We start from the raw sequence: 72,089 nt of genomic DNA on the forward strand, positions 1-72,089 counted from the left end.
AAGATTCCCTCAGGGAAGTCAGTACAGGTACTCAGGAAATTGGAGCAGGAGGATTACAAGTTTGGGGCCTCCCTGAGCTACAGAGCTCAACGTTTAGCCTGGACAAACTCAGAAACCACCATGGCCCAAAATTAAAAGAAAACTAAGGATATAGCTCAGCTGCAGAGCACTTGTCTAGCATACATGAGGACCTAGGTGCAATCACCAGTACCACCACTGGAGTTGTGAGGGGGGCAGACATCCTAGGGAATCTTCCACATATTGAAGCCTAAATTTAAATTGTGCCCCTAAAATCAGGGCTGGAGGTGCATGTCCATAGTCCTAGCCCTCGGGAGGTAGAAACCGGACAATCAGAAGTTTTAGGTCATACTCAGGCTACATAGTGAATTTAAGGCCAGGCTGGGACACATAAGACCTGTTTTCAAAAAAAAAACAAAAAAGGTGCCTGGCTATAGACCTTCTGGCACATGTCACCCTCGGACTGCTAGCCGGCCCAATCAGTGATATCATCATCTCATTCACAACTGTATTAATATTCAGCAAGATAACAGAAATGGGTATGGCTTATTTAAAAATGGATTAATATTTAATTATTATTTGGTGCAAAGACACTGGACTCCCAGGGAGCTAGAGTGATGGCTGTCAGTTAAGAGCACTTGCTGCTCTTATAGAGAACCTGGATTTGGTTCCTAGCACCCATATAGCAACAGCACACAGCTACCTGTAACTCCAGTGCCAGAGGATCTGCCTCTCTCCTCTGGCTTCCTCAAGCACTCGGCACACACCTGGTGTACATTCATGTATGCAGGCATTCACACATACACATAAAAATAAGGAAGGCCTTAAGAAAAGACAGCAGGCAACAGAGTGATCAAAGGCCAGGTGTTTCTTCAAGGTCACATAGCATAATAATGAGGTATCAAACACTGCTGCCCAACTGGCTTCTGGAACAGTATGCACCAAAAAATATTGTTCCAAGAGGGATGCTAATTAGCTATTGACACTATGAAAATCAGCAACTACTGTTGCCTTGTCTGAGCAAGTTTAGCCAGAAACATTTCAATGGGAATAAAATGCTTGGAAAACAGAGCTGTCGGATGACCATGCTAAGAGAAACTCCACTTAAGAGCTTCAGAGAGCAGGCAACACAGAACATAGCACACATCATTCTCTTCCCTCTCTCAGGAGTACAGGATAAAACTGATCGATTTATTGACAGACAGAAATACACTCTTGCGGCAGCAATAAAGAAAGCAAGGACACGACACTATTCAAACTACACAGGAAGGACAGCACATCTTTTTTTATTTTGATATCAGCAGTGCTCTAGCCCATTAAAAAATACCACCAACCCAGCTTTCCCTTGGCCCAGTTGGATCAGTTTTATAAATATTCAATCACATTTCCAAGGGAAAGGAGCATTTCATATCTTAATAAATCAATTCTTAGCATCTGCTGTGTTGAATAGAATTTAAACACTATCCGTATTTGTCTTGTCTTTCATTAAAAAGCTAGGACACCATAATACATTCTACTGTTAAAGGAAACTTTCACACTGCACAACACTAGTCACTAAGAAAAACAGCATGCTGGATCATTAGCATTTCTTCAAAAGACAGCCAAAGTAAGGGTGGGTTTTTAGCTAGTACACTGGGTGGGGTGGGGGGATTCTGTTAGCATGATTCCGTATTAAAATAACAAGTGTTCAAAACTTGAGATCCTCCTTCAGCAAACAAAGAAATTAGTCTGAATTTACTTTTATCACTCAAGATAAACTCAATACCACTTCCTTTATTTTCTCCCAAATGTATCTTCCAAGTAGCCTTGCATAACCTACCCTCTTCATTTCTAATACTTGGCTTAGCAGGACCTGAGTCACCAGAAATATGAGTGGATCTGTGGTTGTGGCCTCAAGTTACTCTTCAAGTACCAACCAACCAGGTCATGCCTCGCATTAATAATACATCCCAGGAGCTGATATACTTGTTTTGTTTACTAAAATGAAGCAAAAAAATTGAGTTGGGTGCTGTGGTACAAGCTCTCAGGAAAGTTCCAGGCAAGCCAGGTCTACATAACAAACTCCAGGTTAGACTGAGCTACATACAAGTATTTTGTCTCAAAGTAACAGTAAAATGCGGGGGGGGGGGGGGGTGTGCAACTGGCCCCAATGAATATTTTCCATTTTCAATCCTCCACAATATACAAAGCCTTTCAAAGAATTACAGAAGACTTTGGATGTAGAAGTATCTACTAGTCTGTTTTTAACCTATCCATGCACAAAAAATATTGTTCAACTTATCTAATTTGAACATTACTCTCAACTCCTTTCATTCTGTATTGTTTCTTCTTCCAGGTCAATGTAATAAAAGTGGCAAAAGTCTGCACTCATTTTTAAAGAATTTGTATCTTAGGAGGAACAATGAAGAATGTTCAGTGTTGACCTTGACTCCGTCTCACTAAATATTACCTTTTCAATGTCTTACTGTAAAAAATACCATAAATGAAGCAATTCCACTGATATAGTATAAAGAATTCAAGTTGGACGGATTGTTACCCACAATACAATACCAAGTTGATATGCATATGCACTTTCTTTTTCGTTGGTTTTGTTTGAGACAAGGTTTCCTTATGTAGCCTTTGCTGTCCTGGAACTCACTCTATAGAACAGGCTGGCCTCAAATTCAGAGAGCCTCTGCCTCCCCAGTGCTGGGATCAAAGGCTTGCACCACTAACTACTATCTGGCTACATGCACTTTCTTAAGAGTTCCTAAGTTGTTCTTTGTACCACAGGAGTACATGAACTCTATTGTGCATCTGCACATCCTGCAGTCTTCTCAAAGTCTCATAGAAGCAATCTCACAGATTTTCATATTTACATGTAATTCAGTGAGAGTCCTAACCCTTCTACTGTTCTTGGGTTAACTTTATAATGCAGGGGTGGCAAAAGGCCATGGATCCCTCACCACTGTGATAATGAAGACACTACTACAATTTCACAAAGGCCTCAAGGCCTTTTACAAAGACATTATGACATGAGTGTCGTTACAGAATTTAACAGTCCAGGATATACCTTTGTTCTAGGCCATCAGAGGTAAGAAAGGAAAAATGGGCTGAAATAAAGTGACAAAACACATGAAAGGTCTCTTTCGTCATTTTAATTGAAGCACTGCTAATCACTTAAGTCTTTTTTTAAAAGCACCAAATTTTAATATCTAAGTCAATTTGGGGTGGGGGAAGAAACACTATCAGGAACTTCTCTCCAGAACAAACAATGATGTTCATTCCTCTGCATGTCCAAATTAAAGTCTACTGAAACCCAAACCCCACACAGAGAAGAAAAGATACTAAAATCACATTCTAGGGGGTCAGTGCATTCCGAAGTCTCAGCTGGGCTGTCTAATTGTCCTTCGGCTGACTTTCAAAAATTAACACCCTAGCTCATCAAAATATACATTTTTCCCATTGGCTTTTTTAAATTAAAAATAATAATTAAAATAAAAACACTTGAAGGAATTCATGACCAGTTGCCTGACTCAGTTGATGGCATATGGGGCATATGGAAGTCAGGGAGGTGGCTTGCAGCACACGACATTCAGGGGATGCTCATCTTTAAGGCTTAGCTTTCTTCCAAACAGTGTAAAATACCCACCTGAACAGGGAGTCAAGGAATAAGAAAAGTCATTCGAGGAGGAGCAGTTTCCACTTAATAAACTGAAAGATGGGACAGAGATTTATGTGCGTAGGTTGAACACTGTGGGGAGGTGACAAAGGGCTTTCAAACAAGAGCACTTTGTAGCATGGGATATCCACCATTTGGAACATCTGTCGGATACTTGGGACAAAGACTGAAGGAGTACACTCAGTTCTCTCAGGTAACACTGTTGCTTCTGCTCTGGAGGTCTCCAAAAGTTTGACAATCAGTGAGAGAAGAAGAATGACTAAGGGACAAGTGAATGGGAGTAAAGGAAGGGGGCAAAAAGCAGGGAAAGCTGAAAGAGTACAACAGAAGGAAAAGGGTTCTAGGACCCAGAAGCCTTCCCCACTTAGCCCTAGTTTTCAAAGTTTTAATCGTGAAAAAGAACATTCGTAAAGGGAGCAGTGGAGACGGGGGAGATGTTAAATCTCCACAAGCCATTGAAAGACATGGCTGACCAGAAAGCAGAGTCTCCCCCTCTTTGGGCAGAAGACCTGGCAGCCTACATGCCCAAGCTAAGAGCCAGGCCCAGGGCCAGCAGCATTGCCAGGTCTCCGTTATAGCATGGGAAGCTGCCGTCATGGAAGAAACCTGGACTCAGCTTGCAGCTACGGATGCTGATGATTACTGTCTGTAGTTTATCACAAATACAGCTAGTCTTGCTAGCCAGCTTACTCTGGGGAGACACCATTTTTCCTTTCATATGCTAAAATGACAGGTGGGCCATTAAGCTTTTATATGGGTTTCTGGGAATTCAAACCACTTCTCAAAGTCCCCTGGAGGACTGAGGCAACAAGCCATTAGGCCCCACCTCTACATTCTGATTGGGGAGGCGATACAAGAATTTGCATAAGTAGTTTCCAGGTGATTTCCCTGGCTAGGCTCTTGTCTTTGACACAGTTTCTGTTTTAAATCAGTGGGATTTAATGACTAAAGGCCCCTGGAAACTATGACAAGGGACACCCCAGTCTCTAAGATCCAGAAATAAAGCCTATTTTTAAGATCCCAGGAAAAGTCCCAGTTAAGTTTGAAATTCAGGGTTTATATAGTACAGAGTTAATTCTGTTTGTTGTTATGATTAATAATGACAGCATGTAGTGGACTTAGATGTTCTGAAAAGGCAGCACATAATGTCATGATCAAAGGATACAATTCCAAGTATGAAGGGACACAGACAATCTCTTTTGAGAATTCCACAGGACAATACAGGCGCCCCAGCTGTTCTTCATAGAGCGACAGGGCTTCAGTCAAATTGACACAATTCCCCTAAATCAGAGAGAAAAGCAAACAATGGGATTTCTAAGTCATACTCATTTGAAGGTCTCTAATAAAGGGAGAACAATTGGAGCTTGAGATAAAAGTTCATCTTTAAAAATGAGATAAGGCCTCTATACTTCCACAAATTGCACTGAATTCTATTTATGGATTCATTAGTTCATTCTCTTTCTACCTCATTTACGGAGCTATTTCAAATTTTTAGAGTATGAAGCAATAGAAAGCAGTGAGGCCAATTTCTCATTAGTGACATAGTTCATTGTATCCACACCATGCAATTTAGCATATTCATCCACATTACGCAGTGTTTTGTTTTTGTCAGCAATGGTCACAACTGTGTTGAAGCAGGAATATCAAATCATTCTTGCTTTCCATGATGATTTAAACTACACTCCTTCTTTTAAAAAGTCCTGACACAGGACTGTATTCATACCCCATCCTTTCCTCAACGTCTGATGTTTGTAAAGTGTATTATTGTGTGGAAGCATGATGTGTGCATGTGCTACAGCATGAGTGACAGTCTGAATATTACTTTGTGGAATCAGTTCTCTTCACCTTTTTATATGTGGCTTCTGGGAATCAAACTCGGGTTGTCAGATTTCTGCTGCAAGCCCTTTTATCCACTGAGCCTCCCCATTAGTCCTCTGTAACTAATTGTTAAGAAATACAATCCTGACACCGTTCATTTGTTTCCAAACAGCAAAGAACAATTTGAGAAGAAAACTTCACAAAAGTGGCCTATGATGTCAGAACTTCTGATAACAGCCTTTTTAAACCAAGCATCCATGGAGCCAGCCAGCCTGCCATGGAAAGGGTTACAACTATTCCAAAAGATGGCCTGGGTGGTTTTAACTTAGCACATTCACTTAGCACAACGTCATCCTTTAGTGCCAGCCTGTTTAATAACCCATCATCTAGGGTCCTGCAGTGGGATTTAGCCAAAGTGCCCTTCACCAGCATATAATTTGGTTTCAACATCAAGTTCACCACGAGAGCATATAAACACCACACATGTAATTTACAACTCATAAATAGAAAACACTGTGCAGTTGTTTTTAGAACACATCACCACTAGAGAAGCTATATAGAACGGAAATGCCATCAAGGTGTACAGCTGAATGGTTTGTCTGCCATCTCAAAACTGACACCCTGCTGTGTGTTTAAAGAGGACATATGGGAGGGCCGGACCTCCTTACTGAGAATGTGGTACAAAAATTGGAAGGTTTCAATTTGTTCTTTCCCAACACTGTCAAGAAGCAGTTTTTCCAAAGAAAAAGGGAAAGAAGAAACTCCACAAATAGAGAGCTACCCAAAAAAGGAACATGATAAATTTCACTTTCCGTCTACACAAATAGAACATTTATTTTTCTTTTCTTTACTTTTTAAGAAATATACAGAGTTCCAAAACAAAACCCAAAAGCAAAGAAATAATCACCCATTAGTTTCGGCAGCTGTGGTTCTAGAAAATTCTCCATGTCTCACCTAAATTTAAACAATACTTGCTGTTTTAGTTTATGGACTTTTGTATTGTTTACATTTTAACCTTAAATCAGTTTGTATTATTTGTGTAATATAAACCCTTTATCTGCAGCTTTCTTATTAGGTTCAAAACTAAGCAAAACTAGGTGGGTGTGGTTGGTACACACCTTAAATCCAAAAACTCAGGAAGCAGAGGCAGGTGGATCTATGTGAGTTAAATGCCAACTAGCCTGGTCCATACAACCAGTTGCCAGATCAGCCAAGGCTGCATCATGAGACTCTGTCTCAAAAAGGGGGGAGGAGAACACGACGAATAGGACAGATGACTCAGTGGTTAAGAACACTTACTGTTCTAAAGGACCCAAGTTCAGTACTCAGCACCCACATTGGACAGCTCACAACTGCCTAATAACAGTGTGACACAATACAGGTCCTCCACATTTGTCTGCACATACTCACACACTAACACACACACATATACACATAGTTAAAATAACAAATCTTTTTTAAAGCCAGCAAAACTAAACAGTAAAAAAACGAACTACAAAATATCCAAAAGTTTTTGAGAATTGACACTAAAGGGCAGGAAAGACCACTCAGTGGTTTAGAACACTTACTGCCCTGAGTTCAGATTCCAACATCCATGTTGGGCAGCTCACAAACACAAGTAAATCAGCTCCAGGGGATCTGACCTCAAAGGCCTTAGAGGGGACTTGCACTCACATGCAAAAACGCACAAACACTCTGGAGAAATGTATCCTGTTTGGTATCTGGTTTCTTTACACACACACACACACACACACACACACACACACACACACACACACACACACACACACACACACACACACACACTTTGTAGGGAGACACCCTAGCCCCGCCCTGGGACAGGTACCAGGTGGACCCGGCCCGGCTAGCTCAGTCAGTAGAGCATGAGACTCTTAATCTCAGGGTTGTGGGTTCGTGCCCCCCGTTGGGCGCCACCTGTATTGATTAAAGTCTCTTTATTCAAGAAAACACCAGGGCAAAACACCGGCCAGAGCGAGGTTATAGAACCCAGCAAGCGCGGCCAGAACAAAAGGGGCCCGGGTCTCCACGAGCTGGTCTTTAAGAAGCCTCCCTTATGTCACCTTGGCTTTCCTACACCACACCCTTATGGGCGAGTCCCGGGTCCACCTGGTACCTGTCCCAGGGCGGGGCTAGGGTGTCTCCCTACAATACTTTTCCGGTTTTTGTTTTGTTTTATGAGACAAGGTCTCTCTGTGCAGCCCTGACTGTTCCAGAACTCTCTAGATAGACCAGATTGGTCTCAGATTCAGAGATTCACCTGCTTCTGCCTCCGAGTGCTGAGATTAATGAAAGGCGTGTGCCAATATGGCCAGCTTTAAAAAATTACAAAGAAAAATTGACAGCAGTGAAGAGCAAATAGTGGGAGTACAGACACTCGAGAGTTCAGTTTTCTGCACTCATGTCAGGGGGCTCACAAATGTTTACAACTCCACCTGCAGGGAATCTAGCACCCGCTTCTGGACCCCGAAAGTACCCAAACTTACACACACATCATTTGAAACATAAAATAAAAATAAATGAAGAAATATTTCAAATGATGCTAACGATGAATTACTTCCAGAAAGCAATAAAGTTTTAGCAAGGGTTATAGTTGTCTGAAGGGTGCTGATAATGAACAGTTCAAGATTATGGGAATGGTCAGGAGGTTGCTACATTTTTCACTGTGGCTTCCATGTGTCCTACATACCCATTTTTGTATGTAACAGTCTATTAAGGAAGGGGTTAGACACAGAAGACAGATGGTCAAGTCCCAAAACCTTACTTCTACTCTCAAAAATACCCATTCCCAAGTTCTGTGGCAAGATAACAAGGCTGCCTTCAAGCACCCAGTGATGTCACAAGTTTGCCACCATGACACAAGCAATGTGTTGGTGGAAACATTCAGTTTTTTAAATCCTTGTATAACATCCTCACCCCACCATTAACCTTCTCCATTTTTTCTGCTACATACTCCAGCTAAGGGCAGAAGAGGAATGAATGGCAGGAATCAAGTTTTATCACCTGAGCATGTCACTTGGTAGCAAAAAGAACATAAGCAGAGTCTAAGGGTATAAAACAATGGCAGAATTGTCTAGCATGCCTGAATGAATAAATAATGAGTGAATGAATGAATGAATGGTGAAGACTACAGCTTCCTACAAGGCTTATGCCCCTTAATCTATGTGAATTTTAGACATATAGAATTGTAACATATAGACACCAAACAAACAAACCAGGGTATCACAAAATGGTATCACTTTGTATCTCCACTTGTAGCGAATGTACATAGTGATGTCTTTTGAATAATTCTTGGCAAAGAACACAGCTTTGGATTTAAGATCTAGGGAGGTTTTTAAAGAAACAGTTCACCAAAGCAAGTTATCCAAGTTCGAGTCATTAGTATCTGTACATGCTGTGTTCTCATGGGAGATTTATATTATTTTCTCCGTTCCCCACAGCAAGCAAGGCCAAAAGCACCATACGGGTCCTTTCATCTATTCCAAACTAACTGCTTCACAAAGGATCCATATTTACCCTTGCTCAGCCTGGAAGATTGTTGGGATTTGATATGCAGATGGCACCCGTGCCTAGCTTGTTTTCAATGTAGTCCTGGGGGACTAAGTGCTGTTGACATGGGCATGCCTCAGTCCCACAGGCAATCCCTTCCCTTCCTTGGGGGTTTTAGTGCTAGTGATTGATCAAAACTAGTAACAATCCTCCTCCTCCCAAATGTCACAACCTGAGACTGCTCCTACCAAGACTACCTAACTTCTTTTCCCTATGCTCTACATAATAAAACATGATGAGGTCCTAGGTTTCTTGCAGTAATTGGTTCAATTCTATCAGAGTATGTGCTGCCTACCTGACCCCAGGATTTCCTAGTCCACACCCAACCCATGTAGATGCTGGCAAATCTCTATTTGGTTATAAGACCCTACAGCCTCATTTTAACTCAATTTACCTGCATGAGACTTTCTTCTAGAGACAGGGGAATACAATAAATATGCTCACAAAAGTCCAACTCACTGACTCTGCACTGCTTTTATATTTTAAAGCCTTGTTTGAGTGGGTTTCACCATCAACTTCCTACATAAAACAGAGACAGCACAGACCATGAGTCCTCCCCAGCAATACTCCTCACTGCTCCTGGAGCACAAGACAAATGGCATGGCTGGGAAACTGGGAACAGAGCAGGCAGCCACATTTGGCCCACAGTGTGTAGAGCCTTGCTTTAAGCCACCATGTGCCCACAGGCTTTGCATGCAGAGGAGGAAAACAGGACAAGCTCAAGTATTCTAAGTTCCGCCATGCAATTCCACAGTATAAGGTGACTATAGCAAATGACTGTGCACTGTACACTTTAAAATCTTACAAGAAAGGAAGCTGAATGTTTTCTCTATAAATACATGATATATGTTTAAGAGGATACATGTGCTTGACCCAATTTAAAAAATAGACAATATATACATGCAGGTAACCATCACATGGTAACACTGTAAATGATCATTTTTACGCTTTTCTAGATCAGTAAAAAATGAAATCTTGTTAAAAATTAAAACCAGCCTAGTTGATGCATCTACAATACAGTTCCTGAACCTAAGGCTCGGGGAACATCACAAAAAGGGTAGAGAAATATTTAAAGAGCCAGAGGAACAGAAAAAATCTATTGTGACACTGTGTCTGCTAGAAATGCTATGGAAGCTACACCCATGATACTTCAACAATATGGCTGCCAAAATAACTCGTGAATGAGGATGACATTAATAGACATGAAAATGTGGAAGGGAGAGATTTCATTGGGGACTAACCTACACAAAGAACTACAAGCACCTAAGGATTGTCTTCCATAGGGAAGAGCGCACCAACTGCTCAGCCCTGAAAACATATATAAAAATATAAGTGACATTCTATAGGCTGACCAGGTTGTATTTCTGTATTTACATATACATGCACAAGTATATGTGTATCTCTGTGTATGTATGCAACTAAGAACGAAAGAAAAAGAGGCTATGGATTTGAGAGAAAGCAAGGAGGATTACATGAGAGGGGTTAGAGAATAGGGAAAGGGGGAACTGATGTAATTTCATTATGGTTTTTCAAAAATGTTTACAATAAAATGTACTGGGGGGCTATAGAGATGGCTCAGCAATTGAGAGCACTGGCTGCTATTGTGAGGGCCTGGAGCTCAGCTCCCAGCACCCAACTGAGTACCTGTAACTCTAGCTCTGGCCTCTATAGGAGGCTGCACTCACATGCATATACTCACAGAAACACATTCACAGAAATAAAAGTAATATTTTAAAATAAAAGTAGCATGTGGTGTTTAGAAAAATGAAAAGATATACTTTAATGAAATTAATTACTGAGAAACCAATACAATATAAAATTAGTCACAAGGTAAAGTCTTTTTAGGGGATGGGAATTATGTACACAGGACAGAAGACAGAATTCTGCTTAAGGTGGTCCATAATCAAAATAACTCCTTATTTCAGTAAAAAAACAAAAAGGGTTAGAGTTTATGTGTGGTAGGATGAGGACTACTCTCCAGTAAACTCAGAAGAACTCAAGAGACCAGAGTGCAAGTGCTGAACGTGGCTATCAATTAATTTTTGCACCAAGTAATGAGACTGGGTTAACAATTAGTTGCCTTTTGTCACTTTTTAGGAATGTAATATTTTTCTATTTTCCTACAAAATACCAAAACCACCGTTCCAACCCTTCTTTAAAGTTAAGAATACCCTCAAGAATGAAAAAAAAAAGTACAAAGCAACAATTCTATCTATCTGCTGCCTGCAGCTCACACATTACAGGCAAAGCCGCTTTATCAAGGGTGTGCTGCTAAATGGGCTTTTTCCCGGATATGTACCTAAAGGATGGAGTGGGGAGGGAACTACGGTCTGTGTCTCCACCTGCTGGCGTAATTTAATACTACAGCCAGGATAATCTTGTCTTCTGCTGTTAAAGCAACTTCTCAAAAGAGATGAAAGATTAGCTACTTAGAGATTTACTGCTTGACAAATTTCAGTGAGAATCACAGGAGTACAGGGTGGGGACTGAGTGGTCTACCTGTGTAAAGTATTTCCCATCTTGTTTCAGAACTTTCATTGACAGGTCGAGAATCAGTCTGAGAAACTCCCACGTGGAATCTGGATGTGAAAAAAATTAAGTCTTGTAAATAGGTTTTGCATCTAACAAATATTCATCTTTAGTAACACAGAAGAAGAGACCCCAGTGTGCTGGCACATGCCCATCATCCTGTCACTTTGGAGGCAGAGAGAGGAAGATCAGGAATTGAAGAGCATCTTTGGCTACATAGTGACATAGAGGTCAGCCTGACTACATGAGACTATTTGAAAGATGCATGAACAATAATGTACAATCATATAGCTGGTTTGTGCACACACCAACAAACTCCAAGGACAAAATCAAGTTTGCACCTTAAGTTTGTCCTAAGTGGACAGACAGTACAACAGCAATAGAGACTTAAAATGGGAACTGAGAGTGTAGCTCAGTGGTATAGAGCTTATTCATATGCATGAGATCCTGAGTTCCATCCCCATCACCAGTCTAAAAGAAAGCTGCTTAAAGAAGGAAACCAGCAACATTCACAATAAGCTGAAGAGACTTTGGGTTGTAGAAAAACAGAGTGTTGCAGTCTCCTTAATAGCCACTCAACGGCTACCTGTATCAGACCTAACCTCCTTGAGAATACTCCATGAGACCTTTATTTTTTATTTGTATTAACAGAACATACTAGCTTCAACCAATGCCACAACTAAGAATATCTTCAGATAGTTTCCAAAAGCCATACAGCAGAGCTTGACCTGCTTTACTGTACTCCACTTCATGTTAAAATACGCCTGGATTTGTGAATTTCTCTTGTTCTCCAACTATATATATATCACATTGGAACACAGTATTTATGCTAACTGGAATCCATGTTCCCCAACCGCTCATACTTAGTTCCAGAACACACAGTTTTTGAGGTATAAGCTGTGTTTTCCTATTAGGGATAGGAAAAAAATGAAAGCCACATTAAAATCCGGCCACCTTCCAGCCATCAATACTAGTTCAACTGCTTGCAACAGTTGAGAGGAGCTGAGAAGATGGCTTGGTGGGGAATGTGGTTGCCATGCAAGAATGAGAATCTGAGTTTGACTGCCAGCACCCACATATAAAATGGGCATGGTGGCATGTGTCTCTACAATCCCAGTGATGGGGAGGGAGACAGGATTTCCAGGGCTTACTGGCCACCAGCATTGCCTACTTGACGAAAGTTCTAGGCTCAGTAAGAAACTCTTTCTCAAAACGTAAGACATTTAGTGTTGACCACTGGACACACACACACCCCAGCCTCTTAAATAATCCCTCTGCATACATCCCCACCACCCCATGCCTGTCTTCCAATACTGCTGCCAAAAGAAAAGTTTTATTCCCTGGGATCCACAGCTTGCCTTCCACAACAGCTGGGACTCAGCATTTGCTACAGTTTGGATGTGGTTTGAATATGCACTACCACCCATCCAAAGGGCTTAATGTATTGAAATTGAATCAATCCCCTCTTCTGAGGTATTCACCCTCATTGTGAGGAAACAATTGACTATGGTGTTTAGAAGTGAGGCATTTACAAGTTTATTAGAATTTAGAAAGGTTATCAGGGTGACACCTGAGTGAATAAATACTGATGGCTTTGTGAAAAGAGAGAGACAGAGAGGGAGAGACCAACCCAGACAGACACACACACGAGCCAGTGTAGGCACACACATGTGCAAACATACACACATACATAAAGAGCTCAAAACACAATCTACCTTCTTCTGGAGATGTAGAAATTGGGACAGCTGTCAAATCATTAATCACATAATCAAACTCTCTCCCTTCTTTGGCGTACCTCTTCAGTACTGGAATACAGTCTTCTATGAGAACCTTTCAGACAGAATAGGATTGAATGCATGAGTCAACAAGTAGGTGGCATTAAACACTTGCAAATAGGAAATGAAAGCTGGGGGTTAAATCCACAGCACCAGCACCATAAACAAAGAGACCTCCATCCCTGTCTGCTAATAGAAAAACATCCTTTCTCATCTGAGTAACCCCTCTACTAGTGTTATTGCTCCCTTCATTGACTAATGGAGACACAATCACATTTAAAATGGCTTACATAGGTTGCCCATAGACCCATAAGGAGAACAAACAGAGGTAGTAGCCCACCCCTGTTAATTCCAGCTCTTGAAAGGCTAAGAAAGAAAGAGAGCCACCCCTACAGGTTTGAAGGCAGCCTGGGTCGTTGAGTTCCTGGTAAGAAGGATAAGGGCTCGGCAATCTATGGGTCCTCTGGTAGTAGATCGGTATTTATCCCTAGCATAGTAATGGACTTTGGGAGCCCATTCCACATAGAGAGATACTCTCTCAGCCTAGATTCGTGGGGGAGGTTCTAGACTCTGCTCCAAAGAATATGACAGACTAGAGATCACCTAAGGAAGGCCTCACCCTCCTTGGGGAGCAGAAATGGTATGGGATTGGTAGTGTGTTAGTGGGGGGCAGGGGAGGAGGGGAGGGAGAGGGAACTGGGATTGATGTGTAAAACAAGCTCTTTCTAATTTAAATTAAAAAAGAGAAAATAATAATAATAATAAAGTTAAGTATGGAGTTTGATACCTTTGAAGACTTTTATTGTCCTACTGTTTTATAAAACTAAACACATTGCACAAGTTGCAATAGGCAAAGGCAGGGAAAATGCGAACACACGGTTACATAGAGTTTGAGGCCAGTGTAGACTACATGAGATTTTCATCTCAAAAAAAGAAAGAAAGAAATCCTCAACTACCTATAATCCACACATTCATCCCATCTGAGAACTAATGGTATAGGTATGTCCCCATGATACAGAACTTGCCTAGCATATGCATGAAGGGCCATTTAACATTCTCACAATCAACACGACTGACTGTTTTCTTACTCAATTTTAATCCATGGATATCATTCTGAACATGGAAAGTAAATTACTCCATTTCACTACAAATGTTCTGTTGTTGTCTTCAACAATCCTCTATGAACAGTCATATCAGCCCCCACCCCCATTTCCTTTATATCTTAAGTTTCCAAATCTGTGGGTTTTTACTGAAATTCCATTTCCAGTGGTTTCTAGGGCTTGCTGATTTAGTTCTCAAGCAAGTGGGTAGCCCAATGTTAGGCATCACTTACTAAATCTTTACCCAAGTGAAATGAAATATATCTTGGGCCTGCCATGGTGGTGCACGCTTTTAACTTCAGAACTCTGCAGGAGGCAGAGGCAGGCAGATTCCTATAAGCTCCAGGCCAGTCCTGTCTACAAAGCAAGTTCCAGGACAAGGCTGTCTCAAAAAAAAAGAAGAAACAGAAAAAGAAAAAGAAAAAAATGCAAAAACAGAGAAATACATCTTGGATCATATGTTAGCAGTGTGTTGGAATGCATACATAACAAAAGTTCAAATTCCCATGACATCTCTGTCTAGAGTCTGTGTCCAACTTCCTATTTGATTATAGGGTCTGCAGTAAATGAGCAATCAGAGGACAAGTCTCCTTCCACAATGATTGTTCTCTTAAATTCCCTTGGCTATTTTTAGACATTTGTTTTAATAAGCACAACTCTGAAAACATCAGGTGACCTCACTTCCTTGGTACTCTAATGAGAATTAGAAGGGCAAGTGAGAAGCCATGGAAACTGTTCTGTTCTTACCCACCAGGCACAAGGTATACCATGCCTTTCCACATACTCAGTTCATTTCATCTTTCAGTCAAATCGTCACACAGCTCACGTCAGTCTTATACCTCCTAAGTTTATTTCTAAGTATTTAGCAAATTACTTTGAGGACGATTTCCTGCCACACACCTCCCAATTTCCTTTCAAAGTGTTCTGCATTCAGCAGAAAGAAAAAATTGATCTCTCCTAAATCACTTAAATCTTTAATCACTGAACCAATTTCTCAGAAGTCCAAGTAATTGTCAAGGTAAATTTCTTCTATTTTTCTACTTTTATTCCCTAAAATTATTTTATTATCTTTGTGACCTCCATCTTCCTATCTTACTTACTAGTGGCTTCAAAAATAAGCATAAACTCAGATACACAGCTTCAATAATTTGGTTCCTGCTTCCAATGAAAATGACTTCTTGCCGGGCGTTGGTGGTGCACACCTTTAATCCCAGCACTCGGGAGGCAGAGGCAGGCGGATCTCTGAGTTCGAGGTCAGCTTTGTCTCCAGAGCCAGGATAGGCTCTAAAGCTACACAGAGAAACCCTGTCTCGAAAAACCAAAAAAAAGAAAGAAAGAAAATGACTTCTTGCCACTTGCTATATTTTTTGTTTTATTATTTGCTATATTTTTTGTTTTATTATTTACTATTAAAATTAAATTTCTAGTACTTTCTATAACGTTTTGGTAGAATCCCTCTATTGCAATGTCTTTATGTGCACAGGGGCGTGCATTCGTCAATCAGAGGCTGTCATTGGTCTGAAGTAATGATGGACTAGTCCAGGAATCCATCTGTCTCTGTCACTCCAATAGGATGAGATTATAATTACATGCCACTATATACCACCACACTCACAGCAAGCACTTTAGCAACTGTATCTCCTATACAATTTACGAAATTAGGAGCTGGAGAGATGGCTCAGAGGTTAAGAGCACCAGCCCCTCTTCCAGAGGTCCTGAGTTCAATTCCAGCAACCACATGGTGGCTCACAACCATCCATTATGAGATCTGATGTCCTCTTCTGGTGTGCAGATATACATGGAAGCAGAATGTTGTATACATAATAAATAAAATCTTTAAAAAAATAATTTATGAAATAAAACATAACAAACTTGTTTTATCACTATTTTATAACGTTCTTGTGTAAGTAAAGAGGACAACTTGTCCGAGTAGGTTCTCTCCCTCCCCCATTTGAGTCCTAGTGATGGAAACAAATGCCTTTATCCACACTAAGCCATTTCAACAGTCTAATAATAGATTTCTTAAAGTTCTCATCTTTAATTTTTTAAGCTAAAACCTATTTGAGTATAATACAGATTTAAGAAATAAGTCACTAAATTTAACTTACTTTACTTGATAATTTTGTGCACATAAACAAAATGCATACACAAATGTAGGTAATCCATCCTTAGTTTTCTTGGCACAGTACCTTTGAGTATTAAGATTACTGTCATAATCCCTTAATATAGGTGACAATGGTGTGACTGGGACAATATATGAGGCCACTGGCGGTGGGTCCAAGATCTAACACTAAAGCACAAACTGACTTAGTGGAGCCCCTTGTTTATGGAGAGATACCTTGCTCAGAGTAGACAAAGGGGTGTGAGGGTGGATGGGTACCTTGGTCCTGCCTCAAAGAGATGATGGGACAGAGTTAGTAGACTTCCTAGGGGAACAGATAGGAGGTGGGGGAGTGGGAGGACAGGGAGGGAGGAATGGGATTGGAATATAAAATAAGAAAAATATAAGTAAATAAAAGATTACTTTCGTGATAAAAGAAATGTTTTGTTTCCTGAAACAAATGTTAACCAGAGTAGTTGTTTAAACATATGTAAAAACGTCTGCCTTTCTGTAAACAACATTTGAATAGATTGTTGCCTTTGGCACAGTGTTCAGGTGGGTCTGTCTTCTCCCAGACAAGGCTACCACCTTGTTTGAGAGCTACAGAACACTCAGCAGCAAAAAAAAGAAAAAAGAAAATTAAAAAAAAAACAAAAAAGAGTTCAGGCTCCCTCTGGTGGTTACTCTGAGACACTAAACACTGCCACCCTCAAGAACCATTGAATAGAATCAAGATGTGATTTATTAAGTTCCAATACCGGGTGGCTTTAATATAATGTACCAACTGCACACCAAAAATCCCACCAAGAACAGTTTTTTACCCTCGATGCACACATCTGACCACCTGGCTCACAATCTGTGCCCTGAGGGCCAGATATCCCAATTCAGGAGACTATCATTTCCCATTTCCTCCACAGCCCTACTAATACCTAGACTTTAGTGCTGCTCTCGGTTTGTGCTTCTTTAATCTTTACAAGAAATCCACACAACAAAAACCAGGATTCTGTCCCCCCTTTACCCCACACTGATCTAAAGTGACCCCTACAACCTTGAATAAATTCCCAATATAATAGAACAAAACCTACCAATTATATTGGCCAGGGGGTCTGGCCCATTATTTGTCAGCCATGGTAACTTTGAACTCAGTTCAATGTTCTGCAGAGCTGAATTCTACCCTCCTTTTTGAATCTATCCAACAGGATAAACTAACTCATCTTTCTCACCCTTTGGCCCACAAATAATCACAACTGCATTTTAAGGTAGATAGAATTCCAGCCTCAAATTAACATGTGTGTAGCCCACATTCAAATTTAAATGTATATACATTAGGGAAGGAAGAGGAGGCTGGATAATGGGCATTCCCAAAGTACAGCACTCATCCAAATTGCTTACAAATCTGGAGGTGCACATTTCAGATTATATTCACTTAAGTATTTGATTGGGCATATTGCTCTAACAAGCCCTTATGTCTATGAGAATGAAATATATGCATCCCACACATCAGAGTGGCTGCTCAACTTTCAACACAGTACAATTTAGGACAGAAACTAATTGCTTATTTGCAACATGTTAACCAGCTACACCTACCAATTAAAAATCTGAATTCCCTCTGAAAGACCAAGACTCCAAGGCATTATTCAGGGTAGCGACAGAAGGTGGTAGATTTAAAAAGTACACAGCATCTTTTATGCCATGATTAATGTGGGCTGGAGACATGACTCAGTGGCAGAGGGTGCCTAGCATACAGAAAGGCCAAATTTAATCCCAATAACAAAGAAAAGTAACCTTATATAATCCACACTGGGGGCCTCTTTGAGTATCTGTTCACTGTTTACTCTTAAGGATGAATAGATACTATACTCACACAAAGAGACTATGTGCTTAACCAATTTTGGTAAAACTTACAGGTCCAATTGATCACTTATGTATTTCGATTTTCAGTCAACTTAAAAGTATATTACCAAGGAAACATAATTACCTGATAGCAGTCTCCTTTAAGATTGTCTAAGACATCTCCGCATGTTCTTCGCATGTATTTCTTACATCCATCAATAACCATTTGGTCAATGTCCGAAACAGGTTAAGGAGAATTTGAATGTACCAAAGAATTCTGAAACAATAATTCTTTTCTAAAACATAAAGGTTCAGTAAGTAGCTATCATGGTGTCTTTTCTTTTCTTTTCTTTTCTCCCCCCCCACCCCCCCCCCCCCCGAGACAGGGTTTCTCTGTGGCTTTGGAGGCTGTCCTGGAACTAGCTCTTGTAGACCAGGCAGGAACTCACAGAAATCCACCTGCCTCTGCCTCCCATTCAAGTGAAATGATTTGTTTTCTTCTCATGAAATGAATTAGGAAAGCCATTTTGATAGCCACCAGCAACAGATAAGGTACCCAACATAAAGGCTCTCTAATCCACAACTACATTATTATTTCTGCTTTTCTATTGGTAGACACATATAAAAGGTTACTAGCTGTAAATTCAAATGTTTGTTCAAGAAAGTCAACTTTACACATCTGCCTTGAGTTTAGGGGAACACTCACTGGAGTCCAAAGAGGAAGGAGAACCAAAATCCATTTACCCTCCCACATACATAATTTTTCTCTTATACATATTATTTTTTATGTATGAGTATGTGCATGTTATTATGTGCATGTACCACATACATGCCTGCTGCCTAGAAGCCAAAATAAGTCATCAGATACACATCAACTGGAATTACAGACAGGTGGTGGTCACCACGTGGGTGCTTGGAACTGAACTCAGGTCCTAAAGTAGCAATTGCTGTTAACCACTGAGCCATCTCTCCAGTCCCTGAAGTTGTTCTCTTATACAGTAAAGGATATCTCTACCATGGTGACCATCTTTGGTTTCAGTTTGACAATTTCACATAATATGCCCCCATCTCCACCTCCCAGAATCAGTACATCTTTGCCAGTGTAATCTTCTTTACCACTGCCCATGATGGCTCGGGTGTACGCCAAGTCACTCTCTGCCAAATCTAGGGAGGAAAAGAGACCCAAATGATAACTCTATCCAAATAAACACACCACTTGACCTGCTGAAATCTAGCTTGCAATGGAAATTTTTCTACTTTCAGAAACTGTCCATAATGTGCAAGGTTATTTTTTGGGGTTGAGTAGTTTTCACAAACTTAATGCATCTGACACACAGGATAAAAAGAACTAAGTTACTTAGACAAAAATACAATCTTGAGAATGTGCTGATATTCTGAGTAATTAAAAGATATGACACCTTTGAATATGACAAGATATGCCATCTGGGAGCTGCTTTCAAGATAATATTCTAAGACAAAATACAGCAGGGCTAGATGAAAGAAGACTGGCTATTTGTTGGTATTATCAATATTCTATGGTGAGTACCTGTGGGTTCAATGTACTAGTTTGTCTACTTGGGTTGCAATTTTTCCATAATAAAATGCAATTTTTAAACAAGTGAGTGTATTTTCTAACTAACTACACATCCAAGAAAAATCTATTTCAAGACAAAGTTTATACAAAAATCCAGACAACCCATAGGTTCATACAGCATAAGTGAATTTTAAAAGATAGCAGTGTCAGATTTTAAGCTCAGACAAATCCAAGACAATGGCACTGGTCAGGAAAACAGGGGCCAACAACACATCACCACCTTGTTATGCAATCAGGGGAGGAATGGAATACTTACTAACATCACCGCTGAGGATGAGAATATTTCCAAATTGTTTTGAGTGTAGAATTTTAATGTTCTGATAAGGTGAATCTTCGTCATACACCACTTCATCTATGTCATATTCAACCAGGCGCCCATCAGCTGTAGGCCAGTATCTGTCAATAGCCCCTCCTCGAACTATGGGTGGTAAACTGGAGAGGGAGAGACAGGAATGAGCCTTTGGAAAACACTGCCTTACAAAAGGACTTGGGCTGGAGAATATACAGGAAGCCCGGATGGACAAGAGAGATGGCTTAGTAGTTAACAGAGTGTACTGCTGGGCTGGAGAGATAGCTCAGCCGTTAAAGGCTAGGCTCACAACCAAAAATGTAAGAGAGTGTACTGCTCCTGCAGAGGACCCATGTTTGGTTCCCAATTACAGGCTCACAACTGCCTGTAATTCCAGTTCCAGGAAGATCTGACACCCTTGGCCTCCTCCAGTACGTACACTCACATGTACATACCTACAATTAAAAAGAAAAAAAAAGGCAGCCATGTGTTTGTAGCAAACAGACACTTTAAAAGCGCAAAGCAAATCCAAAGCTTAGACATTTGCCTATTCATGATCACAAATTCTACCAAGTTGCAACAATTGCACAAAACAATCTCTTTTAAAAAAGAAAAAGAAACCTTTCTGGCAGGTTTTAAATTTATTTTTCCTAATGAAAAATTGAAGGAGAAAATGGGCATGGTAAAAATTGCACTTTTCAGTACATATCACTGAAGGTCTGCCAAACCACATAGGCATTACTACAGTTACAAGTTCCATTATCTAGTACAGAATCCATCTTCAAGTACCATTGCATTTTCCTTTCCCTGCCCTTCTCTTTTTAACCCTCATTTCACTTAGGATATGCTTAATATCTTTCTCTGTTTCACTTGTCTCCAAAAAGCAAAGATCAAGCATTTAGAATTCATCATTCTTGTGGATTTAGCTGAGATTCTCTTGATTGGAGCCAGGTTGGCAAACAGCATCCAGATTTCCCAGCAAGAATACAAGGGAGACTTGTACTTTTGCTGGTGATGAGAAGTGGATGTTAATCTATGTCCATACCACCCTGAACTCACCCAGTCTCGTCTGATCTCAGAAGTTAAGCAGGGTCGGGCCTGGTTAGTACTTGGGTGGGTGGAGTGGATGCTAGTTATTGAGCTAAGGCGATGTCAGCTGGACCTCTCTCCATCTGAAATTTCCTTTGGACATCACTAAGCAGGCTGTTCTGTGGTCCTCGGAAACTGAGTACTACACAAACAATTATTTACCAGTGGAAATAGGATTAAGAGGCTTCTTGCCTAAAGCAATTACTGGAGAAGTGACAAAATGACAAGCTTCCCATTCCATGCTTTTAAAAATAATCAAGTGCTTCTGGTGGGGTGACTATACCAGATACTACCAGCAGAGGACACTAAATGACAAGAAAAAAATATCACAAAGGGGTTTAGTAAGTGTAATCCCAAACACAAAGAAAATGAGAACACACTGCACACCCTAAAATAGCCGTATAGCTGTGTACACCTATACAGGCCTGTAAATCTGGAACATACTACCTCTGCCTCACTTCCCAGGATCCTCTCACCTGCTTCCAATAGTACAGGCTAACAAGTGAACAACTTTCTCAGAAACTCTCTCTCTCTCTCTCTCTCTCTCTCTCTCTCTCTCTCTCTCTCTCTCTCTCTCTCTCACACACACACACACACACACACACACACACACACACACACACCTGTAAACTGCTCTGAAGCTGACAAAGTAATTTCCCACAAACTCATGTAATCCTCATAACTCCTGCTTTAGCTACTTCATCTTTCCAGAGAATGAATTCATCTGTCCGTATGTTAGGCAGACCAAAATGGCCTAGTTAAGACATCCAGATGGGCCGGGGGCGTTGGTGGCGCACGCCTTTAATCCTAGCACTCTGGAGGCAGAGGCTGGCAGATCTCTGTGAGTTCGAGGCCAGCCTGGTCTACGAGTGAGTGCCAGGATAGGCTCCAATGCTACACAGAGAAACCCTGTCTCCAAAAACCAAAAAAAAAAAAAAAAAAAAAAAAAAAAAGACAGCCAATGACCAAGACTGGAGGAAGCTTCTTCTACACCTGGGTGGACTGAGGTGAACAGAGCAAGAGCAAGGTGAGAGAGAACCTGTGGAAATAGGTGGGTGGAGTGGATAGGTGATTGCTCAGTGGATTGTTTCAGCAATGCCTGACAACTTGAAATCTGATACATGGAAGCCAAGTAAAAGTGCAAATAGAGATTAACTCTGCCAAGCTGTACCTCTGACCTTCACACCCACCTACACACACTGAATGAATGAATGAATGAATAAATAAATGAATGAATGAATGAATGAATGAATGACTTAAAAATGAATTCCCACAAACGCTGAATACAAAGTCAAGGATTTCAGGGGAGAAAATCCACCCTAGTTGACATCCAGCCAGTTCTAACCATGTATATATGTCTGCTCTCAAGTGGTCCAACACTCCCTTATCTAGATTTTTAAAGCCTGGCAAAGAAACAAAGATCTCTAACAGGATCTGGCGGTCATCAGCTTGATGCGGAGTTCAAGGCAGCCTAAAGTGTGACTCCCTGCAGTGGGCTAACTGGAGAGCCCATGCAGCCCCACAAAACCAAACTTTCCTGCTCAAAATCAAATCTGGATTTGCAAAACAGATCCATGTGTTCTTGGCCTCAAGTACACTGTATATATACATTACAAGAATTTTCCCCAAGCTGAAACTTTTATTTCCTTGTTCCTTCTCACTTGAAAACACAAGACAAGTCTTCAGATAAATCCCAAGGCTTCTTAGTCAAAGCTTCTTATTCAATAACCACTACTGAAAAGGGAACAGTAATTTCAGATAACATTACCAAATTATTGGTTCTTGGTTCTTAATTCCATCTCTCTATCAGTGTCATTTCCCAGACAGAACAGTGTAACAATCCTTTTCCTCTGATGGACAGCGGGATAATGACAAAGAGTCTACAACAAGGGAATCCCAACTTCCTATACTTTCCATCCTTATTTTATGAAAAGAATATAAAAGACATTGACAAACAAAAACTGGTGGTTTTGACCAGTCTCACTTAGAAAACTCCAACCAGAGTTCTTGTAAATACTGAAGCCCAGAAATACATTATTCTCTCTCTCTCTCTCTCTCTCTCTCTCTCTCTCTCTCTCTCTCTCTCTCTCTCTCTCTCTCTCTGTGTGTGTGTGTGTGTGTGTGTGTGTGTGTGTACATGACTGGAAAGATCAGAAGAAAACTGCACAAGTTGGTTTTTGCACAAGTCAGTTTTCTCCTTCTACCCAATGTCCCGAGGAGTGAATCCAAACTTGGCAGCAAGTGCTTTTACTCACTTAGCCATCTCCCCGGCCCCAGAAGTACACTCTATTTACTCACACCAAGAGATAGCAGTGATAAAAATCCAAGTGCATTTTGGTGTGGGTCAATTTATCTTCCCAGAGTGAGCCATGTGGATTCCGACATAGCCAAGGACTACTAAACTGAACTTGGATGGGATTTTTGAAAAATCTGTGTCCTCAGATCTCAAACATGGACAAGCTTCACATGGGGATTTCACACTGGTCCTTTTCAGTACTCTCAGGAATCCCATAGCTCTCCCCTACCTGACCACCTAAAGGAGGCTAAATAATTATCTAAATAATTACATGTGCCCTGGAGCTTTTCTATGGGCTGATCAAACTCAGCAGGTTGAGTCATTAAAAGCTTAAATATCCTACCTTTGCCAGCAAGGATTTTCCTATTCTGAAATCTGCTGTGAGATAAAGAAAACAATATTCTATTCTGATCAGTACACTCATGTCTGGGTAAATTCTCTCCATGTCTGTCTGTACCTGGCTTTATGCTTTACACATCTCCAGATTGTTTTAATTATTCAGTTTCATCTTTCTGCCTCATTATAGGCACCACTGCCACCACCCTCCTCCCCATCCTGTTTGTTTTGTCCTGTTTGGGATGGGATGACAGGATGGTTCAGTTCACCATGTAGACCGTAGTAGACATTTGACTTGGATCTTCTCCATGTTTTCTGCAGACACTAAGATCAACACTACCATTCTGATTATTTTACAATTAAACAAATATTAAAAGGACATTCATCAGTAGGTGGACTTACATGAGTAAGTGGACTTACCGTTTCACACGCCCAGTACTGTCCTGACTCAGTTCTTTCATTTTTTCTTCTATTTTGTTCAAAAGCTACAATTAAAAAGAAATCATTGGGCTTAGCATATAAACTGCACAGAACAGCTAAATTACAGAGCAAAGGCAAAAGGCTATGCTGCCCGCATTGTGATAGCAGCCCATCACACGCCCCTTTGTGCCTACTGGGAATTCCTGCCCTAGCCCAATTTCGGACTCCCCCACTAACTCTCCCTCATGATGCTGCCCTGACCACAGTCTGAATATTACCAAGAGAATAACTGCGAAGAAAGCTAAAGGATACCGCAGGTGCAAAACTGCACACAAAGGTTCTACATTCCCTCCCGTAGAAAGTGAAACCTCTTCCTTGCATTCAGCAAGTTGAAAGGAAAGCTAACAGCTTTACAAACCAGCTGATAATTAATCTTCTGTCAAACTACTTACATGAAGAAAGGCCAGTTTAAATTTCAGCTAACCTGAAAGTCAACATTCATGAAGCTAAGCAGAATTTAAGAACCTTAAATCTGGGGAAATAAAAGGCACAACATTTTGAAAGGGGAAAGAAAAATGAAAACCAACGCTGTCAGTTTCTTGTTTTCCTTGTGCGTCGCTGTCGTAACTCTGAAGGTCCAGCAACACCAATCCATGGGGATAAATCCTCAAATTGGCAAAGCTACAAAAGAAAGTTTGGTTTTACTGTTACAGACTATTACCAGGAAACTTCAAAGAGAAAAGATGCAGCCCCAATCAAGACTAAAATGACAGTTCTTTTTTTCCTTTGATGCCAGATACTTCTCTGACCTTTTCAATTCCAATTCAGAAGTGGGAAGTGGGCCATGGTCACGTGTGGAAGATTTAGAGGCCAGGGCCAAACACTGAGCTTTTAATTTTACTTCTTGGGCCCTGATTCATAGTATCCAAGTCTATAAATTGATTCACAGTCTATGAATCTGAATGTGCATGTATATGTTGGGGAGGGGTTGGCCATGAGTCCCAGTCCACCTCCCAAGCACTGAAACTACAAGAACATGCCACCCTGCTTTTGTACATGTGTTCTCAGGGGGAACACAGACCCTCACAAGGCAAGCACTTTACTACCTGAACTATCTCATCCCCTGTGAGCATGTGACTTTTAGTTCTGTTTTTGGTTTTCCTGAGCATGAGGACTGTCCTGGGGAGTCTCCTTCATCCAACAGGTGTTAACTAAAATTAGTTTCTTGACTAGCTAGGAGTAACACTTTATACCCACTTACTCTTCTCCAGAATTGGAATTTTGTCTGGCTTGAACTTCCTAAGCACTTGATTTTTACAAAGGGTCTCTAGGAGCTTCTGTCAGGTTTAGTTACCTAGAAGGAGGGGAACATTGCAAAGGGCAAACTGGGCTCTCCCATTAACCTTCAATGTTCCTTAGGCTGGAAGGCTAAGAATGATGTGCATTTTGGAAGAGTTGTTCAAATACAAAAGAGAAGAATGTGTGACAGCAATCTGTATGTTTAACCTAAAAACTTTCTGCTAGGTGGTGATGACACATGCCTTTAATCCCAATACTTGGGAAGTAGAGGCAGATGGAACTCATCTGTCAATTTGTGACCAGCCTGGTCTACAGAGAGTTTCAGTACAGTCAGAGCTGTTACACAGAAAAACCCTGTCTGGAAAAACAATAATAATAATAATAATAATAATAATAATAATAATAATAATGAAATAAAAATTTACTTTCCATACTGGTCTATCTTTTTTTCTTCAATTGGCCTCAGGGACTCACCTGAAGGTATTATTTAGACCTGAAAACAGACATCTCCTATCCTCCCACAGATGCTTAAGTGTTCTGTATACAAATGGAATTGGGGCTGGAAAGATAGAAAGAGCCTTGTTTGCTCTTCTAGAGGACCTGGATTCAATTTCCAGCACCCACAAGGCAGTTTCAGAACTGTCTGGTCTCCACAGGCACTACATGCAAAAGGTCCAAAGATATACATGCATGTAAGGCACCAAAAGCACAGAAAACTAATCAACTTTTTAAATAAAAACCTGAGGCAGGTAGAGCTTGCCTACAGAAGCTTGGGATGTGGCTAAGATGGGGAATTTTCACCTCTAGGTGAAAGCAGCCTATCAAGCAGCAGAGTTTTACATGCTCCAATCCACAGCAAAAACAGGCGACAGTGACAAAGAGACTGAATATGGGCCTACATGACACACTGGACTGGAGGACAGCTGAAGGCCCTCTGCTTTTGGAAGCCTCCGAGGTAACTGAAGCAGAACATAGGAGAGTTGAGGAAGGCTGGCAGCTCTGCTGAATTTAGGCCACCCTTAAGTAAGAAGTTATCACTTCAGATATATATACATGGAGGCTGGCCACATAAGCAGAATACAAGTCGGGGCTTGCCCTATTTTTGAGAGACACTCCCCCTACCCAGCTCATGCCCCACCCTGTTAGTCCTCTCTTCTGCTTTCTTGTTACGTGTATTCTATTACCCTGTTTCCTACCTCTAGGATCTCTTCCTCCTTCCTCATCATACCCTTCCCAGTTTCATGACTGACAAACAACAACACACACAAACGTGTGTGCAATTTTTAATGTAGTTTCCATGTGAGATAAATCACACAGCTTTCACCTTCCTGAGCCTGACTTGTTTCTATCCTGTGTTTTACTATGCAACAGGAGAGAAGGGGACTCTGATCCATACCCACTGCAGCAGAAGCTCTAGAGAGTGGGGTGGGGGGGTGGGGGGTGGTGTTCAGAAATCTGTTTTAACCAAATCTATCTAGATCGTTGCCTGCCAAGTGTCACACTGCTTCTGTTTGCTACCGGGGTCTTATTTTGGTCCTAGCCACACAGGAGAATCACTAGGGCTTTAAAGAAATACACAGATCCAAGTCCAGTGGCTCTGAGGAGAAATGCCTGGGGAGGAGAACTTTGTGAAAGCACTGAATTTTACCCCCTCTCAAAGATGTCAAAGGAGAAAAGAAAAAAGCTTGGATATCATCCCTAGCCCTGATTTTATTCCTATCTAAATCCAAGATATCACCTTACCTGCCATTTTTGTTTGTGTAGGTTGCTAAATAGCCATGGTCCTGCCAGGTGTGCACTGACTCTGCCATCCCCTGCTCCTGAAAGATGGACTGAAGGCCTTTCAGAATGGCCTCACTGTCAGCTGGAAGACAGGAAATAAGGGAAGGTAATTAGGAAAATGACATACAGAAGAAAAACTCAAGGCTGGGGTGTAGCGTTCACTAGCAGAGCATTTGCACAACATCGTTGGGGCCCTGGATTCCATGCCCAGCATCACAAAACATTAAAATTAAATAAAAAGTAATAAAAGCTAATGTGACATGATTCGATGACTAAACCTTATAAGAAAGTCTAAACATTCTCCACCCTGTATGGAAAGGCTACCCAATAAGAACATGATAACTGACCACAAATAGGTTTGGCAAAGACACAGGGAAATACAACTGAACATAAATATGTTTGCCAAAGGCACAGGGAAGTAACCATTCAATGAAACTAAAGATTACAAAAGAATGAGATTCCATTTTAGGCTAAATAAATTAATGGGAACACATAGTCCTAGCAAAGGGGTGCGTACCAATTATTGATGAGTCTCATTAGTAATAGGGATTTTTTTTATTTTTTTCTGAATGTTTACAAAAGGAAACTGTTGCTGATAGACATGAAAAATAGATACTGGTGGTATCCAGTAACATACTTGGAAACAGCAAAAACGGAACACTCTCAACAGAAGGAACTACTGGGTTGTGAGCATTGCACCTCTCCATCCTGCCCCACCTCACAACTTATCCCTCAAAGTAGAGTTTGGCATGATGAACTAGCTGGACATACACGGTGGCTCTGGGGGCTGAGAAGGAGAATCTGCCAGGAGTTCAATACCAGCCTGGCTACAACAAAATAAATCTGCATTCATTAACCTCCAACAGGCTCATTTGGCCAAGCAAGGATCTTCAACATGGCAATACAAGAGCAAACTTCAGTTTATCCTTCTGCAATTATATTTGCAAAGCAGTCATTCCCTGATAAAGGTAAATGAAGAACCAATTCCAAGGGGAATTACTGTTCCTTCTAGAGCTTCTGTAGACTGGCTCCTCATGGAAAAAAAGAAAAAAGAAAAAAAGAAACAGGCCTTTACTAGGAAAAGTCTTTACAAATGTAATTGAATTTCATATCACCAGATAAGAGCATCTAGACTGTCTTAAGTGGGCTTTAAACCCAGTGTCTTTTTAAGAGACAGAGACACAAGGAGAAAGAAGGGCAAAGTGAGTTGATAGCCAAACTGGAACTTAGGTCACCTCAAAGACAAAGCCTCAAATCAAACAGAAAGGGAAGGACACAGAAAATGTCATACACCTTTCCCAACAAAAGCAGCTGGGAATAATACAAGCAGCAGCCCAATGAATCACTGAATTCTCTTCCTAGCAAAACTGTACCTTTGGCAAACCCTTTCGGCAGAAAATAATCCAGTTTGCTTTGCTCTTTTGAAATTGGTTTTAGGAAAGAAAGGCTGAACTGTGTCTCCAGAACTACAGCATTTAAGACAACCTATATCCCCTAAAAAGTAGTCCTGGGGGCTGGAGAGATGGTTCCATGGTACTGGCTTCTAAAGGACCCGAGTTTGACTCCCAGTACCGCATGGTGACTCACAACCATCTGTAACTCCAGTTCCAGGAGGGCTCTGACACCCTTCTGGCCTCTGTGAGCATTGCATGCATCATGATGCACACACACACACATTGTGCTGGTACAATGTCAACTTACGTCAAGTTGACACAAAAACTAGAGTTACCTGAAAGGAGGGAGCCTTAATTGAGAAAACGCCTCCATAAGATTCAGTGGCTGCAAGGGGGCTAGAGAAACGTCTCAAAGGTTAAGAGTACTTCCTGGGACCAGAGGTTCAATTCCCAGCAACCACATGGTGGTGGCTCACAACTGTCTAATTCCAATTCCAAGGATCCAGCACACTCACTAGACATACATACAGGCAGAGAACCAATGCATATAAAAACAAATCATTGCAACTTTAAAAAATCAGCTGGGCAGTGGTGGCACATGCCTTATCCCAGCACTCTGGAGGCAGAAACAGGTGGATTTCTGTGAGTTCAAGGCCAGCCTGGTCTACAAAGCAAGTTCCAGAACAGGCTCCAAAGCTACAGAAAAATCCTTTCTCGGGGGGAAAAAAAAATCAAATCACCTGTAAGGAATTTTCTTAATTAGTAATTGCAGGGCACCATTGTGGGTGGAGCCATCCCTGAGCTGGAGGGTTCTATATAAGAAAGAAGACTGAAGGAGCAAGCCAGTAAGCAGCATCCTTCCATGGCCTCTGCATCAGCTCCTGCATCCAGATTCCTGCCCTCTCTGAGTCCTTGTCCTGACTTTCTTCAATGATGAATAGCAATGTGGAAGTGTAAACCTAATAACTCTTTCCTCCTTCCCAACTTGCTTTTTGGTCATGGTGTTTTGTTCCAGCAATAGAAATCCTAACTAAGACACACATGCAGGCAAAACAGCCATACACATAAAAAGGGGGAAAAGGCATTTGATTTGCAGTTTATTTGGCACCATAGCCTGATGTCAGTCCACTGTGCAAGTGACTGAGCTAAGCACAGAGCAAGAAGGAAAAGAATACCCAGACCAACAGAAGCTACCCGAATTGTGGAAATCACTATGTCATTACACATTCTTCCTTGGCTAGACAGATGTTTTCTGTTTTTAGAGTGTATAAAACAAATAATCACTCGTGGTAAATGGCCTCACAGCTGTGTTCTTGTTGGCATGCTACAAAACAAAACAAATGGAAGGGGAAAATCCAGCATTATCCTAGCTGTGATGGACCAAGCTATGCGATGGGCCAGGAACCTGGCCTGGGGATCTAGTATAAACTCAGTTACATGGACCAAAGAAATGGCATGCCTTAGATGTTGTGCAAAGTTCTGGATTGCTGGCCAGCATAGTAGCCACCCATTTTTCTCACTGGCACAAGTAGCCGAAAAGCAACAAACATATGAACTAAAAGCAGCTCTCTGCAGGTCTGAATGAATGTATTTCTTGCAGGCCAATTCTTTACTTGCTCACAAGCCCAGTGTGTTTGTGTAGCTCCTGATTCCTGTGGGTGTCTGCATGTGCCAGCCCTGCCAGGAAGGTGTCTATAGGGAGCTATTGGGCTCATTCTATTTGCTTTACTGCCCATTTCTCTTCACATTCATTTGCTTCCTGAGCTAGGGCCTCTCATATTATCCCTGCTGCTTCCAGGCTCTAAAGACTCCAGATGGGAGCATGGGACTGAACAGTACCCCGCCCCTATATCCCTTTATAAGAATCAGGGTATCATGGAAAAACCACAAGTCAGAGCTCTGAGCTCCAGTTCACTTAAAGTTGGGTGGTGGCTTACTCATCTTGATCTCAGGTGCTCAAAAGATGTTGTACAGATAAATAAAATCCATTTTCATTTGGCTAAATTCAATCATTATTACTCTATCTCTGCATTGTCTCTAAACCATCTAGATCAGTAGTGTTCAATCCTAAGTGCACATTATAATCACCTGGAGAATCATTAAAAATTCCAAGCCATCTGCTTAACCAATTAAAAACCTGAGTGTGGGACCCAGGCACACAAAAGTTCCCTGGGAATTTCCAATGTGTAGTTGATCTAAACCATCATATGCAAAAGAAAAAAAGAGCTGAGGGTATAGCCCTTACCATGTGAAGTCTTGAGTTCTATGTCCAGTGCTAAGAAATAAGGAACCTCTACCCAGCATTTTCATACTAAATACATTCACGTTCAAAAAGTTATAGAACATACTCAAGGTGTGGATTTGATAAAAACATACTATTTGCACGTTTGAAATTCTCAAGCCACAAAAATAAAGCCTAGTCAGTTTCAAAGTTTGAAGCTGGTCAGAGCTGTTTAGACTCTATCTTAAATAAACAAACATAAAGTCTATACTGTAATTGAAGTCATAAGTGTCCTATGAAATGCTCTAGAAAATGCTTTGTAATTATTGAGAACCAAACCTTCATTCCTGTCTAGTGCACAACATATAACTTGACCTCCAAAACTGGGTTTGCTTTATCAGCATTCCTCAGTAATCAAATTGGGGGTGAGAGAAATGATGTGCAAAGGACCAACTTGTCCCTTTCAGGACTAACAATCCCCAGTCATACCTGTCAGATGCCAAGGATGCATGTCTCCTTGCAACAAAAAAAAGTGCCCAGCTGGCCCAAGTTCAGAAACCAGGGGAAAGAGAAGTAAGACTTTTGAGAACTACTAGATACTCTACACATAGTGAAATGAGAGTGAAATCTGAGTATACCCAAATTTGACAAACAAGGTAGGACAGTTGCATCATAAATGCCTTCAAATCAGGAGAAAATGTTAAGATCTGAAGGCCAAGAGATATAATGTACTTTGAAGTAGACATAGTAGTTCAAAGTAGGCCAGCAAACTGCTGTTCGGCAGTTCTGAGAAAATTCATTACAATGGCTGGGCAAGAGGGCTGAATTATATAATATGACCTTTGAATTATTACTAAGAATCTTCCAAAATGCTCCAAAACACTGTATGACCTCCTCAAGGGTAAAAGTGTTTCCTTTGTCTAATGAACAACACAATGTCCCCATTTCTAGGATGCTGTCTGCTTTGTTTACTTGACATTAACTTATGATGATGATGTGGTCCACATATACCACCACAAAAAGGAGAGAGAGAGAGAGAGAGAGAGAGAGAGAGAGAGAGAGAGAGAGAGAGAGAGAGAGAGAGAGGACAATAGGATGGACCTAAATTTCAGGCTGGAGAGACAGCTCAGTTGATAAAGTATCTGTTATACAAGAATGAGTTCAATCCCAAGAACCCATTTTTAAAAATTAAAGCCAGGCATAAAGAGAGAGAGAGAGAGAGAGAGAGAGAGAGAGAGAGAGAGAGAGAGAGAGACAGGCAGGCAGGCAGGCAGGCAGGCAGGCAGGCAGACAAAATTAAAGCTAGGCATGGAACATACCTCCCCAGTGTTGGTACAGCTAGGAAGGTCCCTGGGGCTCACTAGCCAGACAGCCTAACCTGAGCCCCAGACCAGTGAAAGATTCTGTCTCAAAAAGTATAAGGTAGAAAGAACCTGAGGAATGACATACAAGATTGACCTCTGGCCTTCATACATACATGCACACATATCCTCTCCCTCCCCCTCCCCGTGTGTGTGTGTGTGTGTGTGTGTGTGTGTGTGTGTGTGTGTGTGTGTCTGTCTGTCTGTCTGTCTGTCTGTCTGTCTGTCTGTCTGTCTGTCTGTCTGTCATCTCTCACTGCCTCATTTTCTGCTAGGGATCCATTTACAGGACTCTCTTTGAGAACCTCCTCCTCTGACCCTCGCTCCAGATGGCTGAAGGCCAAACCTGTCTATGCTGCTGGTCTCCACCTCCTGGACAACTGTTCACACAGTTGCAATCTGAAATCACAGTCTGGTTCATGATGTCCCTTCTTCTAGTTACATAGGATGAGGTTCTGTAATCTCAAAATCTAAAATTTACATTCCTCCAAATGGGACAGTTTTGAGGACTGACATAACACTAACAGATAAATCAGCATCTGGTCTCAGGTGGCAGGACAGCCAAACCTTAAGTGTACTCAAAATATTCTGTGAAATTATAAAACCAAATTCAGACTGTATAAGTTATATAGGAAACACAAAGAAGTAAATAGCTATAGCACCATATTTAAGTGTTGTAGTTAAACTTGTATCCCATCACCAAATCTGTAAATGTAAATATTCAAAAAATAAATAAAAAAGTATAATCTGAACCATTTCTGGACTCAAGTATTTCTGGTGAGGGATACTCTACTCATACCATTGGCACTTAAGATGTCTCCAAAATGGTCCCCTCCTACCAACCTTTTCCTACAAACCCCTAACACAGCCTCTCCCCCACCCAAACTCCCTGGCTGAAACACATCTCACTTAGAGACCTAACTTCCTCAGCCATAAATAAAATAGAGCAGCTGCTTGTGCTGCCATGGGGTAAGCAACAGGTACACTGTAACAACCTTAGGAGCCCAAGGAGACATACTATAAAAACCCAAGATGCTGATAAAGACAGGAAACTTGTCATGCCTTCAAGTTATAATCCAGGTCCTTCTTCATTTTAGGGGTCAAAATACACCTCATCAAACTTGAGTGCAGTAGAAGTTGTCCTGGGAAATTTGGCAATTCTAACACATGGAGAAGAGGCTTATTCGGCACTTGAGACTTTGTGTGTGGCTTTACACTTTTCAAATTCAAAAAATACTCAGGAAAACTATGGCTATGGACACACTGAAAGCCTTGAGAAATGTCTAGAGTTGTAAAACTCCCACTGTATCTTGTGAACAGATGCTGTCTTTCATACAGAGGCATGGGACTCCACAGCCAACTCAGCTGGTCATCCCATGGGCATCTTAAGTCTCCTGTGTAAAAGGAAGGAATTGAAACAAGTTTTTTTTGGTCTGCACTGTTTTTGGCTTTCACATTTACACAGCATCTGGCTTCTGAAATGGGGGGTGGTTGTGAATTTCTATTCTGGTCAAGCATATTTTTAATTATGAAGCCTGAGAATTCCATATACCTCATCATTAATCCCCACGAAACTGCTCTCCCACAGTAGGGCTCAAGCCATTGAAACTCCATGGGATGTTTATCCATTCTCATCATCACTGGCTACAGCAACTACAGCCTAAGCCACTCCAAGGGCCTATTCTTGGTATTTCCAAAACTCTGAACCTTTTACACTGAGAGGCAGCACTCTGCAGCTGCCTGAGGGGGAACTACCACACACAGAAGTTCTTTCTCCTAAGCTGCAGACTAACTTTAGTGAGTTTTCAGAACTAAAGAACTTACGCTTAAGCCATGAAGTTTCCTTCACACATAAACCAGTTTGGGGTTTTTTCTTGAAAGACCTATAAACCCAGAAGAGGACACAAGAACACCAGAATACAATCCACTTTGAAGTCCCTTAAACATTCTCCTTAAAAGCCATTTGTGGAGTCTAACCTTGGTGGTGGTGGTAGTGGTGGTGGTGGTGGTAGCAGTGATGATGACCACTCTGCAGCAGGCATTGGTTCAAACATGTAACTGTACACTGAAATGCATTCTATGTGGATTTTGTCAATCCAAAAGGAAGTGTGTGTTCAGGAATTACCAACATCACGGACACGATTCCTTTTGTAAAAGACTATATAGCACCACCCATAGGCTTCCTCTCACCCAAGCTGGCAGCTCAGCATTCCCTTAAGTTTCCAGAAATTTGTTGGTCTTTCGGGTTGGTTGGGCATTGTTTGTTTTGGGGGCAGGTGTGGTGGGGGTTTTTTGAGGGCAGTATTATAATTTGTATTTATTCATGTGCATTTGTATTTTTTGTCTACATGTGCATATACATGTGTGCCAGAAGAGGGAATCCGATTCCCTGGAGCCAGAGTTACAGGCAGTTTTGGGCCACTCATCCAAAAGGGGTACTGGGAACTGAACTAGAATTCTCTGAAGAACAGCAAGGCCTAGCCCTCTCCAGTCCCTTGTTTTTTTGTTTTTTGAGACAGTCTGGCTATGTTGTTCAGGCTAGGCCCACAGTCTTAGACTCAAGAGATCTCCTGCCTCAGCCTCCTCAGTAATTGAGAATACAGGCATGTGTCACTATGTATGTGTGTGTGTGTGTGTAACAAGTGTATGTATTTGCACAGCTTAAAAGCCTTCACATTAAGGAATTCTAAATTATATTTATATTTTCTAACATTTTTAACTTCAAAAGGCGTCTGCCCAGATTTCAAGAAATTCAGAAACCCAGTAAGTTTCCAGGGATTAAACTGAAAGTTGAAACAGGTGGTTCCTGGGCCAGTCAGCCTCTGGCAGCTTGGTTTTATACTTCCAAATCCAGGCCCTCCGTCCCCCTCCGTCCCCCCTCCCGTCCCCCCTCCGTCCCCCTCCCGTCCCCCCTCCCGTCCCCCCTCCCGTCCCCCTCCGTCCCCCTCCCGTCCCCCCTCCCCTCTCCCTCTCCAGCTGCATGGTAATTAATCACGCCAAACAAAAGCAGATATGAATGTTTGGTGCAACATGACTTGTAACAACCAAAAAGCAGAAACAACACAAATGTCCATCGAGTTATAAATGGATACGCAAAATGTGCCATACCCACACTGTTAGCTGTTATTTAGCCATAAATGAAACAAAGTACAGATACAGGCTACATTCAACATGGATTGATCTCAAAAACATAAAGAAGCCAGATACAAAGGACTACAAAACATACAATTCTGTTTCTATAATATGGTCATAGACACAACTCCAAAAGTATGCTAGCAGCTGCCAGAGCCTGGGAGGAATCACTGAGAAAGACATAAGAACTAGGCTGATGGCTAAGGAGTAACAAGGTTTCTTTCTGAAGCAATGAAAGTGTTCTAAAACTGATTATAGTGATGTTCACAGAACCCTCTGGATATTATATTGAAAACCATCATTCAACCCAGGGAATCATATATCAAACTGCAAACTGAGTTTTAAGCGAAGCAAAGAAACCTGGCCCCAGCAATTCTAACAAGCTAAGGTTGACCTACAGGGCCTCATTGTTCTAGTAATCTAGGGTGGTAACTACAGGCTTAGGTCAATGGCTCTTCTCAGCCTTAAAGGAGCATAAGACCAGTTAGGTAGACAGCTACTCCTTAGTGATTACCAGGCTTTAGCAGAATCAAGCAACAATCTGACCTAAAGTAAAAAAGACAGGACACAAAAATGAAGAGAGATGCCAGCTTTCATCTTGTTTTTAATTATCTTGTGGACCCAAGTAAAGACTCAATATACCTTTAAGAAAACACAGCGTTAGTGGCGAACGCCTTTGATCCCAGCACTCAGGAGGCAGAGGCAGGCGGTTCTCTGAGTTCAAGACCAGCAGAGTGAGTTCCAGGACAGCCTCCAAAGTCACAGGGAAACCCTGCCTCGAAAAAAAAAAAAGAAAGAAAATACAGGTTCTGGGCTGGAGAGATAGCTCAATGGTAAAAAGCACTTGCTGTTGCTCTTCCAGAGGACCTACGTTCAGTTGCCAACACATCAAGAAACTCACCACCACCTAATTAATTCCTGCTCCAAGGGATTCCTATGCCTCCTTCTGGCCTCTTCAGGCACCCAAACATACAGTTACACACACATACACTTAAACAAACTAAAAACCTTTTAAAACTACAATTTGTGGGCCGGGCGTTGGTGCTGCACACCCTTAATCCCAGCACTTGGGAGGCAGGGGCAGGTGGATCTCTATGAGTTAGTTTGAGGACAGCCTGGTCTACAGAGTGAGTTCCAGGACAGGCTCCAAAGCAATACAGAGAAACCCTATCTTGAAAAACCAAAAAAACACAAACAAACAAACAAACAAAAAACACAATTTGTGGTATCTGATACTATGTAAACCATAACTTAATAAAGATGTAAGAATAAACCCAAAGAAATGAGCTTTCCTATTCCTGTTTATGCAGAGATAACCAAGGCAAGAGAGAGAAAGTTCCTCTAACACAAGTCCCTGGTAGGCTCAATCACAGCTGCAAGACACCAGGTTAAGGGGCTACAGGGAGTCTCTTCCATTCCTTCTCATCACACAACAAGCAATGTCTAAACAACACTCTGCCAAGTTCACTCTGGGGACAGTGTGAGAGGACCACAGGGCTATTCCTGTGGACCAAGGCTGCTGCAGACACACTGTCAGGCTACTGTTCAGTCATGGAAGACAAGTATGGCTGCAAAATGCAGACTAGGTCTATGAGGTCAGCAATTTTAAGTCATGGTTTCTGGTGTTCATAAGAGCAACCCAACCAAGCTAATAAAAATTATACTGGCTCTTTCCTAGGAAGACCATTTGCTTCATAAAACTGGGGGTCTGGAAAGGGAGACAAGGCCAGGTCTTGATGCACCCTCATAGTCTATGCTTATTTAGAAGAAGAAAGCAAACTCCACTTTTCCTTCTAACCTAACCTATGGGAGAATCTAGCCTAGGTAGAGAAATGCAGCACAGCAGGCTGTAAAATGACTCAGTGAGTAAAGGTGCTTGCTGCTAAGCCAGATGAACCTGGGTTTGATACCTAGACCTCACATAGGAGAACCAATTCCTGCTGCTTGTCCTCTGATCTCCACAGGCACACTGTGGTTTAGGCACCTGGCACCAGTGCACATTCATGTACACACACACAAAGTAAGTAAACTAAAAAATGTAAAATTGTTCTAATTTTTATTTTTAAATAACTTATTTTGAAATTATAATTATGACATTCGCCTCTTTCTTCTCCCTAAGCCCTCCCATTAACACCACACACACCACCACTCCCCACCCCCCCCCCCACCTCCTCCCCCACCATTGCTGTTTTTCAAATTCATGGTCTCTTTTCTTATTTATTGTTACAGACAGACACAGACACAAATTCATGGTCTCTTTCCTTATTTATTGTTACAGACAGACACAGACACATACTCCTAAATAAATTCAACACACTCAGTCTGTATGATGTTACTGGTATGCATGTTTTCAGGACTGATCATTTGGTATTAAATAACCAATGTGTGCTCTTCCCGGGGGAAGACTATTCATACCGCCCTCAGGATTCCTTAGTTGTGTATAGTTCTTTGTCTAGCTAGGGTTAAGGCCTCTGAGCTTTTGTCCCCATCCACATTAGCATATCTATGGGTGTCATCCTTGAAACTTTTAATTTTTACAAAGCAAAGGAGTGCTGGAGAGATGGCTCAGGGGTTAAGAGGCCCTGCTGTTGCTGTTCCAGATCTGGAGTTTGGTTCCCAGCAACCATGTGGCAGCAAATGGCAGTCTGTAACTCCAGGTCCAGAGGCTTCTGAGGGCACTGCAAACATATGGTGCACAGATCCAAAATGGAGGCAAAAAAATCCATATGTATAAAATAAAAATAAATTAGCCTTTTCTTCTTTTTTCACAAAGACTAGGGATGGAGACTTTGCTAAAGCCTGCCTTTTATTTTGGTGAAAGATAGTGTTAGTTTGTATGAGTTACTAGACCAGTGGTTCTCAACCTTCCTAATGCTTCGACCCTTTAATACAGTTCCTCGTGTTGTATGGATCCCCAAAACACAAAATTATTTTCATTGCTACTTCATAACTGCAATTTTGCTAGTGTTATGAATTTTAATGTAAATATCCAATATGCAACCTCTGTGAAAGGATTACTCATCCAAAGGAGCTGCAACCCACAGGTTGAGAACCACTTCCTTAGCAGGTAAAAGACGCCTGCTGCCAACCATGACAACTTGAGTTGCATCCCCAGAATCCACTTGGTGGAAAGAGAGAATAGACTCCCAGGAGTTCTCCTCTGACCTTGGTACCTATTACACATGTCATGACACATTGCTGCCCCCTTCCCCCCCCCATAAAACAGGTAAATGACATGGGGTTTGGAGTCCACCTGTTTTACCATATCAAAGCTGTTAACCTCTGTGCCTTGCTGATCTGGGTTTACTGACAGTGGTGAAAAGAGATATGCCTTGTTTCCCTGTTTTCTATTTGCTGCTATGTAGACTTTGTAGATGTCCTTTAAGGAGTTGTGAAAGTTACTCTCAAATCTCTTTTCCTTTATCTTGAAGAGGTGTTAAATTTTTATCAAATTACTCTTTCTATCCTAATTCAGTATGATGGTGTGAAGTTTTTCTTTGGCCTATCAATAAGCGGATCAGATTTTTTTTTTTCTGATAGCTTTCTCTTTTTGGACTATCTTTGTCTGGTTTTGGTATTAGAGTATCACTGGCTTCATAAAATTGTGAGGCCTTCTCTTCTCAGCTGTTTTCTAGAAGAAAGTATGACAAAACAGTGTTAATTTTTCTTTGAATATTTGTTAGAACTCTTTAATGAAACTCTGTAGCTTCAGAATTTCTTTGGAGTTCTTTTAAAAATAGTTTTAAATTACACTTATTTATCTATGTGTTTATTTATGTGAGATAGACTGCAAGCATTTGCAGAGGTCAGAAGACAATGTGTGGGAATTGTTTCTCTCCTACCTTGTGGATCCCAGGATACCAAACTTAGCCTGTCAGGCTTCGTGGCAAGTGTCTTTACCTGCTGAGGCATCTCAGCTGCCTTTCTTTGGAGTTTTCACACTACAAATTAAGTTCTCTCTAGTTGTAGGGCTGTTAAGATATTTGCCAGTTCATAGTGACTAAATTATGGCAGTTAGTATTGTTGGAACTGGCCCATTTCTTTTGGAAGTTGTCAAATGTGTGTCTGTGTTAGGTTTATAATATTCCCCTATCCTTGTAGTGCCTGTGGGGTCTGAAACAGTAGCTCGTTTTGCTGTTGTTGTTTTTAGTTTGGTTTATTCCTAGTATTGGCATTCTGACTTCTCTTTTTCTCTTTCCCAGCCTTGCTGGTCTGCCATTTCCCTAATTTACTTTTTCTCTATCATGGAAATGTCTTCACTAGTTGCCAGTGTTATTTCCAAATACTCCATAAACAGCAGGCATCTTAAATAGGTGATTGATGATTTTCTCTAACATTTAATTAATAAATTGGTGAGTTAACTGCAGGAAATAGTGCTTGTGTTATTTGAGGCTAAGTTCTAAGAAGCCACTTCTAAAATTCAGATTGTCACACTAGGGCTCAATGTCCTTGTTGATTAAGACTTTAGAGCTAGAAAAGAACATAGACTCAGAGGCCAGCAAATTAAAGTCCTTGGGCAAATCCTGCTTAGCTGCCCTGGTCTAATCTGACCCTCCAGCTAAGCATTTTTAAAGAGTTGTAATACAATCTCAGGTAAAGGCACTTTGACAATCTGGGATTTGAGGCCTGATTGGCCTGCACCACCTTAACACTGGACTATGTGGACCTTTTCAGAAAGTTTCCCTACTCCTCTGCCTTTAAGTCACAGAAAGCCAGTGAGGTTGATTGCCCCCTCTGAGTCATCTGGAAACATTTGGAAGTACAGGTTCCCAGGCCCCTTACATGGCCCTTTTCCCATCTGGAATTTGTCACAGCACATAGCTCTGTTCATGCTTAGATTGTTTTGACTTGTGTCCCTTTGTCTTCTATATCTCTCTATTATTGTCCCATGCCATTTGTATTTCTCTCACCTTCTAGGTTCTGAGTAAGCTACTTGAAGGTCCATTGTGAAGGTCCTTACACAAATATGAATTTTGCTGATAGTACTGTGGGGAAAGCTTCTTGACTAATAGTTCCTGCAAAAAATTATTTAAATGTTTAACCTCTTTGAATGCTGTCTCATTGTTGATTCACAGTCTGTCACATAATCAGAAAAAAATCTTTGAATTGTTCATGGAAACACAGATAGCAATATTAGGAAGATGACTGGAAAGGAATTCGGTCAACTTAGAGTTAGTGGGTTGTGAGAGGCCAGAGTGGCAGTGCATGTCTTTAAACCAGGCATGTAAGAGGCAGAGTTCCAGGCCAGCCAAGGCTGCATAGTGAGATCCTGCCGATACTCTTTTCCTCCTCCTAAAAGTAGTAGTAGTAGCAGCAGCAACAATAATAATAATGGTGGTGGTAATGTTAGTCGATAGAAAGCTGGATAGTCATGATGTTGGCAAAGGTCTAGGGTGGCAATCCCATTTTCTTCCTCTTTTGCTATTGAACCCAGGACCTTTGTGCATGCTGTGCAGGTCCTATTTCCCTGAGTTATATATCTCCAGCTATTTTTTGGAGGGGGAGCTATTTATTTTAAGTAAGACAAGGCAATCTTCCTCATTCTCCTAAGAATTTGTGATTACAGGCATGCACCACCAGGCCTGGACAATTCCACACTTTTTACATGTTCCCTTTCTAGATGGATTTAAAGGAAATTACCATTACTCTCCTATCCGGGGGCAGCCTGAGATGTGCCCCAATGCTCTGTGATGAGGGAATGAAGGAAGTGGTGGCTGGGGACCTTTTATACCTCACAAAGAAGACAGCAATGTTGCCATCAACAAAGGAAGGGGTGGCTATTTGACCTGGTCAGATGTTTTCTTTTAAAGTTCTCTTTTGCTGTAGCCTTTTCCTCTTCTGAATGCATGCTGAAGCTGCCGTACCACAGGGTGACTTGTGATGCTTGACTGAGTCCTTCCTAGGTGTCAGGTGGCTTAGTTATTCAGTGTCTAATAAGCCAGTGGTTCTCAATCTGTGTGTTGTGACCCATTTTGGAGGTCACATGTCAGATATCCTGTGTGTCACATATTTACACTACAATTTATAACAGCAGCAAAATTACAGCAATGAAATAGCAATTAGATTTTTATGGTTGGGGTCACCACATCATGAGGAACTGTATTAAAGGGTCACAGAAATAGGAAAGTTGAGAGCCACTGCTCTAGTAGTTCTATGCCAGCCTAGTCTATGTAATGAGTTCCAGGACAGCCAAGACCACATAGTGAGGGGTTGTCTCAAAAAAGAAAATAAAAGGATAAATCTATAAATGACTACTTCAGGAATTTCTTTTTCTGCAGCCTCTTCAAGCCAGATTCCTTATTCAAAGAAAAACAAATCACAAAACATGTTGGGTTTTATTTCTTTACATTTGTTTTGGGTGTAGACTTACTTAAGGACAAAGAATCTGAGGGAGTTGGTTCTCTCCTATCACATGGGTTCCAAGGTTTGTATCAGTTGAGCCACCTGCCAACCCAGTTACTTTGTTTCTTAAGTCTTACCTTATTTTTATACCTCAACCCAAGAGAAGTTAAGCTGATGGCACGTTCTTTCTTCTCTCTAACACCAAAGCCCCCAGCTGCAGACTGGACAAACTAGAAAACATCTAATGTTTATACAAGAAGGCATAGGGTATCTCATTGCCAACACTTCAAAACCAGAACTAAAGTATGATAATGTGAGCTTCAACATTAAGCACTATTATAAAACATGACACTTTATAAAATGTACTTTCCCAAGGACTGATACAAGACATTGGTCCTGAAAATAATTTTTAAAGAGTTTTTTCTCATTAAGCTACGTTTCAGAAACCTTCTACATTCAACTCTATGTTCTAAGGCCAACAGAAAAATCAGGAAGTCCCTTGGACAGGCATATCACTCGGCCTGTTTGAACACTATGCTCTGTACTCCTAGAAAAGAGAATTCAGTATTAAATAGAGCAGCAACATAGACATTGCTCAGGATTCTCACTAAAGAAATTTCAATTCTGGGGTAAAAAATAATGTCTCACAATCATGGCTACTTTAACCAAAAGCATGGGGACAGGGGCTTTAAGTAAAGCCATGGGTTCAAGTCACAAGCCAACGAGTAATATTTCTACTTCTCTTTTTCCAGAAGAAATGTCCAAATCTCTGAGTAAGCTTAATTTGCATCTCTATATCTATCCATGTGAGCATTTTCATCAGCTGGCACAGTTTCAAAGTATTCAGTCCTAAACATTGTAATTAGTGTTAAGTATTTTATGTATCACTTGACACTCTCCCAAGCATTTTATTGATTATCCCACAACATCACAATGTGTGTGATTTTGGTATCATTAATGCCTTTATGGAGAGGAAGGAATTAAAATGCATTTGTTAAACCATCCAGTTAAGCCAGCTCAGGGAACCTAGAAAAGCTACTGGCTCTTACTAGCTCCTTTGAGTTTGAGGCTTAAACACATCAATGCATTTGATTACTAGTATTGTCAGTTCCTCAGTGGTTTCTCCAAGAACATAGATGACACCACTGACTTAATGAAATCCAGGCCCATCACACCGTAGGGCTGCAGAACTGTTTTTCCTGAGGTCTGGAAAAGTGCCTAGCTGGTAAGAGTTTAAAAGAGCATTTGTGCATGGTTTACATACTTGCTTTGCAGATTCAATTGAGGAGGTTTCTTCGCTTTGCAGATTCAATTGAGGAGGTTTCTTCACTTTTCAAAAGAACCAAGCTCATAATTAAACTACCATGAAATGGTAGTTGGAGCTGCAGGGCTCACCAGCAGGTTTGGGTTACAATTGTAGTAAAATGGTGGATTAAACACCCAGAATTATTAGTAAACTCACTGATAGCCATATTGAAGAAATTTTTAAACACACAACCACAAGACAATATTTTTTAATGATGTCTTGCTACACAGCCCAGTCTTAACATGAACCTGTGATCCTCCAATCTCAGCATCCCCACTATCTACAGAACACAGGTGCAAACCAGAACACCCTTGCAAATGTAGTTTAATAAATGAATCCTTAGCTACAAGGGTTAGTGTAGATAGGTTATATGGAGTTGCAATTAAATTAAAGATTGGCAACACTAATCTTTAAGATACCAAATCAAAAACCCAAGAGCACCACCAGGATCAAAGCTATTAAAGACCTCAGGGCTCTAGCCTCAACTCTTTAAGGAAGCAGTTTCCAATTCAAATACTGCCAATTTAATTGTATGCAAGGGAGATGAAGAGGATTCCAAACTGGTAATTCCTCCAACACAAAAACCAAACTGGCTTTCTTTCCTCAAAACAAACAAAACAAATTGCCTCCCAGTCATTCAGCTGGAAACGCCTCTCTTTAATGGCTCACACAGGGCTTCAGTTGACTTGAAAAAGCGCCTCTCCTCTATTTCGAGGGGAGGGGGAGATTGTCAGTGCCTTGGTTATAAATTTTCAGTCAGAGTCCCTCCCAAAGCATTTAAAACAAGAGAAGCATTCAGTGAGATCTAGGAGAGGCTACTTAATAAAGTACAAATTAATTTTACCATATGCTACCTCCATCAGCTTAAAAAAGTGGACATGTAGGAACTACTCTATATAGAAGCATTACGGTTTATATATTTTTATTAATTTTTAATTTTTATACAATATATTTTGATCAAATTTAATGGCAGGCCTACAAAACAAATTCCCAGCAATGGGAGATTATTTTGCCTTAAGTCATCTGGAGAATGATCAGTGCTATTAAGAAATTCTGCAAATCCAGAGGAAACAAAGGTTGATTTAAAAAAGAAAGGAAAAAAAAAAACTTCACAATAAAGCAAACCAAACAGGCAAGCCAAAGGAAGGCAGAGTCTAACCAGGCCCTCTTCCAAGCAGTCCATAAAACATGTCAAACACAATTCACTTATGGTAGAAAACCTAGCAAAGTAGAATCAATGTCTTCCTCCAAAGCTGTTCAATTCTGAGCCCCTGGCCCCAGCAAAGCAAAAGACTGGGGGCAAGGGTTGTGCTAAGAATAAGAACTGGGCAGGAACTTCTGGGCTGTTACTGGGTTTACTGGGTTTACTGGGTTACTGGGTTTTCCCACAAGGTACTAGGGACCCAGCAATGTTTTGTAAATGAGAAAAGGGACCAAATGATCCAGCGCTTCCGCCAATGGAGACAAATGGTGAGGCTGTGGCCAAGAAATAGAAGCCTGAAAACAGATGAGCAGTGAATTGAGTGCATTCAGGGGATACATTTAGTAAGACTTCAAGGACAGTGCTGAAGAGGTTCTCAGGATTAAGTGTATCAAAGTAAACTGATACAGTTGGGCAACAGTGTCTTTTGATGTTTTCGGTTTTTTATCGTTATTATTGTGTCTTTGGAGATGGCTGTCTGTCTCTGGTTCTCCGGAAAAGCAGTAAGAACTCTTTTTTGTTTTTCTTTTTTTTCCGAGACAGGGTTTCTCTGTGTAGCTTTGGCACTCGCTCTGGAGACCAGGCTGGCATCGAACTCAGAGATCCGCCTGCCTCTGCCTCCGGAGTGCTGGGATTAAGGGATTAAAGGCGTGCACCACCAACGCCAGGCTGTTTTGTTTTTTTAAAGAACCTAGTACAGTGATCTTCACATTTTTATCAGCATCAGAATTAACCCGAAGGAAGATATTTACAAAAAAACTTGGACGTTGGTGGCACAGGATCTGTTCTACGAAACTCATACAAGTCTAACATAGGGTGGGATCAAAGCTTTCATTCCTCACTCCTATTTATGAGTCCTCTAAGGCTCCAAGGTTAAAGGCAAAGGGCACAAGAAAATTCTTTGTGAAGGATACAGTGTAATGAATGGATAATGAGAAAGCTGGTGAGTCAGAAAAAGGGCTAAATAGAATCAAACTGGTTAAAGCTTTACAATTCATTTTAGCTACTTAAATTACAAAAAGGTATGGTCCCATCAGAAAGTACTTCACCAAGGGAAATTGGGATATTTCCACAGACTGTGTAGGAAGTAATCCCCAAGCCCCAAACCAGCACCTTGGGGAAATGTGGTGCCTTCCGTAACAATTTACATGCAAAATAGATGTTTCTAAGAAGGACCAAAGGAATTTTACTGAGTTTATCATGCTATTACTTGAAATGTCTAGCCAGAACTTAAGCCAGAATTATTTGTGCAGGCACTATTGACATTTTGGGCTGTCGCAAGGCTTGTAGGCATCTTTTATATGTTTATCACACTAGCTGTGAGTAGCAAATGTTTTTGGCTTCGTTTGTTCTGTATTTTTTTGGGGGGGCAGGGTCTCATGTAACCCAGGCTGCCCTTGAACTCACTATGTATTAGAAAATGACTTTTAATTTCTGATCTTCATGCTTCACCTAAATGCTGGGATTACAGGCCCCTGGGAGTGATCAAACACAGGGCTTAGTGTATGCTAGGTAAACTGACCTAAGTCTCCAGTCCTATTTCCCCAGAACTGCCAAATTTCCCTCAGTGTTGGGCATGATAAACACCCCAACTGAAAGTCATTACCTTAAATTAATGGATTTTGCAAGAAGGAAAGCAGCAAATGCCTTGTAATCAAAAAGACTATCACATAATGTTTAAAAATCTCAAGGATGATAAGTGAGGCATCATAGCCATCCCATCATTCAGCAAGCAAGAGTTTAAGGTCAGACTGCTATGCACAATCCCCACACAACCCCCACAAAAAATCTGGAAACCTCAATGGGCCTAATTTATTAGTATTTAAAATGTGGACTAGGCCTGCCAAAGATTCACAAGCAAATAATAAGCATGCTTCAGAGTTGTACTTTAAAGCTGAACCTGGTCCTGATAAAACTTATTCCAGGTAAAATAAAGGTTTTCGAAATCCCAGTGTGCCTAAATTCTCCAGCCTAAATTCTATTCTTGGCATCCAGGGAATCCCAAGGGACCAGTAAAAACAATTTAAGGGGCCTTTGGATTTGAATGGGGCAAATACACATACGTATTTTTTCACTAGCTTTCTCCCATTTGTATCAGCTCCTATCCATTATCAACAAAGAAATCTTTTTTTGGTTTTTCTGAGACAGGGTTGCTCTGTGTAACCCTGGCTGTCCTGTAATTCCCTCTCATAGAGATCCACCTGCCTCTGCCTCCCAAGTGCCACAACCACCCAGCCCGAAATCATATTTTTAATCATATTTTTATGTCATATATTCCAGCTGAAAATTGTGATTTTGTGCTGCAGTGGTCTGAAATTCCACATTTTTACTAGTCCTGTTAGGGCAGGTTGGTGGTTACATCTTTAATCCCAGCACTCAGGAGGCAGAAGCAGGAAGATCTCTAGATTCGAGGCAGCCTGGTCTACACAAAGTTCCAAGACAGCCAGAGCTACAAGGGGAAATCCTGTCTCCAAAAACCAAAAAGAGAGGTAGGTATGTATGAGGAGAAGATGCACATGTTACTTTGGGGAGGTGTGTTTAGAAAATTTCCATTTAAGTTAACCGTTAACTAATTCATGCACCTAAAACATTTGATGTGGCTCAGTGGCACAGGTTTATTTCACATGCATAATGCCCTGTGTCTAGCTTATGTAGGTCCTAGGTTCCATCCCTAGCACCACACTTAGAAGAGATAATCCAGGCAAAAGGACCCCTACACTAACACTTTTCAGTTAAGGCTATTTCTTAAGCAGTCTACTATTCATATTAACCAAGATTTCTGTTACAAAAGTAATGTGTAAGTCTGAGGGACACAAGTCACTCTGCTTCCCTACAGAAAACATAATAAATGGTCCTCAAGACAGAATGAATGTCAGCAGGTGTATTTTCAAAATCACAAACTGCCAGGTGGTGGTGGTACCCATCTTTAATCCCAGCACAAGGGAGGCAGAGGCAGGAAGATCTCTGTGGGTTTGAGGCCAGTCTGGTCTACAGAGCAACTTCCAGGACAGGCTTCAAAGCAACAGAAAAACCCTGTCTAAAAACAAAACAAAAAACCCCACAATCCAGCCTCATAATTCTGTAAAGAAAAAGTGTGCCTGGCTCACATATGAGCATTTATCACACAACTAGCATTTATTCACCATCTACAATGTACCTGGCCTATGTCCACAACACAGATCACTCCAGATATTGGCCTCCCAGATAAACACAGCCCAGGAGAAAACAAAAAGAACCATAATTAGCAGAAGTTTTCAGAGCTAGCTGGCTAACAAGAACACACTGCTACAACAAGCAAGAGGAGGATATAATGCCTGTACATACCCAGCATCCTGATTAGAGGCTGAGACCAGAACAAAAGAGTGTATCCTCCCTCCACCAGTCCCAAGATGCCCAACTATACACCATGGGACCAATTTATTCTTGTTAGCTTTGAGCTGGGAAAAAATCTCATAATGCCTCCTGGATTCAACAGTCCTCAGAGTCTAACATTTTACTTACAGGATGACCAAAGGAAAGCTTTCTTCGACTGGAGAGATGGCTCAGCAGTTAAAAGTACTGGCTGTAGCAGGACAGTGGTAGCACACGCCTTTAGTCCCAGCATTCTGAAGGCAGAGGCAGGAGGATCTCTGTGAGTTTGAGACCAGCCTGGTCTACAAGAGCTAGTTCCAGGACAGCCTCCAAAGCCACAGAGAAACCCTGTCTCAAAAAACCAAAAAAAAAAAAAAATTACTGGCTGTTCTTCCAGAGGAACCAGGTTCAATTCCCAGTACCCAAATGGCAACTCACAATTGTCTGTAACTACAATTCCAGGAGATCTGCCACCCTCAAACACACATGCAGGAAAGACACCAATGCACATGAAATAAAAATTTAAAAAAATGAGCATTTGTCTTAGCAAAAACCATTTTCTGGATTACTTCATCAGCCAGTACACTAAATACTACCACCAGACTTAAGTGGCTGGGTTACAGTTAGCTTGCATTGGTAACTAGGTTAGGATGGAACTGAAACAGTAACATTGCTAAGTAGTTCAAGTTTAATTCCACTAAAATCACATTATGGAACTGCTCCATTAGGAAGGATTACTGACAAATGGGGGAAGGGAATGCACCCAAGCTCCACAACCATTTGACTCACCCTTGAGTCACATCCAATACTTCCATGCCAAGAGTAATGCCTTTGACTCATTATCAACAATTAAATGTTTTTAGAGACCTCACACATGGATCTCTAACCAAACCCCTTAATTGAAAAGGAAAGTAATTTTAAAATCCCTATGATGTAGTCAAATCACCCCATTTTCCAAATGTGAATGTGAATAGCTGAACATGCCTTAGGCTTCATTTAGTGACAGAACACTTTAAGAACTCCAGATCTGTGGGTCATTGGTGTGGCAGACCTTTAATCCCAGCACTCGGAAGCAGAGGCAGGTGGATCTCTGTGAGTTCGAGGCCAGCCTTGTCTCCAGAGCAAATGCCAGGATAGGCTCCAAAGCTACACAGAGAAACCCGTCTCCAAAAACCAAAAAAAAAAAAAAACTCCAGATCTTACATACACATAAACATATACCTGAATATAGTGGGCTTTTTCCCCCTAAGGTTCTTCGACTTATTAGCAGTTTTCTTTGGTATCATTGGGTTTTTGAGAAAGGATCTCAAAAAGGTTGGCCATAATCTCACTGGAATTCTCCTGCCTCAATACAGGCATGAGCCACCATGTGCCCAATCCATCATAGCTTTCTTGTTTATTTGTTGTTGTTTTGAGAAAGGATATGCCCAAGCTGGAACGGATTTAGATATTAAGATGCACCCTGGGGCTAAGAATAAGTCTGCCAATATGCCTGGCTGCAGTTTCCTTAGTTTTAATTAGGAACAAAGTGTGAGTTAAAACATTAACAGCTAACGCTAAAGCACCTTTCACTGAGCTTTACATACACGTGCACTCATCCTTTATTCTCAATGTTTAAACTAAGGAAGGTTTTATCTCCCGGGGAAGTGCTAGAATTGTTCTGACCCCATGCCGAGCTCACTGTCCCTCAAGCCTACTAGAAAGCCCATGAAGGATTAATAGAAATGTGATTATATGAGAAACACATTCCACCAAATTCACCCCCTTCCCAGTTGGGAGGCCTTTGGTCTGCTCACCAGTTTCTTCACATTCCTCACCACTAAACTCACGGTGCTAGAACTCCCATTAACCAGGGAGCCTTGAAAGCTGCCAAGGTAACACTCAGTAAAGGCTTTGTGATCTTACACTCTCCACGAGCTCTACCACCCAAGTACCATCTTTTCATCTATGGATTCTCCCCCAGCTGCCTCCCTTCCCTCCATCCTCGCCTAAGTGGGAACTGAACCACACTACTTTTTTTAGCTCAATTCTGACCACCCAAGCACAATGACTTACCTAACAAGCTTACAGTTTACAGGTACTCAGTGAAAGCCCTGAGATGTGCACTGTCCCGTCCTTCCTCTCCTCCCCCCCCCACCCCGAAAGAGAAGATGCGGATCAAAAACGTTAATAAACCCACAGAACAAAACCAATTAGAAAAGTCAGACTGAAATCCAGGTTTTGCTCCACTCCCCAGATTTTGTCTTTTGTCTTTAAATTATCAATCTTGTACTATCTGAAACATTTTAGGATTGGAGGAAAAAGTACCAAGTGAGCGCTCAGAAGTTCGGAAAACAATGAAGTCGATGTAAAACAAAAATCCTAACAGAAAAAGTCTTCCATCAATAGAGAAAGCAGAGCAAATACAAGATTTGGCCAACACTCTACATGTGGGATGATCGGGGAAGTGCACATGCAAGTCTGCAGCAGTCGTTTAAAGGCCGCATCATTCCCGCCCCCTGCGCCCATGCTTGATTCTCTCAAAGAAAAGAAGCCTGCGATGCACCCCTACCCTCCAAATTCCAGTACGCAATAGATCCTCCCAACCTTTTCTAGTGAAAACAGGCTCTGCTTTCTGAGCATCCCGGATAAGAGGTGATGGTGGTGGCTCTAATTCCCGCGCCCAAATCTCATTCTTCCCCACCCCCAATAATAATAATCGTTTCCTTTCTCTGTCCGTCCACCGGGTCCCTTTTCTGAGGATCCATCCGTCTCCTACACAGTGAACGAGGAACCTTACAAACGCTAACTGGCCCTGGTTCTTCTCTAGCCCCGGCTGCCCGTAAGGGGAACCCCCCACCCCAGAGGGAAATTCAGCAGCCTGCCAGCACAGGAAAAGGTGGCGTGGGCAGCAGTCCCGCGCCGCGCACACCCCTCGCCCAGGCCTGCCTCGAACGGGCACCCGCCCCCAATGGGGATCCGCCGCACCCCACAGCCTGAAAGGGATTTCCCCCGCTCCGCCGCCCCGAGAGGGACGTGGAGGGGGGCGAGCCCGCGTGGACCCACGGTCCAGGCCCGGAAGGGCGGTGCGGCTGGCACACACCGTCGCGGCTCCCCCGGGCCCCGCAGTACCGCCACGAGCGAGCTCTGCAAGGACCAAGCACAGCGGGGACCGCAGGGGCGCGGCGCGGCCTCCGCCGATGCACGAGGGCCCGCAGGGTGCTCAGAGCTGCAGCCGCCCGGGAGACGCAGGCGCCGCGCGACCGCCCGCATTGTTCAGCCCGCCGCGCGCGCCCCGGAGCCTGGCCCTGGCCTCAGCCCGGCAGGCGCGGAGGGAACGGTGACGCTGCCGCCTACACCACCGCCGCCGCCGCTGCAGCCGAGGCGACCGTGCAGGTGGCGATCGGCGCCCTCACCTTTGGTGCCAAGCGTGAAGTCGAGCGTGCTGTGCCTTGCTGCTGCCATAGTGTGGCGAGGCCCTGTGCCATGCCTGGGGAGGCGACCGCTGGAGACTGAGGGATCGCGCAGCGTGTCAGGCTGCGGGTTGGCGGGGAGTGCGCTGCGCCTGGGGAGGCCAGAAGTAGGAGGTAGGCGGGGCCGCGGGGAGCGACCCGGGGCGCAGGGGCGGGGCCGACCCGCCTCCTAGAGGAGGAAGCGGGGACGCCTCCAGCCCCGAACTTGGAGCGCTGGGTGTGAGGCCTCCCTAATGGTGGAAACGCGGGCACCGGCTCCCTGGCGTGCGTCACCAATGGCCGCGCCCTGCTCTAAGACTCTGGCCAGGCTCTCCCGCCATTCGCCATCCGTTAGGAGGTCACCTCAGTTTTAAATGGCTCAGCGCGACTTCCGGGGGGCCTCCCTATACACTTCCCTATATGCCTCCCCTCCTCCCCAAGCCAAGGCCCCAGTTACTTCCTCACCATGTGAAAATAATGATAATAATAAAATGCTAGGATCTACCCTTTTAGTCTGAAAGTACAGCTTGCCTTTTTCTTAAAATGCAAGAGAAACCCATTGGGATTATTAATAACAATTCTATTGGTAAGGGGTACTTTTTGAGAACAGAATAGAGTGCTCAGGGACATTCAAGTGACATACATTTTCATGCAAAATTGGAAAACAAAGGAATCAAGGACTAAGCCTGAGCTGAGAAGTTGCAGATTTGAGAGCCTCTCCCAAAGGACTTCCCCCTCCATGGTGCCTCTGTTCTTTTCAATGGGCCTACAGCTTTGGCCTAATTTTCCACCATTGGTAGTATTCAGCAAAATGGGACAAAAGAGAACTAAAGTGCCTGTGAACTAAAACCATCCTTTATTGCAGGAGCAAAATCCCTGGGCAAATGAGTCCATCATTGTGTGGGGTTCCGCTCCTGAATGCCAGGAATTGCTGTAATGGTTGTTACACTTGAAGTTAGTGAATTCTGTGTCTCCTAAACAGCACAAAAAACACAGATTTAAGCTTAGCTTTCGATTAGGCAGTTTCTAGTGGTGTTTTGTTTCGTTTAGTTTTGGTTGGTTGTTTTCATGTTTGTTTGTTTTAATGAGCCCTTCACTGTCCTACAAGAACCCAGCACTGACTTCATAACAGTTATTCAACACTTCTTAAGCTATATCCCTTTTCAGTGTGCTCCTATTTTGTTCTTATCTATAGCCACCTGTTTGTTGTTTCCTACTCTGGCTGGAGACCAGGTCCTCAGTTTTTTTTTTTTTTTACTTATTATGTTCTCTGGTCCTTTGGTCCCACTGTATCAGCCTGCAGCTCCTCTTTCCCCTGCAGCTCTCTCTCTTCTGGAGTCAAGTCACTGGAACACAGTGGTCCTCCTGTGTTGCAAGGGCAGTAGAGCTTCACAAGCCTGGCATACACTGCCTTCCCTGCTCAGCAGTGGGCTAAGCCACCTGCCTGCATTGAGCTTCACTATCTGCTGTCACTGTCTTTAATTTCTTAAGAATTTTTGAACAGAAGGTATTGAGATGGACTGAAAAGTATTTAGCTGGTCCTGCTCAGCAGATTGTGTAGGGTAGTGTAGATGAAATAATCCAAGAGGAAAGCCTTCAAGATGCTTTTGCCATTCACTGATGGCAAAAGAGAGCCATGAAGAAAAGTGGAGTTTACCAAAAATGCCTCGGGAAGAAAATAAAATATCAGCAATAAATGGGTCTTGATATAGGATCAACATTGTTGGATGGTGTTAGCAATTTACTGGAAGAATCTTCCCAAATCTATATCATCCTGGCAAGACTACTAAAAATAGGACATGGGCCGGGCATTGGCCCACACCTTTAATCCCAGCACTGGGGGGGGGGGGAGCAGAGGCAGGCGGATCTCTGTGATTTCGAGGCCAGCCGGGTCTCTAGAGCGAGGGCCAGGATAGGCTCCAAAGCTACACAGAGAAACCCTGTCTCGAAAAAAAAAAAATTCACTCAGGGCTCAAAAAAAGGAACTACCAATAAGCGAAGGAACTAAAGTCTGAGACAAAAAAGAATTGACTCACACACAATTGCTCCTTTGGATGCTCTTTATTCTTCTTCTGCTCTCTTTCTTGCTATTCAGTTTCCTGTCTCTGTTTCTTTGTCTCTCCCCAGTTCTTGGGTTACAGGTATATACACGTTTGCAACAATAATTCTTTTATGGTTGTTTTTTGTTTTTCGAGACAGGGTTTCCCTGTGTAGCTTTGGAGCCTCTCCTGGCACTTGCTCTGGAGACCAGGCTGGCCTGGAACTCACAGAGATCCACCTGCCTCTGCCTCCTGAGTGCTGGGATTAAAGGCCTGCACCACCAACGCAGGCAACAGTAATTCTTTTTACAATACAACTTGAGGCTTGAGTTTCTCAGGGTCAGCAAGGCAGGTAAGATTTACACACAGAGCAATAAACTAAAACTGCTAGGAGAAACTTTTAGCATCAGTTGCTTAGGGCTGTAGGTTTGATTTGCACAAGAAACGAAACCTGGGGCCTTTCAGTGCTCTGGCCTCAGCTGCAGCACAGGCCTTCAAAAAAGTTTACTGTTCCCTGAGGGTGAGCAAATGGGCTGATTACTTTGTCTTTATCTTCGCAGGGGAAACAGGAGGGGAGCAGTAAAACTCTTGAGCTAAAATCTTGAGTTCATACAACAAGAAGTTTGAGTATCTTTTAGTGCAGGGTTAGTTTAGGTTATTGCTTCTCTATCGGCCAGTGAGGTAAAACCAAGGGCATGCTTATGTTTTATAACCATCTAGGTAGCTATGAATCAACAACTTTGGACATGTAGTATGTCTATGTCCTTGGATATAGGGGGACATCTTAGATGGGATGCTTCTGTCTGGGCCCCAAACACTGACCAAATGCTAGTCTATAAGGATAATTGCAGGAAGGGAGATCTCTGCTATTGAAATGGAGAGGGGAACAAGGACCTGATAGTGGGAAAGAGGCCTCACACATAGCCAAGGAATATAATCAGTAAACTAGGACCTGTTAATGGAGAACAGGTGTTTACACATAGCTAGGGAGTGCAATCCGTAAAACTCCAAATGCATGGGAGAAATTTGTTCCCAGTAAATATCAAATAGTGCTAAACTGTGGGAAGTAAATCCCAAGTATGTTACAGAAAGGAATAAGCTACAGAAAGAATCTACAGCAAGAAACAACCAATTCATTCACAAGATTATAACACCAAGTACAGTTTTTATACTGGTTTCATCCATCAGAAGAATCCTTAATTCTTCTGAGTTACCTCATGATAGATGGCTATATAAATATTGTGTGATATTGCAGCTTGCAGCAGGTTTCCCCAACATGGTCTTGACCCCTCTGCTCATCACTCCTCCCTCTCTACAAATGGACTCCAGGAGTTTGACTCAGTGTTTAGCTGTGGGTGTCTGCATCTGCTTCCATCAGCTACTGGGTGAAGGCTCTAGGGTGGCATTTAAGGTAGTCATCAATCTCATTATAGGGGAAGGGCGTTTAAATTCAGGGGGGAAGGCCTAGGTCCTGCCCCAAATGATGTGACAGACTTTGGTGATTTCCCCAATGGGAAAATCACCCTCTCTGAGGGGATGGGGTGGGGAGATGGTGGGAGGAATGGGAGGACAAGAGGACAGGAGGGAGAGGGAAGTGGGTTTGGTATGTAAAATACTACTTTTAATTTAAATAAAGAAATTGATTTTAAAAAGAAAGAAAATGGCCCCCATAGGCCCATATGTTTGAATACATGGTCCCCAGTTGGTGGAACTGTTTGGGAAGAATTAGGAGGTCTGGCCTTGTTAGAGGAGACATGTCACTGTGGGTGAGCTTTGAGGTTTCAAATGCTCTCTCTCTCATGCTTGTAAATCAAGATGTGAGCTCTAAGCTACTTCTCCAATTCCATGTCTGGCTCCGCCTGCTGCCATGCTCCCTGCGATGATGGTCATAGACTCAACCTCTGAAACTGCTTCTACTATAAGTTGCCTTGGTCAGGGTGTCTTAACAGTAACTAGCACAAATATGAAATGTCTCCACACACACATAAATTGAAGGACTGTGTTGGAGACCTCTTTTTGGTCTGCTGTTCTCGTAACTAAGGGTGACCCACAGTGCCCTTAGGGTACACTGTCTTGTGAATAAGTGTTTATTTACTTCCTCATTCCAACTAGGCCTATATGCAAGAATGCAAATTATCCGCTCATTGCCAGGGGGGGCTTGGGGGCATGGACCGGGATCTGAGTAAATTTCCACTATGTCTGCTGAATAATAAATGGCAGTCTCCTTGCAAGAGTGACCGGCTGTCTTGTCTTTATTTAATCCTCTGATTCCCTCGCCTGAACCCGTGAGAAGGTTGTAGCGCTGGCCTTTACTACAGGCCTGGTCCTCAGGTGGTGACAATCTTTGTCACCAAAGGTAGTAGAAACTTTAGGAGGCCTAGCTAGCTGAAGGAACTAGGTCACTATGGGTATGTCTTTGGAGGTATCATGTTCCTGGCCTCTTGCTATTGTTCTCTGCTCCCTGGTTACCATGAAGTAAGCAACTTTGCTCCTGAAGCCCTTCTGCCATGATGTTCATCTGCCTGGTAGCCCAAAAGCAATGGGGGCAGGTAGCCATAATGGAGAGCATAAGCCAAAAGAAAGTTTTTACCCTATTGAATTGTTTGTGTTAAGTACTGCCACAGCAATGACAAACTAACCCATTAACCATAGCCTACTTTTTGAAATAACTTCCTGGTTGACAAATTTTCCATTGGCAAAAAAATGTGGATAGTATGGATTATTCATGTACACCAGGCTGCCCTCTTCTGCTTTTGACCAAAATGGAGGAATGAAAAAGTAAAAGATAAAAAAAAGAAAAAGTAAAAGATGCCTTACTTCACCGGAACTGGTGTGTGCTATGAGAAACAGTTCCTCAGAGACTAAAATCCAGTAAGCCAGTCTGCAACCAGCCAGGACAAAGCACAAGCAAATCTACTCCACAATCATGTCTCCACATGGGCAATACATGGACATTGTTCAAAGCACAAATATGACCAGACATCCCCCAGTCTTGCAATAGTGATGCCTGCTGCTTCTCTGCCAATCCTGGCTCTTGTTGCCCCACTTCTAGGGATATTTGCTAAGATGCCCAGCCATAGACATAGCTTTGGCAGCACCCAACCCTGATTCCCTGAAATGCTCCCCAAACCACCTGATGTAAATCCCCTAAGTCAGCCTTTCTCTCATGTCTGGCTCAGATGTCCCAAAGTCCCCAAGGTGTATGTATGTTCTCCCAAAAACATGATGAAAAAGCTCGTTGAACTCCAGCGGTATTCCCGAGAGTGTACTGCTGGAGAGTAGTGAGAACATAGGTAATAGGATGACATTACATCTTAAAAAGTGAAAAAGGAAAAGAAACCTGCTTAGCAAAATGCTATTTAATGTTAGGCCTTAGTTCTACCCAAAAGTCACTTTTGAAATGGGCGTACTTGCTCATTAGCCTTTGAGCCATGTTGGATATCAGCAACAACAGAGTTTTTATAAAAGTGCAGGAAGAGCTGCACTTTGCACAGTTAGCAACAGAAACTACTAGGAAAAAGAAGTCCAAGGTGGTGGTGATGGTGATAGTCACAGTGGAGGAAATGGTAAGATGCTTAACTGGAAAGGTCCAAAAGCTATGAGCCACTGGGAAGTCATCCATTCTCTTGTGTTCCTAAACTGGCCTCATGAAGAATGGTAAAGTAGGAATGGGAGGAAATGTCAGCTCTGAGAAGCTGCCTGACTACCAAGGGCAATAACTTTCCATTTTACTGCTTTTTCACCATTTTGAATGGAACCCCTGGAGACATTACACACACACACACACACACACACACACACACACACACACACACACACACACAGAGAGAGAGAGAGAGAGAGAGAGAGAGAGAGAGAGAGAGAGAGAGAGAGGCCCCTGCCTCCTATGTGCAGCTGAGGTGAAATCACTTCCTTTCTTCAAAATTTGGCATTCACTATTAGGCTTAGAATGGCTGTTAAATCTGGATCACTCCCTCACCATTTTTCCAGATGAATATGGGACTCGCCCAGCTATTTAAATGCAACAGTATTTAAACTGCTGCTTAAAAACTGTGGAACTAAAAGAAAGAACAGGATCTTTGACAGTGATTCACAATTTCAGCTGCACACAAGAGCCACCTTGGGACTTTAAACACATGGCTGCTGCCTGAGCCCCAGCCCTAGGACATCATGGATTGGTCTTAGGCACAGCCGTTGCATTGGAATTGTTAAAAAATAAAGAAACAAAACCCAAGAGAGTCCCATATAAAGCCAAGAGTAGTACTGCCAAATCCTAAAGCAGTTTATGTCATAATAGGTGTCAGTCCACTTCACATTCATGCAAATAGCCAAAATAAACAAATGTGAAAAGATGCAAAGGAAGGGATGTGGGAATGCAGGGAAACTGGAACTCTCATGTGTTACTCTTGGGAATGTAATAAAATGTATCCATCCTCTGTGGAAAAAGTTTGGCTTAGTGCTCTTGCTCAGTCAGTAGTGGATGGCTTGCTTAGCATGCCTGAGGTCCTGGGCTCTATCTCCAACACTTAAAAAAAGGTGGGGAGGGATGGATGATGAGATAATTATCATATGATCCAATACTTCACTCTTGGATATGTACACAAAATAATTGAAACTAGGTGTTCATGAGAATAAATGTTTATGGAAGGATTATCCACAATGCCCCAAAGGTGGAAACAACTCAAATGTCCATCCATATATGGATAAACATGTGATATATTCATGCAATGAGACATTTACTGTTTGGTTGTATAGTGGGGGGTTGTCCTGATGCCAAGGCATCATGTTAAGTGGAAAAGCCCCAGGAGATCACCTATTTATGTGAAATGTCCACAATGGGTAAGGCTACAGAGACAAAAGAGAGTCAAATGGGAAAGTCTTTGCTGTGTTATAGGTACTGTTAGACCCCCGGAAAAACTCAGGCCTCTGGGGTCCCAGGCCAGGACCGCGGTCACCCCAATCACCAGGCAGATTCAAAGCTTGCTGCAAAATGCATGAGGCTTTATTGTTTTTTTTTTAATGTTAGCTCGGGTCTTTCACACACCCGCCATGGCGGATGGCTAGAAAAGACATCTCGAACCGGCTGCCGAGCAATCTTGTAGGGCAGCAAAAGGGGGGTGTCTAGGGGTACGCACAGGCTCATGATTGGTGTGTCTCTAAGCTTGGAGGGCTTGCCCTGTGTTGATTGGCCAATTGATTGTTATGGCCCATAGGCCCTCCCAGGGTGGTTGCTATGCTCTGCGCGTCATTGATGTGCACTTGTCCATAAAGCACACCCAGATCCATAAAGCATAGCTCCACCAGCTAACTTCTGATTGGTTCCTTGCCACGAGGCAAGCATCTGACTTCTATTGACTAGGACAAGGTCATGGCAAGCACATGTTACTATCATGGCTGCTGAAATGGGGAGCTGGTCCCTTCAGTACATATTTCCTTTTAGGGTGATCTCTTGAAACTAAATGGGGCCAGCAAACTAGCTCAGAAAAGAAAAGGCAAGGTGCCTGCCACCAAGCCTGACAAACCAAGACCCAAATGGTAGGAGAAAACTGACTCCCATAAGTTGTCCTCTGACCCCCACACCCATGCAGTGTCATGGGTACAAGTCCAGGTTCTTTGAACACACACACATGCCATACATACATACACACAGAATATAATAAATACACACACCACACAACATACATAATGCAAATAATAAATAAAAATAAACAAATTTTAAAATCTTAATAGAGTTGAGCATAATGGTGCAAGCCTTTTTTTTTATTTTTGGTTGTTTGAGACAGGGTTTCTCTGTGTAGCTTTGGAGCCTATCCTGGCACTCGCTGTGCAGACAAGGCTGGCCTCAAACTCACAGATATCTGCCTGCCTCTGCCTCCCGAGTGCTGGCATTAAAGGTGTGCACCACCAACGCCCAGTTAATCTTTGTTTTTTTGTTTGTTTTGAAGGGACTAGATCCCCATTTCAGCAGTCATAACAGCCGAACACGTGCTTGTGTGACCTTGTCTTAGTCACTAAGGTCAGATGCCTGCCCCTTTTAGCAGCCATAACAGCCAAACACGTGCTTGTCTGACCTTGCCTTGGTCACTAAGAGGTCAGATGCCTACCTCGTGGCAAGGAACCAATCAGAAGTTAGCTGGTGGCACTATGCTTTTTTATGGCTCTGGGTGTGCTTTACGGACAAGTGCACATCAATGATGCGCAGAGCATAGCAACCACCCTGGGAGGGCCTATGGGCCATAACAACCAATTGGCCAATCAACACAGGGCAAGCCCTCCAAGCCTGGAGGCACACCAATCCTGAGCCTGTGCGTATCCCTAGACACTCCCCTTATGTTGCCCTACAAGATCTCTATGCAGCCGGTTTGAGCTGTCTTTTCTAGCCATCCGCCATGGTGGGTGGATGAAAGACCAGAGCTAACATGGGGTTAGCTCTTTAAACAACTTTAATAAAGCCTCATGCAGTTTGCATCAAGCTTTCGAATCTGCCTGGTGATTGGGGTGACCGAGGTCCTGGGCTGAGATCCTGGAGGCCTTAGCTTTCCGGGGGGTCTTACATTTGGGGGCTCGTCCAGGATTTGTGACCACCCCTCACCTGAGTGGATTTGATCTTGGAGGTAAGACCAATCAAGCTCGCAACTTATATGTTCAATGTTATGTCCATGTTTGCTTGTTATGTCTTTTGCAGTTTTGTTGGTTTGGTGCCATGACTTGAATTTGATCTGTGCCTGTGCAGGACTTGTATTTGGTAATTTGGACCTCAGGGGGAGACAGACGTGTTCTGAGACCCCTAGTCCTGCCCTGGACGAAAGTCCAAGGGTCATTTGATTTGGACCATAGGGAAAGCAGACGTGCCCCAGAAGCAGACGTGTTCCTGGGACCCTTGGTCCCGCCCTGGACAAAAGTCCAAGGGTTGTTTGTAATTTTGGTTTGGTGCCACGTCTTTGTCTGTAATTTGGTCTGCCTCATGGTTTGTCCTGTCTGTTGTGTCTGTCTCCGTACTAACCACCCCATCCCTGGATTCCACCTCAACTGTGATCGGCAGATGTACCCGAAGGAGCACAGATTGCTGCCCTGAGGACACCCAGGAGGTATGGACCGAGGCCAAGGACACTTGGACCCTCCTCAGTTAGCGGCGATTGTAGCTGCCTGGTTCTGCCGCCTGTCTTCCCGGTGCCATTGCCTTATAAGCAGCGCGGATGGATTGAGTTGGCGTCTGTTCTTTTCTGTCTATTGTCTCTGTTTTCATCGCTGGTTTTCAATTCAGGCTGTAGGATATGGGTGTGAGCCTCCCAACTGTTCTATTTCTGATTGCTTGACCTCAGTTGTTCTAAACAGCCTCCATTTTTAGTTCCTCAACCATCCCTACTCCCCTTCCCTGTGTATGAGAGTCTGCTTCCCTCACACCAGGAAGCCTATCAGGGTGTGTATGTTTGGAAGAGATATTCCATCTAGCTCTTCCCTGGGGCTCAAGCCCATGCCTAAGGTGAAATTCCAACCTTACTGATTACTAACTAGCTAAGTAACAGGAACAGATTCACCAGTCTCTTTGTGCTTCCTCTCCCTTCTCTGAAATGGAGTTAGTACTTTGGGTCATAAGGTTGATATAAAAATTAGATTTTGATCCGGGCGTTGGTGGTGTACTCCTTTAGTCTCATCACTTGTGTGGCAGAGGCAGGCGGATCTCTGTGAGTTTGAGACCAGCCTGGTCTACAAGAGCTAGTTCCAGGACCCCCTACAAAACCACAGAGAAACCCTGTCTCGAAAAACAAAACAAACAAACAACAAAAAAAGAATTAAATTATGCACTCAGAAGGCAGAGACCAGAGACTCTCTGAGTTCAAGGCTACCCTGGCCTACAGAACAAGTTCCAGGACAGCCAGGGCTACACAGAGAAACTCTTGGAAAATAAATTATTTGTTTTTTTGGTTTTTTTTTGAGACAGGTTTTCTCCGTGTAGCTTTGGAGCCTATCCTGGGACTCACTCTGTAGACCAGGCTAGCCTTGAACTCACAGAGATCTGCCTGCCTCTGCCTCCCCAGTGCTGGGACTAAAAGTGTGCACCACCAAGCCTGGCCAAAAAGGAAATTTTTAAAAAAGAATTAAATTCATAAATATATGACAGGCACTGAGGGAACTATCTGACACATGACATGTATTTGATAAATGCTAGGTACACTGAAGAGGACATCAGTGTTACTAAGGTGACATACTCCATCAGGACTCTGTACATTTCACCCATTGTTCAGAGGCCTCGGCCTGGTCCATGGTCAGGCCTCAATATCTATAATGACTCTTGAAATGAACTGAGCATGTTCCTCACCTAAAGGGCCAAATTCTCTGGCCAGAACAGTGAGGGAACTAAGAATCTCAAGCAATCCATGTTCCCAATAGGAGGAGGGTTATACACATGTCCTGTTTGTATCCCTGATCTCTCCCCAAGACTTCTCGCCAGGTCACAGCCCATTCAGAAGTCATTAAGAGTTCCTTTTCATTATTTTTGAGATTAGTTGTTCTCAACCTTCCTAATACTGTGATCCCTTAATACAGCTCCTCATTTTGTGGTGATCCTCCAACCATAAAATTATCTCATTGCTACTTCATAACTGTAATTTTGCTGCTTTTATGAATCATAATGTAAATATCTGATATGTGGGGTAGCTGATATGTGACCCCTGTGAATGGGTCATTCAACCCCGGAGGGTTTCAGCCCACAGTTTGAGAACCTCTGTTCTAGATTTTTTTTTATTAAATAGAAGGTTATGAGACATTTTAAGGCAGCTATAATCTTCGTTTGTAATACCAGTGTCTCATGCAGAATTCAAATACAGAACACAAGAGCAAGGAGTCAGTTCATGCTATTAACCTGTGGCCACTACGCAGTCCTGTGGATTCACATTCCCTAAGATAGGTCTACCTGCCCAGAAGGTTCCTACAGCACAAGAAAGCCTGGATAACTGTGACTACTACACACCTCTCAGCTCTGAGGAGAGGACCAACTCAGAGAAAAATAAAGCAATCTTTCTGAAGAGACTCTCTACTTGAGACTCAGCTAAGCCCTTCTTTCTCCACAGCAAATGACCTCCCAGCCACTTGGCTTCCTCCTTTCTTCTTACTTGCAGCAAAGAATGGCACACACAGGGCAGAGGTTTGCTTGTTGGGCTTCATTACTATTATGACATACATGGGAAATGTTTCTCCACAAGCTCCCGTGTTTGAATACTTGGTTTCCAGCTGTTCAGGGAGGTTGTGGAACCTGATGGAGGTAGTGTTAGTGTCTAGCTGGAGGAAATGGGTTGCTGGCAGGGTGTGCCTTATAGACTATAGCCCAACAGGGTGTTGTCAGTTCCGGTTGGAAAAATCTCTGCTTCCTGATCTTGTGACTTGCAACCAATGGGACAGCAAACAACCCAACCCCCATCTCCAGAAGCCATGCCTTCCCTGTAGCACAAATTCTAATTGGTCTCAGTAATAAAAACTCAAGAGTCAGATATTGGGGTTAATACTAAAGATCAGAGAAGCAAAGTGACCAGCCACTAGAGAGTTCTTATGTCTACCAAGGCTCAGACCAAAGGAGATCCTGTCCTTAGACTGCCTCCTTAGACTGTATCATCAGACTGCTTAGACTGCACTGCTCCTCATACTGCCTCTTTCTCTTGACTTCCCCAGCCTTATATTCCTCTCTCCCCACAGCCATATCACTCCTGTCTCCACCTCCTTAGTGCTGAGATTAAAGGCATGTCACCCCAAGTACTGGGATCACTTTTGTGTGAGCTCTGTGTCTCTTTTAGACTGGATCAATCTCATGTAGCCCAGGGTGGCCTTGAACTAACAGAGGTCCATCTGAGTCTGTCTCCCAAGTGTTGAGATTAAAAGTGCGTGCCACCACTGCCTGGCCTCTATGGCTAACTAATATGGCTAGCTTTACACTCTGATATTTGGGCAAACTTTAATTGTCACATCATAAACAAAATATCACCACACTTTCCAGCTATGGAGGCCTGTATCCCTTGAACTGTGTGCCAAAATATGCCAAAATAAATAAACAGCAATGATAAAACTGACTAAATTACCTAAACACTTATGTCCAAGTAATGATGCAATAAAAAATGTAACCAAAGCAAAATAAATAGAGAGTGTGGTGGGCCAAAGCAGAACTTGCTGGCTTTTCCTCTGAGTACAGACAGCACTTAATATAGTTGTGCTTGAAGATGAAACTAACCTCATAGTCACTAGAAAAAGAAAAATGACATCATGGTTAGAATCAACACCTTTGACTGGCCATCTAGGGTCCAAATTTTGTTTCTTTCTCTGATTTCAGCAAGTGATCTCATCTTTCTAAGCCCAGGTCTGTTCCACGTGGAAAGAAAAGATAATAGTACTTCTTCACCCAGCTGTTTCTAGGACTAAGTAAGGAAATGCATAGAGTGCTCTCAGAGCAGTGGCCAGTACGTAAAAATCACAGAAGGAGTAGCTGATATTATTAATAAGCAGAGACTGATATTTAACTGCTAGTTTCCTTTGCCATGGTCCAAATGGTGAATTCCTGGAGGCTTATAGAGTAACTCCTATTTCAGCTAACTTTTCCCTACACCATAGCTAAGAGATTTTCTAAACCCGGTGGAGGCTCTGCTTATCTTTTTTTAAAGATTTTATTTATTTATTAAGTATACAACATTCTGCTTCCATGTATATCTGCACACCAGAAGACAGCACCAGATCTCATAATGGATGGTTTTGAGCCACCATGTGGTTGCTGGGAATTGAACTCAGGACCTCTGGAAGAGCAGTCAGTGCTCTTAACCTCTGAGCCATCTCTCCAGCCCCGGTTCTGCTTATCTTAACATGTCTTTGACACAATTCAATAGGCAAGTGCAGTCCCAGCAGTTGACTGATATGAAATTGGCTGTCAGGCACCATTTTGCAGGATGACAGCATCCTGCCTTTGCACCAGGTGTGGTCTCTCATATCCAGTGGTAAAATTCCATATACAAACTTTCAAGGTGCAACTCTAGTGCTATCCCCAACATAGATAAAGCGAAGTGTTCACCCCCTCAGTCACCTCTAGGGTTCAGCATGCCAATGAAGAACACTCACCATGTATTGGACTCTAGTTCCCCAAGAACTTGACCTGTTTCTAGCCAACACTCTTCTATAGTGGGACTACAGACATGACAAAGCTAATGTCAGGAGCTTTTTAGTTAAATAAAGGATCAAGAACTAAAACCCTAGCAACCTAAGTTCCCAGGCCAGGGATCTTCATTAAACTAAACTCCCCCACCCCCCTCTGTCCCGCGCGCTGTATGTTCTCGCCGGCAAGAAATACACGCAGGACACTCGGATCCTTCTGCAGACAAGCTTTAATGCATCTTGAGAGTTGGGGAGAGCATAAGCTTACCAGAGCGGAGACTCTGAACTAAGAAACCCATCCCTTAAAAAGGCTGGCAAGCAGCCGCCTGGGACGTGTTACCCTATGAATGGCTTCAGCTCCTCAGGCCAAATGAGCCACGGGATAGGCAGAGATCAAAGGAATGGAGATTACCCAGCGCCTGTGAAGTAATTTACATCTTGGTGTCTTTAGGCACCATTATTATAATGGAGAATGCAGGAAACGGCCCCCTACACCCCTCCCAAGATATGGTTTCTCTAAGTAGCCTTGGCTGTCCTGGAATGCGCTCTGTCAACCAGGCTGGCCTTGAATTCAAAGAGATCTGCCTGCCTCTACCTCCTGAGTGCTAGGATTAAGTGTGTGCCCCACCACCATGCAGCTTAAAGTAAAATTTTGTCACATTACTTTTTATGCCTTAACTCCCATCACTGAATGACGAGAATGAACCACAGAATTTGTACAGTATTATGTATCTTTCTGTGTATCACTTCTGATCCTCCCATCCCAGCAAGGTGTAGTCCATACATAGACACAGGGCTGGATATTATAGCTCAGTGGAATAGTATTGGCCTAGTATGTGCAATATCCTGGATTCAATCATCACTACTGAATGAATAAATGAATGAATGAACAAGTAAATAAACAAACAAACAAATGCTACTGAGACTGAGTGAGTAGCTCAGTGCCACAAACCATTCTGTAGCAGAGCTATATGGAGCAAACAGAACATGGGTCAGTGCTGATTCAAAGTCAGTAGCATTTATAGTCTGCTCTGTGGCTGCTCAGACCTAGAAACAAATGCAGGGGAAAAAAAGCATGAATGCTTCATTTAATATTACAATAAATATTCTTCTTCCTGTTCTTGGATCCCATTGCAGCTCCTTCAAAGCAAGAGAATTTATGCATGTTGACATAAACCTCATTTTAAAATCTTCTTTGGCTCCACTTTCAATTTCTTCCTTTTGGCACAATCAGTTGCATGACTCCCCTCTGTCAGTCATTGAGGGTCTGTCTAAAATCCTGATGCAGCTGTTACTGCTAGGATTCACTCCACAAAGGACTATTCATTCTCCGTGTTGTCATAAAGTACAAGGGGAACCTTGGCAGATTCCATGGCAGGTGAGGGTGACCAAGGCAGAGGGGCAAACATGACAGACAGACAGACAGACAGACAGACAGACAGACAGAGCTTAAGTGAGAAGTTTTATTAGAAGGGGGAGGGAGGAAAGAGGAAAGAGAAAAGAGGTAAAGAGACACAGAGACAGAGAGAGGACAGAAGAGAAAAAGGAGACAGGAAAAAGTCCCATCTGCCCCAGGGGAATAGCAGGAAAGAGAGCCAGAAAGAGATCTTAAGTGGGCAGAGGTCTGTCTTTGAAAAGGGTCTTTTGCACCTGCATGCAGACTATGCAACAATGGAACCCTGGGATGACCAGGATACTGCCTGAGTGCATTCTGCCAGGTGACAGGGCTAGGCCAGCATAATGCCTGGATCCTTACATTCTGAGCCCCAACTCTCTTCTGACTATATGGTGTATTGTCTGAGATGTATGTTAAGCATACAAGTGCTGTGCTATTAGGATTTGTTAACATCAATATTTTAAAATGAATTCATCATATCTAGTGCTTAGCCCTTTAAAAGGTAAAAAAAATCTCAGTTTTCAAACATTTTAACAAATACATACTTTTCTCACTTTGTCTGAAAATGGAGTGTTTCAAACAATAACTGCAATAACTGTTGACATTAACATTTGACAAGAAAAAAATACATGATATTGTTTTAAACTTGCTTCTTAGATAGGTGTGGTGGCACACAACTTTAATCCCAGTACTTGGGAGGCTGAAACAGGAGGATCTCTGTGTGTTCCAGGCTAGCCTGCTCTATATATGGAGTTTTAGGCCAGTCATCGATATGTAGTGAGATCTTGTTTCAAATTAATCAAATCAATTTATTAATTAAAATTGCTTCCTTAAAAAATCTAGGTGGGGCTGTAGAAATGGCTCAGTGGTGAAGAGCACTTGCTGCTCTAGTAGAGAGCCTGGGTTCAGTTCCCAGCACCCGGATGACAGCTCAAAATAATGTGTAATTCCAGTTCTCAGGGACCCAATACTCTCTTTTGTCCTTCTTGAGCAGCAGACACACAGGCATACATGCAAACACTCACACGTGTAACATAAAAATAAATACATTAGAAAAATCTAGATTGGTGCACATTACTTATTTGTAACAAATTAAAGTTAATAAATGTGAAGGCACATGCCTTTATTACCAGCTACTTGGAAGGTCAAGGCAGTTAAATTTGCTGAGTCTGGGACTGAGCCCAACCTGGGCATCCAGAGAAATCCAATCTCAAAAATAACTTTAATAATTATAATAATAATTTAGAAACCTCAGGTTGTCCTACTTATACTACAACAAATGTTACTGCAATGCCAAGTGCCTGTTGAATGGGAAAAAAACAGAAATCCAAAAAACTCTGCTATAATAAAGCACCAATCCAACCAAATGGGCATTGTGCTATTTCTGCTATGATGGATTAAGAAGGACCCAGCTTCCTTTCTGTGCTCTTCTTGTCAAAAATATGCAACCTGGCTATGGAGATGACCCACCAGATAAAGGTTCATACTGCCAAGCTGGCCAACCTGAGTTTGATCCCCAGGCCCTACAAGGTGGAAGGAAAGCTCTGACTGTCTGTAAGTTGTGCTCTAGTCTCCACACAGACTTATGGGCTATAAATAAGTAAATTTAAAATATTTTTTAAATACACAGCTTGATTCTAGGCATGATGTAACATCAGAAAAACACAGGCAAGCTATCATCCATAAAAATGAATGGCCTATGTACTCTTACAACATATGTCAAGGTCAAACTCGCAGGAATGCTAAGGAGCCATTTCCAGATTCAGAGATTAAAGAGAGATCACAGTTGAATCACAACCTGCAGTTCAGAATTGCATCTTAGATCTGGAAAGCAAAAGAGCCACAAAAAGTTATTATCAGGACATCTGAGCAAAGTGGAGCAAGGAACATGGATGAGAAAACAGCTTGTGTCACTATTAAGTTCCCAGGCTTCTATCAGTATACTCTCATTACAGAAGAAAATATCTTTGTTTAGAAATTGCACACTGAACCTCCTTTCTTCCTTTCTTTCTTTCTTTCTTTCTTTCTTCCTTCCTTCCTTCCTTCCTTCCTTCCTTCCTTCCTTCCTTCCTTTCTAAAGATTTTATTTATTTTTTATGTATACAGTGTTGTGTCTGCATACCAGAAGAGAGCACAAGATCTCTTTATAGATGGTTGAGAGCCACCATATGGTTGCTGGGAATTGAACTCAGGACCTCTGGAAGAGCAGCCAATGCTCTTAATCTCTGAGCCATCTCTCCAGCCCCATCTTTCTTTCTTTCTTTCTTTCTTTCTTTCTTTCTTTCTTTCTTTCTTTCTTTCTTTCTTTCTTTCTTCCTTCCTTCCTTCCTTCCTTCCTTCCTTTCTCTCTTTTTTTTTTGAGACAGGGTTAATCTGTGTAGCTTTGGAGGTTGTCCTGGAACTCGATCTGTAGACCAAGCTGGCCTCAAACTCACAGAGATCCACCTGCCTCTTCCTCCCAAGTGCTGGGACTAAAGGTGTGTGCCACCAATGCCTGGCTATATACTGAGCTCTAGGACAGTGAAAGCTATACAGTGAGATCAACAAAGCAATTCCTAAGACAAGAAGACAAGTTGAAATCTCTAAGCACAATCAAACTAGACTTAGGGAGAGCAGTTTTCTTCTTCGAGTGCAACACAGGGGAGAAAAGAACAGGAAACTTAGGGTATTATCAGTGCATTGTTCATTGATTTTACTGAAGACCTCAGCACCTCCTACCTCAGGCAGTTCACATCAGGTTACTCACTTCATTTAAATGACCACCGTGACACAACCATGGCCTCAATACCTGCCCCCATTCTGGAATCTGGGTATCTTTGAGAACTCTGTTCCTTAGTCTTCTCAGCTCCAGTCATTTTTGGTATGTTGGTGGAGCAGAGACAAAGGGAGTAGAAGGAGAAGGCTACTCATGAAGGACCCCTGCGAATATGAGGGCCATGCCCTTTATTGGTCTTTCAGTCCCCTACTCAGTGTGTGTGTGTGTGTGTGTGTGTGTGTGTGTGTGTGTGTGTGTGTGTGTGTGTGTGTGTATTGCTGGGGGCTTGCACTCTCTAAGCAATGGCTCTACAACTGAGCTACAAATCCAGCTCTAGTCACCTCAAAGTTGAAAAACATTACTATGTTTGTAAATAGTGAATGAAAACGAGTTTGCCCAACTGCCCATGTTGCTAACCCACAATCAGACACTTTGGACCCTTCTTTGGCTCTTTCCTCTCACTTCCCACATTCTAACAGTCATTAAATCTTCCTTTAAAACTCATTTTATAATCCCCATCCCTTCTTTTCACTTATCTAAATCTAAGCCTTTCTTTTTATTTCTAGCCTGTAGAATAACAATCGCCTCCCTGTAATTGAAGGCCCACCTACCTGTTTCAATAGTTCCAGAATACAAATCTAATGATGCAACAACTCCCTTGCTAAAACCCAAAGGCTGCCAACTGACTTCAGAACAAAGACTGAATCCTATATATGGCTTAATGACTTTTTGTGGTCTGGCTTTAGGCTGCCTTTCCTCACTCAATTAATATTATTATTCCTCTGAAGACATGGGATTTTAAACCTGCTTAGTTACTACAAGTCTCAGACAGTGTGGTCTTTTATGAGCTAATAATGTAAAGAAAAATCACCACCCAGGATTTAGAAATAAGATTGCTTAGTAAGTAGTAAAAAAGATAATTCCATGTTCTCTCCCTGTTTCATTGGAATGTTACATAAGTACAGCTGCATTGTCTGAGGCAGAGCAGTGTGGTCCAGTAGAGCAATATATGCCATTTAAAATTTCCTAGTGGACACATTAAAAACATAAGTAAAGGGGCTGGAGAAATGGCTCAGCAGTTAGGAGCACTTGTTCCCCTTGCAGAGGACCAGAGTGATTTCTAACACTCACATGGTGGCTCACAGCCATCTGTAACTCCAGGTCCTAGGGTATGCTAAGTAGTTTTTTTTTTTTTTTTTGGATTTTCGAGACAGGGTTTCTCTGTGTAGCTTTGGAGCCTATCCTGGCACTTACTCTGGAGACCAGGCTGGCCTTGAACTCACAAGAGATCCACTTGCCTCTTCCTCCCTAGTGCTGGGATTAAAGGCGTATGCCACCAACACCCGGCTAGTTTTATGTCAACTTGACACATGCTAGATTAATCTGAGAGGAGGGAATTCACTGAGAAAATGCCTCTGTAAGATCAAACAGTAGGCAAGCCTATAGGACATTTTCTTTTTCTTTTTCTTTTTAAAATTAGAAACAATTTTGTTTTACGTGTCAATCTCAGTTCCCTCTCCCTCTCCTCCTCCCCTGACCCCCACTGACTCTCTATTCCCATACCCTTTCTGCTCCCAGGGAGGGTAAGGCCTTCCATGAGGGATCTTCAAAGTCTGTCATGTCATTTGGAACAGGGACTACCGCCCCCCCCCCGCCCGCCGTGTATCTAGGTTGAGAGAGCATCCCTTTATGTGGCTCCCAAAGTTCATTCGTGCACTTGGAATAAATAATGATCCACTGTCAGAGGCCCCATAGATTGTCCAGGCTTCCTGACAGCCATGTTCAGGGGGTCTGGGTTGGTCCTTTGTTGGTTTCCCAGCTATCAGTCTGGGGTCCGTGAGCTTCCCCTTGTTCAGGTCAGCTGTTTCTGTGGGTTTCTCCAGCTTGGTTTTGACCACTTTGCTCATCCCACCTCCCTCTCTGCAACTGGATTTCAGGAGTTGGGCTCAGTGTTTAGCTGTGGGTGTCTACTTCTGCTTCCATCAGTTACTGGATGAAGGCTCTAGGATGGCATATAAGGTAGTAGTCATCAATCTCATTATTAGGGGAGGGCATTTAAAGTAGCCTCTCAACTGTTGCTTAGATTGTTAGTTGGTGTCATCCTTGTAGAACTCTGGACATTTCCCTAGTGCCAGATTTCTCTTTAAACCTATAAAGGCTCCCTCTATTATGGTATTTCCTCTCTTGCTCTCCTCTATTCTTCCCTCAACTCAATTTCCCTGCTTCCTCATGTCCTCCTTTCCCCTCCTCCTCTCCCCTTGTCTTTCTCCTAGCTCCCTCTCCCCTCCCCAAGCTCCCAGTTATCTCAGGAGATCTTGTCCCTTTCCCCTTCTCTGGGGGACCATGTATGTCTCTCCTAGGGTCTTCCTTGTTTCCCAGATTCTCTGGTGGTGTGGATTGTAGGCTGGTAATCCTTTGCTCTATGTCTAAAATCCATATATGAGTGAGAACATACCATGTTTGTCTTTTTGACTGGGTTACCTCCCTCAGGATGGTTTCTTCTAGTTCCATCCATTTGCCTGCAAATTTCAAGATTTATAGGACATTTTCTTTTTTCTTTTTTCTTTTTTTTTTTTTTTTGGATGGAGGCGGGTTTTGAGGCAGGGTTTCTCCGTGCCTTTGGAGGCTGTCCTGGAACTAGCTCTTGTAGACCAGGCTGGTCTCGAACTCACAGAGATCTGCCTGCCTCTGCCTCCCAAGTGCTGGGATTAAAGGCTTGCACCACCAATGCCTGGCTCAGGTTCTGGCTCTGTATCCTCCATTACTAGGAGTCTTCACTATAGTCACTCTTGCAGATTCCAGAGAGTTTCCACTGCACTAGGTTTCCATATCACCAGAGTCCCATAAGAACAAGTTATACGAGCCAGGTGGTGGTTGCTCACGCCTTCAGTCCCAGCACTTGGGAGGCAGAGGCAGGCAGATCTCTGAGAGTTTGAGGCCAACCTGGTCTACAGAGGGAGTTCCAGGACAGCTTCCAAAGTCACAGAGAAACCCTGTCTTGACTCCCCAAAAGAACAAGTTATACAAGTTACACAACCATAATATATATGCAGAAGACACAGGTCAGGCCAATACAGGGTCCATTTTTGTCATTTCAGTCTCTGTGAGCCCTATGAACCCTGCTTAGTTGGTTTTGTGGGCTGTGTTCTCGTGGTATCCTTAAGCTGTCTGTCTCCTACAATAGTTCCTCCCCCTTTCTGCAGGGTTCTTCTGGCTAATGCTTGGCTGTGGGTCTCTGAATCAGTTTTTATCAGTTGCCAGAGGAAGCCTCTCTGATGATGGTTGAGCTAGGCACCCATCTATGAGTATAGCAGAATATCAGTATTCATTGACTTTTTTTCCTACCTGTAGTGTTTGATTCTATCCTGGGTCTCTGGGTTGTTCAGCTTCTGTTTCCAGCCTGCTCTTTTTTATTTAATTTAATTTTTAAGATTTTATTTATTTATTATGTATACAACATTCTGCTTCCATGTATATCTGCACACCAGAAGAGGGCACCAACTCTCATAATGGAGGGTTGTGAGCC

The 72,089-nt window shown here is 42.5% G+C and overlaps 1 protein-coding gene across 2 annotated transcripts; it reads right to left on the minus strand.

Moving 5' to 3' along the window:
* Positions 1-3,135: 3,135 nt before the first annotated feature.
* Positions 3,136-51,373, minus strand: Sms (spermine synthase). Of its 2 annotated transcripts, none has more exons than XM_027432645.2 (11): positions 51,211-51,373; positions 27,469-27,589; positions 25,014-25,107; positions 24,427-24,491; positions 20,253-20,428; positions 19,412-19,566; positions 18,548-18,637; positions 13,309-13,423; positions 11,564-11,643; positions 4,845-4,960; positions 3,136-3,649 (listed from the first exon to the last, which is right to left on the minus strand). In XM_027432645.2, the coding sequence occupies exons 1-11, from the start codon at positions 51,257-51,259 to the stop codon at positions 3,610-3,612; spliced, it is 1,101 nt and encodes a 366-aa protein (XP_027288446.1). In that variant the 5' UTR covers positions 51,260-51,373; the 3' UTR covers positions 3,136-3,609. The 2 variants fall into 2 exon arrangements, with proteins under 2 accessions (XP_027288446.1, XP_027288444.2); XM_027432643.2 differs by lacking the exon at positions 51,211-51,373 and adding an exon at positions 47,966-48,082.
* Between the last annotated feature and the right edge of the window lie 20,716 nt (positions 51,374-72,089).

This window comes from Cricetulus griseus, chromosome X (genome assembly GCF_003668045.3).
Source record: "Cricetulus griseus strain 17A/GY chromosome X, alternate assembly CriGri-PICRH-1.0, whole genome shotgun sequence".
In the NCBI taxonomy this organism is placed as follows: Eukaryota; Metazoa; Chordata; class Mammalia; order Rodentia; family Cricetidae; genus Cricetulus; species Cricetulus griseus.

Bases quoted from the DNA above. Each gene is read 5' to 3' on its own strand.
- Sms (XM_027432643.2), bottom strand. From the start codon at position 48,068: ATGCTGGGACTAAAGGCGTGTGCTACCACTGTCCTGCTACAGCCAGTA. The intron at 24,492-25,013 runs GTTGGTTTTCAT...TTTTAATTGTAG, and splicing joins GAAAACAAGAAACTGACAGC to CTTTTGAACAAAATAGAAGA. The intron at 4,961-11,563 runs GTAGACCACTCA...TCTCTGATTTAG, and splicing joins ATGGGAAATACTTTACACAG to GGGAATTGTGTCAATTTGAC.